General features: G+C 39.7%; 4 protein-coding genes across 16 annotated transcripts in view; 2 read left to right on the forward strand and 2 right to left on the reverse strand.

Moving 5' to 3' along the window:
- Positions 1-6,027, reverse strand: part of si:dkey-126g1.9 (uncharacterized protein C1orf115) — a 10,532-nt gene extending 4,505 nt beyond the window's left edge. Inside the window, exon 1 of the mRNA XM_017707143.2 lies at positions 5,694-6,027. Coding sequence (XP_017562632.1) covers positions 5,694-5,990 — 297 coding nt within the window. The 5' untranslated portion in view covers positions 5,991-6,027. The remainder of the gene's footprint in view (positions 1-5,693) is intronic.
- Positions 6,028-11,428: 5,401 nt separating this feature from the next.
- On the forward strand, positions 11,429-31,755 carry nlrp12l (NLR family pyrin domain containing 12-like). Of its 3 annotated transcripts, none has more exons than XM_017681772.2 (13): positions 11,429-11,480; positions 14,930-15,000; positions 15,624-15,782; positions 19,022-20,821; positions 23,350-23,520; positions 23,901-24,074; positions 24,607-24,780; positions 27,010-27,183; positions 28,080-28,253; positions 28,959-29,132; positions 29,947-30,120; positions 30,465-30,638; positions 30,757-31,755. In XM_017681772.2, the coding sequence occupies exons 2-13, from the start codon at positions 14,930-14,932 to the stop codon at positions 30,764-30,766; spliced, it is 3,429 nt and encodes a 1,142-aa protein (XP_017537261.1). In that variant the 5' UTR covers positions 11,429-11,480; the 3' UTR covers positions 30,767-31,755. The 3 variants fall into 3 exon arrangements, with proteins under 3 accessions (XP_017537261.1, XP_017537263.1, XP_017537262.1); XM_017681773.2 differs by lacking the exon at positions 11,429-11,480 and adding an exon at positions 12,465-12,551; XM_017681774.2 differs by lacking the exon at positions 30,465-30,638.
- A 797-nt stretch (positions 31,756-32,552) lies between these two features.
- Positions 32,553-38,302, reverse strand: armc1l (armadillo repeat containing 1, like). Of its 7 annotated transcripts, none has more exons than XM_017681786.1 (7): positions 38,220-38,302; positions 36,966-37,130; positions 34,727-34,818; positions 34,463-34,643; positions 34,173-34,310; positions 33,992-34,066; positions 32,553-33,235 (listed from the first exon to the last, which is right to left on the reverse strand). In XM_017681786.1, exons 2-7 carry the CDS (start codon positions 37,116-37,118, stop codon positions 33,044-33,046), a joined length of 831 nt encoding a protein of 276 aa, XP_017537275.1. In that variant the 5' UTR covers positions 37,119-37,130; positions 38,220-38,302; the 3' UTR covers positions 32,553-33,043. The 7 variants fall into 7 exon arrangements, with proteins under 7 accessions (XP_017537275.1, XP_017537274.1, XP_017537276.1 ...); XM_017681785.1 differs by having other exon boundaries at positions 38,199-38,263; XM_017681787.1 differs by lacking the exon at positions 38,220-38,302 and adding an exon at positions 38,145-38,198.
- On the forward strand, positions 37,793-49,912 carry mtfr2 (mitochondrial fission regulator 2). Of its 5 annotated transcripts, none has more exons than XM_017681778.2 (8): positions 37,793-37,810; positions 38,811-38,994; positions 39,963-40,067; positions 40,611-40,735; positions 43,431-43,627; positions 43,886-44,192; positions 45,166-45,355; positions 48,365-49,912. In XM_017681778.2, the coding sequence occupies exons 2-8, from the start codon at positions 38,923-38,925 to the stop codon at positions 48,407-48,409; spliced, it is 1,041 nt and encodes a 346-aa protein (XP_017537267.1). In that variant the 5' UTR covers positions 37,793-37,810; positions 38,811-38,922; the 3' UTR covers positions 48,410-49,912. The 5 variants fall into 5 exon arrangements, with proteins under 5 accessions (XP_017537267.1, XP_017537266.1, XP_017537264.1 ...); XM_017681777.1 differs by lacking the exon at positions 37,793-37,810 and adding an exon at positions 38,345-38,401; XM_017681775.1 differs by lacking the exon at positions 37,793-37,810 and adding an exon at positions 38,377-38,418.
- The last annotated feature ends 21,562 nt before the right edge of the window (positions 49,913-71,474 follow it).

The following is a 71,474-nucleotide window of genomic DNA, read 5'->3' on the forward strand; positions in this document are numbered from 1 at the left end:
TACAATTTGTGATATTTTAAACATTTACTTTTACATAAATTGTTATGGCTGTATTGATAAAAAAACAATAATGTGGTGGGTCTGCCAGACCACTCAGTAACAAACACATCAACACCATACAAGGGTTAAGAAAGAGATTGCCTGTATCTCCTGGAATGCACCATTGGAATAACCTAAGGAGTACAGTAGATTGTACTGCAGTATTTCCACTGTGAATTTACTCCTGTTCTCTACAGTGTATAGGATGTGAAATAAAATGTATTCATGCTGTTAATAAAACTGTTTGGAGACCGAGAGGCATCTGTGGCTTTCAAAAAAAAGTTAAGGATATCATAAATGTGTTTAAAGAGATAAAAACATGGCTCATCTTAAGCCTCTGCAACACTGTTGAAAACTAAACCCAGAACGCAAACCAAGACAGCATTTATACAGTCACTCTACGCCTGTACACCTTTGTCCCTCCCTATCAAGAAAACCATAAACAGGATGTGCAGAAACTTTCTGGAGGGACGTTTCCGCGTACTGACAATGGTCAATCTGCACGTTTACAGACGGCCCTTCCTGCTCCCAGAACAAAAAATAAACCTTCCCTGTCAGAACCTTACCCTATGGCAGACACTCAGAAACAAAACTATTTTACTTGAACCTGGCACTCACACATGGTCATGTCTGTTTTCATTTTAATAATCACAGTAGGTGTATTTTGCCTTGCTCATGTTAACATTTCAAGATGAACTGACCAGTAGAAAAGGTCCAAAATAACTTGGAAAAAACTCTCAACATTAACAGACATTATAAAGTTATGATTTCTATGGTAATCCTGCCTTCCGCCCGAAGACTGCTGGGATAGGCTCCAGCACCCCCCGCGGCCCTGATGGAGAAGCGGCTTGGAAAATGGGTGGATGGATGCATGGATGGATTTCTATGGTATTTTGTTATAATGGTGACAATAGTTAAAGGGGCATTCTGGGCTAAAACTAGCATTTAAAAAATTATTTGTCATGCCATGTAATATTCTGTAGTTCAACATTCATTGCATCCCCCAAGCCTCTTCAGATTAACACAATCCACAATTTTCTGTTTTCATCCATCAGTATTATCTCACTACAACTCCCAGCATGCATTCTATAAATATGTTATACAGTCCCCCCTGTGGTGATAGAGAAATGTGCTCATGTAGAAGCTAATAAATACAGGTGTACCTTCCCAGCAGTAACTTTATCCATATGTCTTCCTTTTGTGTTTGCCAGCTAGCAAGTGAGAACATTTCAGACAGCCCTGAAGAGCATGTAGCTTTTCCCACCTTCAAGATATATCATAAGAAGGGGTTTTCCTTGTCTTTAAATTCACTTACAGCTCACTCTTGGGGCTATTGTGTGACCATTGTAGGAGGTGAGTAGGCAAGCTTACAGCAGATTTAGCAATGGTTCCTTTTTTCTATTCCACGTCCACTGCTTTTACTGCAATTTACAACCTGCTGCATTGATTCACCAAAGCACTGATAAAAAGCTCATAAACAAACTGATAATCTAGGCCTGAATGAGTGCAGGGAAACAAAGAGAGACAGCACTAATCCTCATTAAGCTGTAAGGCCGGGTCACTTCCTTGTGTTCACTGTTTACCACAGTCAAGGAGACCTGACACAAATACACATGCAAAGCCCAGGAAATACCATTTACCATCACAAAGCCATGAACTTGGAAAAACAGTGTTACGGCAATAGTTTTTCCTCCTTTATTAAACCTTTATCTACACTCATCATGCTTCACTGCCATGGGGTATAAGAGAATGACCATTGCACTAAAACAAGGAACTCAATGAAATAACCTTCAGTAAATGTAAATGATTCTGGTGAAATAGATAAACAGCCCTATGAAAAAGAAATATACTATTAAATAACGGTACCTAAACAGTTCTTTGCTATGATATAAAAGGTAATAATAATAGTAAATATGGTAAAGGTATATATAATAAGGTAAATATAATAGTGTCCTTTTAACATCAATCCACTGAAAGGTTTTTTAGGGACCTATAAGTAGTTGTTCTATGGCATGTGTCAGGATCTAGTCCTCATGGGCCACAGCACTCAGCAGGGACCTCAGCAGGCTACCTCCTTAACTCAACAGCTTGGCAAGGCCTTTGTAAACTGTACAGACATCTGAAGTTTTGTTGTCATTCGTAGCTTCGCATTACGAACTCTGGTTCTGATGTACCTTTGATTATGGAAAAAAGAAACAACATTTAGGAAAAACACACATATTGTGCCCTGTAGTAAACAAAAAGGTTCCCATATGTTTTGTTTTGTGTACAGTTGTCCCATATGTCCACATGTCACTGGATCCTCTGAATTACAAGGTCATTTAATGGCTGAAATGTGAATAATGCTACATACATGCTATAGGCAATCTGCAAGTAGGTCTAGTACTAAACTTCAACACTACTATACACCAACCCCAGTTACTCAAGCTGTAGGCTACTTCTGAAAAGCAACTTTATCTTATTTGTTGTTTGCATGGGATATTTTGCTATTTTGGTGAAAATGTCCATCTCATTGTGCTTTTTAGTGTGCAGCAGTGTTAGCTTGCATTTCCACTCCTTAACAACTGGGTCCTTCACATGATTCAAATGTATATAGGACAAAACATATCATGGGCACAATGGCAACAATTTTTGAAAATGGCAAATTGGTCCCACTGCTCAGACCCAGAGGTCCTAACATGGGCATGACGCAGACTACAGAATGACGCACATGTCCAACTATTCACAGCGTTATACAAGAGAAAACACTAATCTCCTCAGAGCTGTGGCCCAGAAGGAACCTGTTCACAAGAACATATTAAGGTACCTTTAAGAGGTAACATTTTCAGTGTGAATAATATAATTTGTTGTCATGATACTCGACAGCAAAAATAGAATATATTAAACTATATGTAAAACATATTACTTTTAGCTGTCAGAATGAAACACACGAGATCGTCGCATCAGTTCTAATACTTTTAAAAATAAAGGTTAAATTGTTCTTGGCTTGGATGCAAAGTTATAGGAATCAGCATAAAACCTTTACATTATGTGGAGGTTCTTTAAACTTTCAAAACACTATTTACACTCTGATATCTCATACAATTTGTAATTTTTTTAAAGAACCATCTACTTGGTTTGGTAGTAATGATGAAAAAACTTGTTAGTATAGAATCTTTACATTATGTGGAGGTTCTTCAAACTTTAAAAAGTCTTTGTACTTGCACAAATTTGGTTCATCCATTGAAATGATCCAAAAGTAGTTCTTCTATGGCATAAGAGTTTCTGAATGGTTTTTGGTTCTAGGAAACATTTTAATTGCTACAGACATTAACATGTTGTGGATATTCTTTAATCTATAAAAAAGGTTTTTTCCGACTCTTACATCTCATGTAAAAACTTAAAAAACATCCACCAAGAGGTTCTTCAGGGGATCAACAGTGGTTCTTCACTCAGGAATACATCAAAACCTTGTGACGAGTGTTGAAACTTTAGATTGAGTGTAATTGTATCTATACTTCATACTCTGTCATCATATTTACATACTTGGTTCATCCACTGAAAGGATCCAAAAATAGTTGTTCTGTTGACTCATTCTGAAGAACCTTTTCGATACCTTTATTTTTAAGAGTGACAACTGGTCAACATGTCAAATGGAATACGATTGATTTCCATCACTTCGGCCCTGCTGGTTCATTACATAAGAAAAGGCAGCAGTAGGGCTGGGAGCTGGTGAATGAAACAGTAAGAAAGCAGTAAGAAACAGACACCAATGTCAAGAACAGTGGCTTAACGAAGGCAGGACACACAGAATGTGTGCCAGCAGTGGGAGATGCAGACTTGTGAGTCTGCCTGTAAGTCAGGTTGTAAGATTACGGAGCTGTCCTAGTGAATGGCTCTCACAGTATAAACACTGTATTAGCTGCAGACAAAGCCTCTGTGCTTTAATTGGCTTAGTCTGCTTCTTTCAGTTCAGACAGAGGATCCTGGCATGGACTGGGGTGAACAAAGCTCAGTGTTGACGCAGGACGCACTAGCAGCAACACTGTCAACTGTAAATCAGTCTATTCATATTTTATAGATTCATTCCCAGTGGGTGGACAAAAGTTACTGTTGGCAGGAAGTATGTTGACGCTGTTTATTCATATTAAATTGAATCAAGTAAAATCAATTAATTGTTTTTAGAGCCCGCAACCCAGAAGGAGAAGCGGCTTAGAAGATGTGTGTGTGGCGTGCGTGTGTGTGGTGTGTGGTGTGTGTGTGTTTTTAGAGCTGCACTGATATTGAGCTAGCCCAATACTGGAAACATATTGGAAAAATAACACCTCGAATATTAAATAAAACTTTTGCACGTAACACATTTTATGTGTTATTTTCCCTATATATTAAATTCAGTAAAATAACTGTAACTGCGTAAAATGTTATCCAAACAGTAAATGCCATTCAATCAAACATAGCATGCTTTACTTGTGATATGGAACACTGCTTTTATTGAAAAAGTGGACTGGTATAATAGGAGGATTCACAGGTGCCATTCCAGATTCCAAGTCTCTCCGTGATTGGTCTTCCTTCCTTCCTACTTTCAAATCTGATACAAAGACTTTTCTCAGACTCATGAGTATGACGTATCGGAAGAGAAAATATTATATCAGTGCATCCCTAATGACTTTTTTCAGTGTATATTGTCAGTTGCCCCCTGTCCATTTTATTAGATTAACTTGCCTTGTACTTTAACTCACTGGCCACTTTATTGAAAGCACTTACTGTATAGGTTTACTATACAGATCCATACCTGACCACAGGATGTTTGTGTGGTGGGCCATTCTCAGCTCAGCAGTGACACTGGCATGGTAGTAACAAGATAATACTTGTGACGCTGGTTAAAGGTACACACGTCACTATCACTGCTAGGGTCACCACTCAAAAATATCCAGCCAAGAGCAGCTTTGTGGTCAGAAACGGACCGTTAATGAAGGGCTAGAGGATGACTGACATAAATTGTGCATAAAGAAATATTTTATTTTACAATTACAGCATTTGGCTGACGCTCTTATCCAGAGCAACTTTTTTAATCATTTTACACAGGTAGGCGAAGGTAGTGTTAGGAGTCTTGCCAAATGACTCATTGGTATTGTGTAGGCTGCTTACTCAGGTGGGGATTGAACCCACTGTCTACAGGGTAGAAGGTAGAGGTATCACCCACTACACTGCATGGGCTGTACTTTGGACACCAGCAATGTGGAGCTACAAGGTGTTTCTAAGCGGACAGTGAATGTATGATCCAATATTTCTAAATTTTATCCACCCACATTATGTTTCCAAACTGTATAAATCAACCCAATCATGTATATTTATTTTGATTCCAAACCCCACAATCAGGACATGTTGGTAAATCATTAAAAGCAATCAGGTAAGAAGTGGATGATTAATCAAAGCCGTATCAAAGCTCACTTACCCCACTGCCTGAGAGCAGGCATGCATTAAAATGCTAAGTGCAGAGCCTGAAATACAACAGTGTTTTGGCTTAAATAACTAGCAAACATTAACAGGTTACAGAAACATTCCTGCAAATTCTTATTAATAAGTCACATTGTTAAATAAACAGGCTTATCTCAGTGCCTAGATGCTGCATTTATGATCAGTGCCATTAAAAGCATGTTGTAATTTCATCTTGCCTTTTTGTATTTCTTGTACTTCTCTTTCCTCTTTGCTTTCTTCTCCTCCTTTGCTCTCTGTATGCTGTCATTCTCTTCCAAAGGCACATAGTTCTTTGGTAAGAAGGCGAAGTGCACTTCCCTTGTCTGCTTCCTTTCGACCAAGTCCTCATGGTCTGCAGTCTGTGCTGGAGTTCCTGTGTCGATCTGCCGCTGGTATCCTGCACTGCTGCCACTCCAGCCTTCATTTAATGTCTCTAGGCCGACAAACAGGCCGATCTGTGGCAGTTGCACATCAAGAAAAGATTTAGGCTTCATCGTTCCTTGCAGATGATCTTCCTCTGAAGCTTCTCGCCAGAGACTGGGCAGCTTTTGTTTGCGGGGGTTGGACTTCTTAGTTGGGAGGGCTTATTGGATCAGCTTTGCATAAACAATCTTCACGCCAGTGGATTCCAACGTGCTTTTGGCTTCCTTAGGCTGCTAGTCAGGTTAATGGATCACAGTCAGGTTGTAGAGTACAGCTTTTGTGACAACAGTATTTAAAATGGATACGGATGGTGGGATCTGTTTGAGCTTCTTATTACTGCCTAAATTTTGAGGCTTATTACATCATGGAGCCTATTATTCTGTAATTACACTGAAAATATGGCACACTGACTGGGTCTTTCTTAACTTACAGGAGTGAGAAATTAAACCATGGATACATTGGTGGGTCCTGAGCTTTTAAAGGGTTAAATAAAAATCTTTCCACTGATAGCACAAAGACAGAGTTAAGGAGCAATCTTTAGAGAGTCTAAAAGGACAGGGCCTGAGATTGATTCCCCAGCCAGGTGACCAGGGTCCTTTCTGTGTGGAGTTTGCATGTTCTTCTCATGTTGGTACGGGTTTCCTCCAGTTTCCTCCCACAGTCCAAAGACTTGCAGTTGGGTGAACTGAAGATGGCCCAAGGAGTTAATATGTGTGTGAATGTTTATGTCTGTGTGTCTGCCTGTCCAGGGTGTTTTCTGCCATCTGCCGCGACCTAGGAAGATAAGTAGCTTAAATAACGAGTGTGAGTGTATGTGTGAAATCTTAGAGTAGGTTTTATCATCAAAATGACATTTATATTTTAACACATTTCTTTAAAATCATACAATGATATGTATTTTTACAATCTAACCTGAAAAAGAAGCATCAATTTTGTTTTACATGCATATACCTTCAGCATCTGTGAAGTTTTTCTTATGTTGTTCTTTTACATTTTTAACATAACTGAAATTATAATAAAAAAAAGCAAAATCACTAAAACAACTATCGTTTTTGTTGTTGGTTTATTTAGGACTAGAACTAAGCATACACAGACATCAATATTTTGTAGTTTGTCATTTTGAGCCTTTTCGTCATGGCTTTAAAGTTGTGGGACATTTGCCACACAGACAAAAATCAGTTTTAACTTTTAAAGTTAGTTACCAGACTGCCTTAAACCTTTGATTTGATTATTACATTTTATTAGTCAGTTAAGAAAACAAAGTTCTATAAACTCAAATCTTTAAGGCATTTTTTACCACAATAGTAAAATGACCTAATTGTTATTATTGTTATTATTATTGATGCAATTATTAGGAATATGTTGTGCTTTATGCTACTGTCTGGCTGGCACATAAGAAGGAAAAAGGGGAAAGTTTAAGGGTCCCTGCTACAAGAGTAGGCCCAAGAGCATTGTGTTCAGAAAACTCATGATAGAAAGTTCAATATTGTAGAATATTGATTCACTGATCAGCAGATACAGACCCTTTAATGTTAGAGTGAAAACAGATCTCTGCAAAGTGATTTAAATTATAATTATATGAAAAAATTCAGTTATAATTTAAATTATAATTAAATTATATATATATATATATATATATATATATATATATATATATATATAGATAGATAGATAGATAGATAGATAGATAGATAGATAGATATAGATATATATAGATATAGATATAAAAATTCAGTAAACCAGCCATTAGGGGTGTACATTGTATACTTCTGGTGCCGGTCCCAAGCCCGGATAAATGGTGAGGGTTGCGTCAGGAAGGGCATCCGGTGTAAAACTTGTGCCAAAACTATCATGCGGATCACAAATATGATTGCCATACCGGATCGGTCGAGGACCGGGTTAACAACGACTGCCTCCGGTGCTGTTGACCAGCAGGATGGTGGTGGAAATTGGACTACTGTAGGTCGAAGACCATCAAAGAGGAGAGGAGGAAGGCGGGTTAGAAGGCAGCGAGAGAGAAGGAAAGGCAGGAATGTGGAGGTTAGAGTAGGGACTCTGAACATAGGGACAATGACTGGTAAAGGCAGAGAGCTTGCGGACATGATGGAGAGAATGAAGGTAGATATTCTGTGTGTCCAGGAGGCCAGATGGAAAGGAAGCAAGGCCAGGAACATTGGAGGTGTATTCAAACTGTTCTATCATGGTGTAGAGAGGAAGAGAAATGGAATAGGGATAATCCTAAAGGAACAGCTTGGGAAAAGTGTTCTGGATGTAAAGAAAGTGTCAGACAAGATCATGAGCCTGAAGTTGGAGGTTGATGGTGTAATTTTGAATGTGGTCAGTTCATATGCACCATAGGTTGGTTGTCATTTAGAGGAGAAAGAGGAATTTTGGAGTAAGATGGATGAAGTGGTAGACGGTGTCACTAGAGAGGAGAGATTAGTGATTCCGCAGAAATGCGGAAGGTCAGATGGTTGTAGATTTTGCAAAGAGAATGGAAATGGCTGTGGTGAACACATATTTTCAGAAGAGGGAAGAACACAGGGTGACCTACAAGAATGGAGGGAGGTGCACACAGGTGGATTATATCCTTAGCAGGAGATGCCACCTAAAGGAGATTGGAGATTGTAAAGTGGTACCAGGGGAAAGTGTAGCAAGGCAGCATAGGGTGGTTGTCTGTAGGATGAGATTAGAAACAAAGAAGAGGAAGAGAGTGAAGACAGAGACAAAGATTAGATGGTGGAAGCTGAAGGAGGAGGATGGTTGCAGGCAGTTCAGGGAAAAATTGCAACAGGCCCTTGGGGGCAGTGAGGAGCTACCTGAGGACTGGGAAACTACAGCTAAGGTGGTGAGAGAAACTGGCAAAAATGTGTTGGGTGTTTCGTCTGGTCAGAGGAAAGAAGACAAGGAAAGTTGGTGGTGGAATGAGGAAGTCCAGGAGAGTATTCAGAAGAAGAAGGCAGCTAAAAAAAGTGGGATAACCAGAGAGATGAAGGAAGTAGGCAGGAGTACTGTGAGGCTAGTCGCATAGCGAAAAGAATGGTGGCAAAGGCAAAGGCTGTATGAGAGGCTGGACAATAAAGAAGGAGTAAAGGACTTGTATCGCTTGGCTAAACAAAGAGATAGAGCTGGAAAGGATGTACAGCAGGTTAGGCTGATAAAGGATAGAGAGGGAAATGTACTAGTGAGTGAGCAGAGAGTGTTTAGTAGATGGAAGGAGTACTTTAAAGAACTAATGAATGAGGAAAACGAAAGAGAGAGGAGGACAACGGGGGGAGAGATAGTGGATCAGGAAGTGCAGAGAATTAATAAGGTGGAAGTGAGGGCAGCTTTAAAAAGGATGAAGAATGGAAAGGCAGTTGGTCCAGATGACATACCTGTGGAGGTATGGAGATGTTTAGAAGAGAAGGCAGTGGACTTTTTAACCAGGTTGTTTAACAAAATCCTGGAGAGTGAGAGGATGCCTGATGAGTGGAGAAGCAGTGTACTGGTCCCCATTTTTAAGGACAAGGATAATGTGCAGAGCTGCAGTAACTACAGAGGTATAAAGTTGATGAGCCACACCATGAAGGTATGGGAAAGAGTTGTTGAAGCAAGGCTAAGGCGAGAGGTTCAGATCAGTGAGCAGCAGTTTGGTTTCATGCCCAGAAAGAGTTCCACAGATGAAATTTTTGCATTGAGAGTGTTGGTAGAGAAGTACAGAGAAGGTCAGAAGGAGCTACATTGTGTCTTTGTGGATCTAGAGAAGGCATATGATAGGGTGCCAAGAGAGGAACTGTGGTACTGTATGAGGAAGTCAGGTGTAGCTGAAAAGTATGTTAGGGTGGTGCAGAACCTGTATGAGGATAGTGAGACAGTGGTGAGGTGTGCAGTTGGAGTGACAAATGGTTTCAAGGTGAAGGTAGGGTTACATCAGGGATCAGCTTTGAGCCCCTTCTTGTTTGCAGTGGTGATGGACAGGTTGACAGATGAGGTCAGGCAGGAGGCTCCATGGACCATGATGTTTGCAGATGACATTGTAATCTGTGGTGAGAGTAGAGAGCAGGTGGAAGAGAATCTGGAGAGGTGGAGGTTTGCACTGGAGAGGAGAGGAATGAAGATCAGTAGAGACAAGACGGAATACATGTGTGTGAATGAGAGGGAGGCAGGTGGAAATGTGAAGATGCAAGGAGTATAGGTCGTAAAGGTGGATGACTTCAAATATCTTGGGTCAACCATCCAGAGCAATGGACAGTGTAGAAAAGAGGTGAAGAAGAGGGTGCAGGCAGGATGGAGTGGGTGGAGACGGGTGTCAGGGCTGATGTGTGACAGAAGGATAGCAGCAACAGTGAAAGGGAAGGTTTACAAGACAGTAGTGCGTCCTGCTATGATGTATGGTTTGGAGACTGTGGCTCTGTCTAAAAGACAGGAGGCTGAGCTGGAGGTGGCGGAGATAAAGATGCTGAGATTTTCGTTGGGAGTGACAAGGATGGACAAGATTAGAAATGAGCAGATCAGAGGGACAGTGAAGGTGGAGCAGTTTGGAGATAAAGCCAGAGAGGCCAGGTTGAGATGGTTTGGACATGTGTTGAGGAGGAATAGTAGATATATTGGTCAAAGAATGTTGGAGATGGAGCTGCTGGGTAGAAGGAGAAGAGATAGACCTCAGAGAAGGTTTATGGATGTAGTGAAGGTGGACATGGAGAAGGTTGGTGTAAAAGTAGAGGAGGCAGTGGATAGGGCAAGATGGAGGCAGATGATCCGCTGTGGCGACCCCTAAAGGGAGCAGCCAGAAAGAAGAAGAAGATATAAAAAAAATTCAGTGTTATGTAAAAAACATGAAATCTTTCATATAAGCATTTATGTAGAGTTTATTTGCTCCGGGTGCCCCCCAAAATGTATACTACAAATATTTATTATGTTATGTTTGTTATATTGTATGTTTTCTTTTTTTCTAACATTTTGAAGTCAGCAAACCAATACAAATTTGTATGGTACCTTTGAATGTACACTTTGCAGAGAATGTAGAGAATTTATTATTATTTAATCTATCTATCTATCTATCTATCTATCTATCTATCTATCTATCTATCTATATATATATATATATATATATATATATATATATATATATATATATATATATATATATATGGATGGAATTTTTGCACAAGAGTCACTAGATGTCATCATCCAGTTTTTAGTATCACGAAAAGGAAAGTGTGACAAACTGTCAACTGTGGAATTTCCATCACCTCACATTCTCTATCTTTTTTTTCCTTTTATTCAAAGTTTTAAGGCCTATAAAAGCGAACAAAACATTAAAAACAATAAAACATCCACTTCATTCATGTATTATTCTGAATGCAGATTAAAGCACCGACCGCTTGACAAAATGCTGTGGTGACAGTGGTACATTAAAATAGTCACTACTGAAAATGGTTGAAAACAAATGCGCAATGTTTCCTCCTCCTCCCCCCTGCGTCAAAATATGAAGCAGAAGTGAAAGGACAGTAAATGACCAGGTCTGGCTGTGGAATGGACTCATCAGCATTAGTCGCCACAGAACCCCAGCTGCCTTTGTAAGTATTAATACATTTGTTACATGGTTTGGGTAACACTTAACTTTAATCCTGGCACATAATATTGATATCACCATGCCACATGTGCCTGGGCAGGTGCCGTTTACTGCAATAATGTCTGATAGAGTACCCTCAGTTATGTGATATAAGTATATGTGACAAGAGAAACACAGGCCTGTTGTATTTTTGAACAAAATCTGTTATGATAGCTCATGACAGCATATGAGAGAGGCTATAACATGTTTATGACATGGTTATGCCAATGTTATGTATGTAAGTCATTGAACTCTGCCACATAATCTAACTGGAACTGTTTTAGTTAGCATGTTGTTGAGACAGCTGAGCCTGTGCTCTGATCATTCTTAATATGTGCTTTAAGACAGTTTAGTTGAGGGTACAGTGGTTTGGTTGCTTTAGGCACTAACTACATGGTTTAGACATTCATATTTTAACCCTTACCCTAAACACAGCTGATAAGCCCAGAAATGTTTGCTAGTGAAATCGGTTTCTTCAGTTTTGCCCTGGAGTGAAGAGTGTAAAACAATTAAAAATGTAAAGCTTGACTTTTCAGTGAACTGTTTCTTTAAGAGGCCATAGAAAACTAGAACAACGCCTAAAAAACTAGAACAATGAGAGTCATATACATGAATGTGATCAGCCTAATAGAATAGAAGCATAATAAAATCACTGTTTCAACGTATTGCTTTTATAAAACAGCACCAAAATAATGATGTGATCTTTGCAAAAATACAAAATGATCCAGTTTATCATTAATAATGTAGGCTCTTAAAAGACATACAGCACAGCTTGTGGAGCTGTTGTTGGCCACAGCAGCGCTGTACATAAACTGAGATTTCTCCAACAATGTGCTCTAAGTCTAATCTACGTGCCACGCCTCAGGCGGACACGGACTCCATTTCCCAGACTGCGTCGGGAGATCACATGACTCTGGACAATCGCCCGCGTCACTACCAGCGCTCGCAGTCCCCTGATTATTGAGTAAACACACCTGTGTAGGTTGACCTGCTTATTTAGTATTTAAGCCCGGGCTGTAGGAAGAATCGGTGCGAGGTATTGTTTCCCTCTCAGAGCATATTAAGCGTTGTTTCCGATTGTCTATAATTTTATGAGCCTATCTTTGTTTATACCGACTTTGTCTTTTTGCTACACCCTTTTATACTTTTACCGGCTGGTTTTGTTCTTCCGTGTTTAGACTTAGAGCTTGTTTATCAACCACGATTTTTGTCTGCTCCTGGGTTTTTGATCGCTTCGTGTTTTCTGTCCATTTTTTCGTGTTTAGACCATTCTCTTTGCTGCCTGAGATATTAACATTTGTTTGCCTGTTCATCCGCATTCGTCTGAATCCCGTCACCCCGTTACGCTACGCCTTATTCTCTCCGCCAGGTCTGCCTTTCAGTTCTGCCGGCTTTACCGCATACCTCTCCGTGAGAAATTAGCCCCACCTTCACAATAAGGATCCTCATCAAAATAACCCATAACTAAATGCTGAAGAACCAAAACCTAAGCTAACATTTCTACAGGCACTACAATGATATGAAAAGTTTACAGTCAGGCAACGTGATGATGTGGGTAGCTGCATTCTCCACGCCCCCTAGTGGTCATTCCAATGGCAGAATTGAAATAGACCCACGTCAATAAAACCAAATGAATAATGAACTAGGACACAGCTGGCTGTGTGGGTGAAATGTTGTGAATCAGTAGCCACGTTTACATGCAGCCTGATAATCCGTTAATAATCCGACTAATAGCTCAGTCGGAATAGAATACGTCCATGTAAACACCTCAATCCGATTGAGACCAATCGGCGTACAATTTCTATCCGATTGAACGAGGTGGGTAAACCTGTAAATAATCCGTTAAATATTAGAATAATATCCGTGTAAACGCCTGAATCCGATTACACTCCAATCGGAGGGTGCAGGAACGTTCTGCGCATGCGCGGCGCGTCATAGCGAACGGTTTGTACCGTTTAACATGGCGGAGCAGAAACGGGTCTGCAGAGACGAAGTTTAAGTCTGAGCTTAAAAACACGGCGGTGGGACGGACGACCAGCTTATGTGTCTCAGAACACGACGTCTTCCTCCCGCCGCTTCCTTTATAAGTACTTGTGAAGGACGTTTTTCGGAGTCTGACGTCAGTTTAAAGCCATTAAAAACTCAAGCGCGTCAACTGGAAACTCGCCTCACGCCGACTGGACATCACGTGATGTTCCCTGTCATGGTAACGTTCACTCTGAGCGCTGCTCCACGCATTTTGCATCGGATTACTTGTAGTGAGCACGTAAACGAAGATTTTCATCAGATTGTTGAGCTCAGTCTGAATCTGCAATCCGATTGTTTTCAGTCGGACTGGCAAAAATCTTTGCATGTAGACACAGCCAGTGAATTCTCTGAAAAGATCTCAAATATAACTCTACACAAATTTGGTTTGCTTTCTGTGCGACCATGGACACAGATTTGTTTCCATTCGTCTGTACATTAATTACATACTGTCAAACCACACAGTGTTTATAATCATTTGATTTCAACCACCAACGAGCAGCTTACAGTCATTTCCTGACCAACACTTGACCAACTCTGCAGTCCATTTCCTTTTTTTGGTTTCAACATACACTGTGTGCACGACATTGCAATTATAGTCAGGGGAGTTCTTGTTATTCTGTCTGCTGCCCTTTTTTTTTTTTTTTAATTTTACTGATTTCACCATTCACTCTCTGATGAATCGGACATGCAACAGAGTTTGTAAGCATGCAACAAAGATGGTAGACATGCAGCAGAGTTGGCAGGCATGCAAAAAAGTTGCCAGCAAGCAGGAAAGTTAATAGGTACACAACAAAATTGATAGGCGTACAGCAAAGTTATTAAGCATGCACCACATTTGACAGATTTACAACAAAGTTGATAGCCATGCAACAGAGTTGACAGGGACACAAAGTTGATGGGCATGCAATAAAATTAGTAGGTATGTGACAAAACTAACAGGAATACATCAAAGTTGACAGGGACACAATAAAATTGACAGACACACAATAAAGTTGATTGGCATGAAACACGTTTGAAAGGTACACAACAAATTTTAATAGGCATGCAACAAAGTTGAGAGACACATGGCACAGTTGATAGGCATCCAAAAAATTTGATAGGTATACAACAAAATTAATAGGTACACAGCAAAGTTGATGGGCATGAAACAAATTTGATAGGCATGCAACAAGCTACTGCATTTAATCTTTACTTTTGGATGCTTGAGTGTGTATAAAAGTCTGTATTCCTCATTGTCACGCAAGTATGCTTTTGGCTACATACTTTCACTTAAGTATTTTGGGTATGTCATCACAGTACCTACACTTTAACTTAAGACTAATGTGTGTGTTTTGTGTTTTTTTCCACTGGTGATCAGAGTTTTATTTGTTCATGTTTGTTATGCAGATGCAAAAATGCTACAATTCATCTACAGTGAATCACTCCAGCAAGCAAACTCATAACTTTGAGGCACTGAGGTAAGAACTGTACATGGGTTTGCATTGTACAACATGATATTACACAATACTTTCAAATTTTGAGTTGGTCTGGATGTTGGTGTGTTTGTTTAACATTTTCTAACCTCTCCTTGAGGAAGCCCAGTATTATATGTAGTTAAAAAGCAACTCCTGGTTTGATCAATCTGTGCTCATGATGTAATTGATAATATTACTAAGCAAGTCTCTGTGGTGGCTGTGAAGGTGTCAAGAAAAAAAAAATATATAGCGTGTGTGTGTGTGTGTGTGTGTATATATATATATATATATTACATGCTACCACGAGTGTGAAAGCACCACCAACATTCAAAAGTGACCAAAACATCAGCCAGAAAGCAGAAAGGTACTGAGAAGTGGTCTGTGGTCCCCACCTGCAGAACCACTCCTTTATTGAGTGTGTCTTGCTAATTGCCAATAATTTCCACCTGTTGTCTGTTCCATTTGCACAACAGCTGTGAAATTGATTGTCAATCAGTGTTGCTTCCTAAGTGGACAGTTTGATTTCACAGAAGTTTGATTTACTTGCAGTTATATTGTTTGATTTTGAGTTGATTATTTTTTTGAGCAGTGTATATATATATATTTTTTTTCCTCATCATTTGAAGGTTGGCCCAGTTGGATGGACCAGACTGTCTTTCAATAAGAACTTCCCATTCGAAGTTAGAGCCCATTGAATTTAAAAAAGCTGACTCTGCGTCAATCAGAACTGCATCATCAGTGCTTGAACCTGGAACAATGACAGAAGACATTTCCATCTCTCAGTGGTAAGACACCAGCACAGCACTTATTACCTCTCCTGCACACTAAGTATTCAAGAAGAAAACATAAATAAATTACATTCAAAAGTTTAAAATCACTTGGACTGATAATATTTTAACACAGTATTTAATGTAATAATGCTGTTTTATATATAGTAATAATTTGTACACTGTGAATTTAAATAGTAGAAACTAGACATCAAAAGTTATTTTAAGATGTTTCACTCAATATTTAAAGTATTCTGTGAACAACAATCAGGTCAGTCATAAATAATATAAAGTAACTTGGTTGAGGAAGCCCTTAGGGTCAGACAGCTCTCCTCTAATTTTTTAGAAACCTTTTAGGGTCAGTTGACGATCAATTTTTTTTATTATTGAAAATCAGTTATAAGTGTATTTGTAATAAATTATATTGTTCTATAATTGTAGAGGGATTATAAAGAGAAAATGTTATTTTCATACATAATATAATTTTCATACATATAATATTTATGTGTATTTTTTTAAATGAACATGTAGTGAGGTAAGGCATCCCCCCACACAAAGGAATAAAGGCCCCTTTTAGCATACTGCCTGTAACAGGACAAAACAATCAGGATGCTTATGGTAAAAACTAAATTTTGAGCCTTTAAAATAACAATGGGAATACAAAAACATAGTAAAAAAGCAGGTCAGAGTCAAAACCAGAAAAAAGCAACACACATATACCAGATATATTAAAAGAACAATAATAAAAATAAAATAATAAGTCAGGCAAAAAACAAAAATGGGAGATCCAAAAACAGCAAACAAAGCCACAAATGGGTAAAGTGAAAAACAAGGTCAAAATAACAAGCCACGTAAGAACACAGAGTAAACAAATGGAATAAACACTTAATATGCTCAGAGAAATCTGGGGCAATACTAAGAATTAGGGATGTATCAGTACAGATACTGGTATCCGGTATCGGTCTGATACCATGCTTATGTTCTCATACTTATAAAAATTTGCCTTTGACAGAGACTCTTTGACATATGAACAGGAAACTGTCAGTCAATTTAAGCATCCCACCTTGGCAGATTTCCAGTAGGATTATTGGCTATTTTTAAACAGACAAAATCACAATAGCTTCCACAGTACGCACGCACACACACACACACACACACACACACACACACACACACACACACACACACACACACACACACAGGATAACTAAGCAGAGATGGAAAAAGGTCAACATGTCCTCTTTAAGACCACCTGTGCCAACTTTACTTTGGTTGGGTGAATGCAATAATAGAGTATACATGTTAATACAGAGGTGTGTGTAGGCGTTGTATTTCATGGTTTAATCTTAAGTTTTGTCTGTACATGATGATCTATTTAAACATACAGTGTAAGTTACCAAAGAAGAAGATTTCTAAAATCACACAGTGTATGTCTGGCTTTACAAGACATTTAACTACAGTTCAATAAGACAAAAAAAACAAGACAAAAAACAAAAAAAAAACTCCCAACAGGATGTAAAACTCGAAATGTAAGCTCATTGGATTCATTAGCCTTGGATGTGATTCCTAATGTCGCTGAGCTACAGAAACTTTTGGAGCAAAATTTTGACTTTTTTACTTAAACTGTACAGAAGTGCTTTTCTGCCCAGGATAGATTTTTCCACTGCAGCTCCACTCAATCCAAGGTAACAAATGTAGCACAGCTAGCTAATGCTCTTAAAATCAGCTATATTTTAATTGCTGAATTTATTCATTAATTTAATTAAGGAATAAATTTACACTAACAACTACATAATTCTAAGCAAGTATCGGTTTCTGTATCGGCAAGTACTAAAAAATATATACTCATACTTGGTTTGAAAAACGTGGTATTGATGCAACCCTATTAGGATATTAAGAAGTAAAAAAAACAGAGTATTTATAGAGGAGTGGTGATGAAGTTCAAGTATGTCTGGTTAGTATTCAGGAGGTGATGACCTTGAGAGTGGTGGATGATTGGAGGATGATGGGGGGAGTGAGTTTCACATGATCTTCCAGGGGATTCTGAGAGTTAGAGTCCGGAAGTGGATCGGTTTGCTGAGCACTCAGCACTATAGAGCTGGAGGGAGGCGTGATGCTGTCCCCCAAAATATTGTTTAGTTAAATTTTCATTAAATTTTATGAGTTTTGCAGTCAGGAAGAGTTACATCTACACCTGGTCAGCACTGTTATTTGCAGTAGTTCACATTTAGTAATGAAATGTTGAATGTTATTGTTTTGTTTAAGTTGTTAATAAACACAATATTTTTATATTAAAATGAATAGTAATATAAATTAAAAAATAAATTATTAATGTTACATATGTTATATAAACTATATTAATTACACATATTATTATAATGTAATTATATTATGTTTGTAACTAATATAATCACTATAACTATTTGAAGGTTCTTTCCTGGACTGAATTTTGGTACACTAATCTGCAGTTCCAGTTTACCTCCCCTAACTGTGCAAAGGTTTATACATAATCCTGTACATGTTAAAATTGTTCACAGACACTGTTAAGTTTACAGTTAATGTATTGTTCTTGTTTGGCATTTTTTCCCCTACTGTAAATGTTTATCCACAATATTTTGGTCAAGGATAGCGCGTGACTAGTATATTAGAATTATGTGCTTTGCATTGCACTTTGTGATGTAAGGTTTGGATACAGCTGCTCAGCCGTGAAAACCCATTCCGTGTAGCTCTCTACACGCTGTTCTTGAGCTAATCTGAAGGCCACATGAAGCTTTGAGGTCTGTAGCGATTAACTCTGCAGAAAGTTGGCGACCTCTGTGCGCTATGCGCCTCAGTATCCACTGACCCTGCTCTGTTATTTTAGGTGACCTGCCACTTCGTGGCTGAGTTGCTGTCATTCCCAAACACTTCCACTTTCTTATAATACCATTGACAGTTGACTGGAATATTTTAGTAGCGAGGAAATTACACAACTGGACAACTGCACACGTGGCATTCTATCACGGTACTTGGTTTTATACACCTGTGGACATGGAAGTGAACACCTGAATTTAGTTATTTGGATGGGTGACTGAATACTTTTGACAATATAGTGTATGTAGATTCATTGGTTTTTTTTATTAAAACTATTGATTCCAAATGTTTGAACTGTGATTTAACAATGTAAACCTTTGAAAGGTTATTCTTAGTGATAGTATAACTTAATATACTTATATTTAAAGATATACAAGTGATCTAATTTCTTCTTTTTCTTTTAGGAATCACTCTATTGGTTCCACTACTTCTATCTCATCCATGGATACAGAAGTAGAACTGCAACATTCACATAAATGTAGGCTAAAGGAAAAGTTCCAGTGCATTTACAGCAATGTGCCAGGGCAAGGTTGCCCGATGTTCCTGAATGAAATTTACACCGAGCTCTACATCACTGAGAGTGATAGTGGTAACATCAATAAGGAACACGAGGTGAGACAGATTGAAATAATGTCCAGGACACAAACAGTAGAAATACCCATCAAATGCAATGACATCTTCAGGCGCTCCCATGAACACAGCAAACCCGCTCGGAGTGTCCTTACAAAGGGTGTTGCTGGCATTGGAAAAACTGTTTCTGTCCAGAAATTTGTCATGGACTGGGCTGAAGGAAGAGCGAATCAAGAAATAGAGTTTGTTTATCCGCTAGCATTCCGTGAACTGAACCTGTTAAAAGAAAAGCAGTTCAGCTTGGTTGAGCTTCTTTACTATTTCAAATTGGAGACCCCTCAAGGAAGAAACCTTCAGAATTACAAAGTTCTCTTCATCTTTGATGGACTGGACGAGTGCCGCTTTCCTCTGGACTTTCAGAACAATGAGAGAAAGTTTGACCAAATAGAGCGAGTATGTCTAGATGCTGTATTGACAAACCTAATCAGTGGGAACCTTCTTCCAGATGCCCTTATCTGGATAACAACCCGTCCAGCAGCAGCCAGTCAGATCCCTCCTCGTTATGTTGACCTGGTAACTGAGGTACGTGGTTTTAACAACCCTCAGAAAGTCGAGTACCTCAAGAAGAGAATAAGTGACCAGAGTCTGGCTCACAGAGTCATCACACATGTCAAGTCCTCAAGGAGCCTCTTCATCATGTGCCACATCCCAGTCTTCTGCTGGCTTTCAGCCACCGTTCTGGAAAGAATGTTAGGTGACTCAGATGGTGAAGAAATTCCCAAGACGTTGACTCAAATGTACATGCACTTCCTGCTGATCCAGATGAAAGTTAAAAATGACAGATACTCTGAAAAACATCAGGCTGATGAGAAAGGCATGATTCTGAAGTTGGGCAAACTAGCCTTCCAACAGCTACAGAAGGGCAACCTGATATTCTATGAGGAAGATCTAGGAGCTTGTGATATTGACCTCAAGGAGGCAGTGGTCTACTCAGGTGTCTGCTCGCAAATCTTTAGGGAAGAATGTGCACTGACTCAGGGTAAAGTCTACTGCTTTGTACACCTGAGCATCCAAGAGTTTCTCGCAGCTATATATGTGTTTTTCATGTGCAAAGTCCAGAACTTGAATGTTCTTGATCAGAAAAGCTGCACTGGAGCTGATTCTAACCTGGATGTGCTGTATGACTTGCACAGGAGCGCCATAGACAGGGCCTTACAGAGTGAAAATGGCCACCTGGATCTCTTCCTCCGTTTCCTTATGGGCCTTTCTCTGGAGTCCAACCAGACCCTCCTCCAAAGCCTGGTGAGACGTAGCTTTGGACACAACTATCAAAGCACAGAAGCAACAGTGGATTACATCAAGAAGAATATTGAGGAGAACTCCTCAACTGAGAAGTCTATCAATCTGTTCTACTGTCTGAATGAACTGAATGAGCTCTCTTTAGTGAAGGACATCCAAAAATACCTGAGCTCTGAGCGTTTCTCCAAACTCTCCCTGGCTCAATGGTCAGCTCTGGTGTTCATGTTACTGACGTCAGAAGAAAAACTGGATGTGTTTGATCTCAAGAAATACAGCAGGTCAGATGAAGGTCTCTTGAGACTGATGTTAGTGGTCAAAGCTTCAGAAATTGCTCTGTAAGTAGTCCATGCACTGTAGATGAAATGAGAGATGTGTATAGCTTTTACTGGACAAAATGATGCATTCAGTTTATTTAGAGCTAAGCCTTCAGTTTAGGCCATGAATGTCAAAACTCTTTAAACACTCAGTGTTAATTTCTGCTAGCATCCTTATAACATTCAAATAGTATGAAAGTGCTAAGCTAACTGTAATTCACATGAATTGTTGGCTGTTCTGGATTAAGAATGGACATTTGACACTTGTAAAATATGTTTTATTTAAAGCTTGTAATAGATTGTAACATATATTTTACCTTGCAGCAGTTCTACAGTGACTGTTTCAGTAACAAACTCAGACATTGCGCTACTGCTGTTTTCCATTACAAACAACTGACTAACATCTACTCACATTCACAGTCAGTGACGTATCCATGACGTTCTTGCTAAATTTCTTGCTAAATTTGTCTCATTGGAAAACATGATTGCTTAATCCCACTGTCAACTGCCTAAATATGTTAAAGGGTGATCTGAGTCATTAGGCCTTTAGTTCAGCTCCTGAGCATTAGGAGAGCTAGCTTGGCTGTATCTACGGTACTGTGCGAAAGTCTTAGGCACCCAAGACACATTTTCAAAATCTATTTATTTTTGTAGTATGTGTTTATTTGCTGAGAAAAGTGTTAATATTTTAATATATATACACCTGGTTGGGATAGTGTAGTGGTTAACACCTCTGCCTTCTACACTGTAGACAGGGGTTCAATCCCCACCTGGGCAAACACCCTACACTATACCAATAAGAGTCCTTGGGCAAGATACCTAACACTGCCTTGGCCTACCTATGTAAAAATGATCAAATTGTAAGTCGCTCTGGATAAGATGATTTTATTGATAAAATGATTTTATGGATGTTAGTGTTTTGTTTAACCATTTTCAAACCTCTCCTCGAGGAAGCCCAGTATAAGCCCAGTATTAAGCAACTCCTGGTTTGACCAATCAGTACTTCATTAAATTGTACTCATGATGTGATTGATGATATTAACAAGTCTCTGTGGTGGCTGTGAAGGTGTCAAGGTAAAATATGGACCCAAGAAATTCTTGTTACTTTTTATTGTTTTTATGTTTATTTGAATTATGAATATGACTTTATTCTAATGTATATTGTGATAAACTCACTGCTGAGGTAAATTGTTTAGAAGCATAAAACATTCGCACAGTACTTTACCTAGATACCACAAATAATAAAAATCATGATTGGCCGATGTTCCATTGAGCACTTAAGGAATTCAATCCTATTATTTGGCAATACCAAATATTGCCAGTGACCATGATGATTATATATTAAATAAAAACAAATTAATTTTTTTAACAATTCCCCACTGAACTTTATCTTCTTATTTTTTACCAATAATTGTGATGTAATGCATGTTATTCATGTGGAAATTATTCACACATTTGAATTAAGAAAACTCATTGCATTCCTTTTTATGGCTTAGTTAAATCTTGTTCATTCCAAATCTTGGATGACTGATGAAGATCCATTAAACATTCTTTTTTTTTCTTTTGTTTGTTCAGACAGTCAGGTGAAAAAGCAAGTACACCCTATGAAATCATATGTAGACATATCAGTATTTGGTCATAGGTTAAACAGCATGTATTGATAAGAAAGAATCCACAGTCAATTCTATGACTCTATGAGGTCCTGTGGCAGTAAGGCAGCTCCAAACCATAACATTTCCACCATCCAGCTTTACAGTTGGTATGGGGTTCTTCTGATCAAATGCCTTCTTGGTTTTCAACAAACATGGCTTCTGGTACTGTGGCCGAACAACTTCATGTGTGCCTTGTCTGTCCATAGCACATCATTCCTGAAGTCCAGGTACTTACCAAGATATTGATTACCAAACTTTAGTCTCTATTTGTTCTTTCTAGACAGCACATACTTCCTCATAGTCTTGTCTGATGGTAGATGCATCCACTGTGGCAAGAGTTACTAACAGATCCTGTTATGAAATTTTGGGGTTCTTACCAACTTGTTTGGGCACATTTCGGTCTGCTTAGGATAAAGTTGCTGGGGTGGCCTGGCCTGAACATGTTGTTTTAAATCTTCACTTGTAGATGATCCTGCAGACAGCAGAAGAATTGATTTCTGATATTTTGGAAACACTTCTTAAGACTCATAGACATCTACAGCCTTCTTTCTGATTGCCTCAAAGGGTGCATTTGATCTAGCCATTAAACCTCAGTAACAAAAAGCAACCCTGGCCAGATTTCCGAGATTTAAATAAGGCAAATTCCTCTAAGATGGTTTCTAACAGTGTTCTGGTCATTAGCACCTGACTTCAATTTGTCACATTTGAAGAAGTGATGCATGTAGGGTGTACTTACTTTTTTCAATACAAGAAAATGGCATTTCTGTTTATTTCAAATGTTAGTTGTAGGTGTCACTTGTTCAATGATATCACCTTTATCTATCACCATTGTAGTTACTCCTTCACATGACTGCATGTGGCCAACTAAAGTTCATTTGGATGTTTTATTTATCTCAGGCTGGATAACTGTGGCCTCACTGAGAGATGCTGTAAAGCACTGGGCTCTGCAGTCTCTACCTCCTCAAGCCTGCGAGAGCTGGATTTGAGTAGTAACTCCATTGGAGACACAGGATTGAGGCTTTTTGCAGATGGACTGGGAAACTCAGAGAGTAAATTAGAGAAACTCAGGTACAGCTTCTGCCTTTCTAGCCTTTTACTGGGTTATAACACAAGACCTGGTTTACTTAAATTATAGTACCACAAACTAGAAGTTGGACAGTGCAACGTCTAATAATTATGATAATAATTAAGGATTACTGAATAATAAGCTTTACCCATAATGATATTATGACTTAGGTTTAGGTGGTAAATTATTCTTTCCAGTGTATGTTGCAAAAATGTCAATTTCGAATTTTCTGGAATGCACATACACAGTTCACTAGCATTCTCTTATATCAGTGTTAAGGTATAATGCACTTGGGTATTCACCTACAGAACAGAAAATTCAACCAGTCTGTAAAATGAGGATTGATGTTGCAAGTTACTTTAAGGTTCTTTTGTCTCTGCAGGCTCTCCTACTGTAGAATCACACCACAAGGCTGCTCTATTCTGGCCTCAGAGCTTATTCCAAAACTTCCACACCTAAAAGAACTAGACCTGAGTGAGAACAGTCTGAGAGAGGCTGGAATCCAGATACTCGCTACTAAGCTGAAGAATCCACAATGCAAACTGGAGATACTGAAGTGAGTGTCTCTACCACCTGCCTGCAAATGTGTCTTACGCTCTCCAAATCATTCTACTGAATTAGTTCAAAATGAGGTCCTACAGTCCTTATACACATATTGTGGCACGGGTCATGACAAGTTCTGAGAGCATATGAGATCTGCTATGATATGTTTATGGCAGGGTTATGTCTGAGTTTGAGTAGTGTTACAAAAACATATAATTGGCGGTCCATGTGAGGACACATGATGCTGATTGTACTTGTAAAATGTCAACACTCAAAGGCTGCCAAGCTATTAGTATTACATATATCATTGTCTGAGTGCTATATTACAGATTTTTATTGTCTTAAAAGCCAAATCCTGATATCTATTTAAAATTTGGGAATAGCTATTATTACTACATCTAATTCATATTTATTTTGGTGAAGAGAAAATCACTGCGTTGCCCAGTGCTTGTATTTACAAAAAAGTGTCAGTTATACATGATCACACATAGTTGTCCAGTGTGAACAATCTGAGTGACAAGAATTCTTCCTCCACATGCTGGTAGACTGAAGGACTGCAGAGTCACTCCTAATGGAAGTTTTGCACTAGCCTCAGCTCTGAGGTCCAACCCCTCACACCTTAGAGAGCTGGACCTACACTGGAACAACCCAGGAGACGAAGGGGTGGAGCAGCTTGTGGCTGTTATGGAGAATCCAGTCTGTAAGCTTGAAGTATTATGGTGAGGTGCTTTTTACTTTATGTTTACATGCTACTTTATGCTTATTGACATGAACATGTTAAGCCTGTTTGGCAGTGTGTTTTGTTAAATGTTTTTCATCACACAGATGCTGCCCAAAGAAAAACCGTTATCTCCATGTTAACTTTACATTCTTACATTTGAATATAAGTTAATGCAAAAAAGGTTTTATTCCAAGTGCTTTAGGAACATTTCTAACATGAAATTTTCACATAATGTAGAAAGGAGCTGCCCAAATGAAGACAACAAAAATGGAGACAATTGTTTTTCTTTAGACAGTGACAAATGACTTTACAATATACATTAACATATATGAGTAAAGGACATTTTTTTGGCATTAACTTTTTTAAAATGAAAATGTACCATTTAAGATTTTGCTAACACTTTACTTGCACCCTGCTACATAACATTGACATACTATTACTATGTCATAAAGGTGTCATGGCAGATGTCATCTGCTGTCAGAAGTTGCCAGAAGAGTTTATTACCAGTAATATAAGTGTCATGTTAATATTACCACAAATTGTCATAAAAAACTAAATATGACTAAAGACTAAAATGCTTGATGTCATGACGGCCAACTAGTGTACACAGCAAACTAGCATGTGACATTTTGTTACCTTTTATTTTTTAATTGCTTCATCATATATTTTGTATACACTATATTTCAAGAAGTATTTGCTCATCTGCTTTCACGCACATATGAACTTGAGTGACATCCCATTCTTAATCCATAGGGTTTAATATGATGTTGGTCCACCCTTTGCAGCTATAACAGCTTCGTTTCTGGGAAGGCTTTCCACAAGGTCTGGAAGTGCGTTTATGGGAATCTTTGACCCTTCTTCCAGAAGCGCATTTGTGAGGTCAGACACTGATGTTAGACGAGAAAGCCTGGCTCACAGTCTCCGCTCTAATTCATCCCAAAGGTGTTCTATCGGGTTGAGGTCAGGACTCTGTGCAGTCAAGTTCTTCCACACCAAACTCGCTCATCCATGTCTTCATGGACCTTGCTTTGTGCACTGGTGCACAGTCATGTTGGAACAGGAAGGGGCAATCCCCAAACTGTTCCCACAAAATTGGGAGCATGAAATTGTCCAAAATCTCTTGGTCTGTTGAAGCATTAAGAGTTCCTTTCACTGGAACTAAGGGGCTGAGCCCAAATCCTGAAAAACAGCCCCACACCGTAATCCCAACCCCCACCAAACTTTACACTGGGCACAATGGAGTCAGACAAGTACTGTTCCCCTGGCAACTACCAAACCCAGACTTGTCCATTGGATTGCCAGATGGAGAAGTGTGGTTCGTCACTCCAAAGAACATGTCTCCACTGCTCTAGAGTCCAGTGGCGGCACTTTACACCACTGCATTCAACGCTTGAATTGCATTCCATGAAGCTCCCTACACTGCTCTTGAGTTAATCTGAAGGCCACATAAAGTTTGGAGGTCTGTAGCGATTGACTCTGCAGAAAGTTGGCGACCTCTGTACCTATGTACCTATGTACCTCAGCATCTGCTGATCCTGCGCTGTCATTTTACATGGCTTACAACTTCGTGGCTGAGTTGCTGTCATTCCCAGTCACTTCCACTGACAGTTGACTGTGGAATATTTAGTAGCGAGGAAATTTCACGACTGGACTTGTTGCACAGGTGGCATCCTATCATGGTACCACGCTGGAATTCACTGAACTCCTGAGAGCAACCCATTCTTTCACTAATGTTTGTAGAAGCAGTCTGCAGGCCTAGGTGCTTGGTTTTATACACTTGTTAGTGATTGGAACACCTGAATTCAATTATTTGGATGGGTGAGGGAATACTTCTGGCAATATAGTGTGTGTACAGAGAATCACATCACATAGACTTTATATTATGAAGCTATGAGGGAGCTTTTAGAGGCATTAAACTCTTCAGACGTTTGGTTCCTATCACGACCCCTGTGAACAGTTCTGTCTCAGTGTCTCTAGAACAGAGCATTTCACACCAAACCACTCTGAATGCCTCTGTTTACATCTTAGCAATGGAATAATATAGAAAGAAAAAAAAACAGTGGATTTCACCTTTAAACTCTTACATGAGCATTAAGCATGTAAGCTAATTTTTTGCTATTCTTTTTCTTTATTCCTCATCATCTAAAAAGGAGAGTGATATCTAGTGTGATGATAAATACCCACTGCATAGTTTAAATGATTTGCTCCCTTCTTCTTTTGCCTTCAGGCTAAGTTATGGTTTGCTTACTCAGAGGTGCTGTGAGGCGCTTGCTTCAGCCTTCAGGTACCGCTCTGCTAGTCTGAAAGCAGTGGACCTGAGTGGAAACTCCATACGAAACGCAGGAGTGGAGCTGCTCTCTGCTGGGATTAGAAGTCCACACTGCAAACTGGAGATACTGAGGTCAGAGTCAGTTCACAGCTTTAAATTCATGTCTGAAACACAAATTTAATCTAGGTTTAAGTAGCAGACTGCTAAAAACTGTAAAAATGGGAAAGGGGAGGGGTCAATTTGAAGTGTTTGTAAAGTGTTTGTAATTTATAAAAATGTCTTTTCTCTCTTCATTTTAATCTTCATTAAAATCAAATCATTTTATTCGTGTACAACCAACTAGACTTCTTGTTACCAAAGGAAGTACATTTGCTGTTTAAATAACAAAATCTTCTTTTACAGTGTAGTACATATGTTTTTACTTTATGTGCCCACTTACCCCAGATGTAGTTGACCACCCAAGACACGGTTGGTGTCCAAATTTTGTTCATAGTATGACTTACTGTGAGCTGTAAAGCTGAACAAAACTTCATCATATAGCCGAACTATTTTTTGGACAACAGGTAAATTCAAACTCTGTTTGCATTCACAAATGCTACACGCACATAGATGCTAGATTATGTTTGCGATTTCTGATGTCTCTATTTAATTTCAGTTAAAAAATGTAAGATTGAGAGTTATCTGTAAAAAGACATGCAAAAATTGTGACAATCTGCAGGCATATGCCTGTATATATGCACGTGAATCACTCCAAATCTGTGTGACCTTAATAAAGACCTGGATTTAGTTTGAGGTAGTTGAGAGAGGTTTTGGAGATTTATGGAAGAGATTTGGGTGCCTAGTGAATTTTAGTGTCAGCATTAGCAGAGCAACATTAGTCTGGTAGCTTCAGGGCTAAATTCCAGTGCTAAAAAAAGACACCAAACAGGTCTTGGTTGATTGACTACATCTAAAGTAAGTGGAAAATTGTGTGTCCAAATCATTCCTTTTAATGTAATGTTGATTTAAGTAGATAACAATCTTTGCAGGTTGGCATCTTGTGGGATCACAGAGGAAGGAGCTGCTGCTTTGGCTAATGCACTTGCTGCAAATCCCACAACGCTCAGAGAGCTGGACCTGAGTCAGAATCACATCCAGGATTCTGGACTGAAAGTGCTCTCTCAGGCAATGAAGAACTTCACTTGCAAACTTCAGACATTAAGGTAATGTTCTGAATGAGTTTTAGTATTGTAGTTGGGATGTTTATCATGTATACTTACATTTATTGGTCATTTTATTAGAAACACCAAACACTTAGGCTTACAGTTACTGACTGTAACCTATTTGTTGCTTCACTGTTTATCATCCCCCCCATCTGCCTTGTTCATTGAAGGAAAGAAGGTATCATTAAGACCACTCTCAGCACAGCATGTGATAGTGTGAATCAGGCTCAGTGGTGTTGCTCATGACACTGCTGGGTGGAAATGTGCTGACCAAAAATAACCAGAGACCGTTTGAAAGTTTCAAGTTTATTTGTCATTTGCACAACATGTCAGGTCATTTAGGCTCAGGTAATGACTCAGTGTTATTGTTCTTTAAAGTGACTTAGTGTTAAGGTGTTATTGTCCATAGCAGAGATGATATAATAATAATAATACTGACAGAGTGACTGAGTGAAATGGTAGCTGGGGAAGGACCCAAAGCTTCACAGCTTGTACAGAAGCCTGACAGCCTGTGGTTAGAAACTGTTCAGTACCGAACAGTGACAATGTGCTCAGAACCTGGACACTGATGAAGGGCTATGGGATGACTGGTACACCCCCAAAGTGCAGCTGCAAGACAGGTGTTTCCAACAGAGTGGCCAATTTCAAACTTTAGTACTGGAGAGCAAATAAAAAGTCTCTACATTTCTTTGTCTCTCTTTACAGGCTGAGAGAGAGTGGAATTATGGAAGAGGGCTGTTCTGCCCTCGCATCAGCCCTAATCTCAAATCCCACTTATTTGAGAGACCTGAATCTGGGTATCAACAACTTAACAGATGCAGGAATTAAGACTTTTTCTGCTGTGCTGAAGGATGGCAGGAGTGGAATTGTTCAACTGGAGTGAGTATTTCGGACAGCATAGTGTGATATTTTGCAACAAACCGCATTGCATACACATAATCATAGAGTGCTTAAAAGTAGTTTCAGGACACAATCATCATTTTTTCTTAGAATTCTTTCATTTGTTAATGTATTATGGAAATTGTACTTTACCAAACTCAAAAGTTCAGAAGTTTGGCTGCATTATAACTTATCATTCAACACTTTGGGTCCAACTGCACAATAGTAAACTAGAAAACTTTCAGCAAACCCCTCCATTTTACTTCAAAACAAATGTTTAGACACTGAACCAAAAGCCCATGTTCAAACCAGATACAATGTCCTGCACAAATATTGGCACCCCTGGTATTCTTGAGCAAAGTGAGCTGTAAAAATATTTTCAATTGTATATTCTTTTGATTTTTCATTCAAAATTTAGGAAAAATTCTAAGCTTTATTTAAGTTATAATCATTGAAAGAAAAGGGTAAATCTTGTCATGAAATATTGTTCTTAAATATATATATGTGTGCCACAATTGTTGGCACCCCTAGAAATTCTTAAGAATGAAGTCTAACTGAAGTGTATTCCCAAAGATACAAACATATTTTATGCTCACCTGAGTGATTAGAACCACTTCAATGGTTAGCCATTATTTTCTGTTTTAATGGGGAATATATATATGAGAGGAAACACAGGCCAAATTCACTTTGGTCTCTTGTCTCTTATTGACAAAATGTCTGAGAAAGATTAGTCACATTGTGAATTCCAAAATCAAGCATAATAAAATGTAAGAGTGGAATGATAACTAACATTACGTATGCTTTTTCTCACCAGGCTAAATCAGTGTGGCTTGACTGGAGAATGCTGTGATGTGCTGGCCTCTACACTAAGCAAAGAGGCTTCATGTCTGAGGGAACTGAACCTGGGAGGAAATAACCTGCAGGATTCAGGAGTGGAGACTCTTTGTGCTGGATTAGAGAATCCACACTGCAAACTGGAGATTCTGAGGTGATACATTTTATTGTAATATAATAATTTATATTATTTTGGTAAAGAAGAGCAAATTTGGGGCAACTAACAGTCAGTGTCCTTTGTAAGTAGTGTGTTTCTCTTGCAAGTAAACATAATGATGATAATAATAATAAGAATTTCTGTTCAATACAAACACACTTATAGCTGAAATCTGGAGTTAATAGTAAAACTAAACAGGCTTTCTATCCTTTACTTATTACAAGAAAATGATTGTGTCAACCACGTCCTACAGAAGCAGCAGATAGAGATTAGGTTGAAAAGCGCTAGAGAATTCCTTTAATTACAATGTACACTTATGAAGCCACCACTTTTCCTTGCAGACTGTTCAACTGCGGGGTCACAGAGAAATGCAGCACAACTTTAGCATCAGCTTTAAAAGACAAACACACAGTCCTAAGAGAACTGGACCTTAGAGAAAACAACCTTAGAGACACTGACATAAGGCAGATTTCAGCCTTACTGGAAAATCCAAACTGTAAACTAGAGAAAATTAAGTAAGTTGGTGTTTTCAATAAATAGTCTTAATCACTTCTTTCCTCCTAAAAAGTAATGAACTTTTAAATTTTTTCAGTGATTGTGTACTGTTTACTAATACATACTTTCCCTCTCCAGCTTGTACTGAACCCCCCGCAACATACATGTGCACACAAAAAAGCATGAGCTGTGCACACTGAGGAGCAGAAATACAAACCAAAATCCTTCCTCCAGTATTCTTATTTATTGAACATATTTAATATTATTGCAATTCTATATATTTATGTTTAGGGCTATTGTCATAGTTTCTATGCTGCCCAGATGTCTTGACTTTAATCTTACAGAATAGACTGTCTAAAAAAAAAAGTCACATTAATTGTGAATTACAGTGCTCATACATTCAAAAACATTTTCTAGAGCTCCACTGAGAACATTTGCATATTATTATATGCCAAAAACAGTCCTAAACATTTATTGTTCTATGACAATCAGACTGTTTTGTTACTATACTTTTAAGACTTTTACTACTTTTAAGATTTCCAATTGGCTGCTCTCATACAAAAAGCAATCCTAGCAGAAACACTCCTAAAAGTTCAACCTGAATGGGTGTGAATAAACTGATATAGAAAAGGCAGATAAATTGTTGGTTTTCATGACACTGTAAAAGCAATGAATTCAAAATGGGCTGCTTTTAGAGTAAAGTTTTCATATTTTAACTGTATGGACTAGACAGTGAACGCTACACTTTGAAACTTTAACAATGTTTAAATATTATGTAATATTAAGAAGTGAGGAAAACTGAGTAATGGTAACGGCCCTTTAGATCAACATGTTTTAGACAGTACAGTTAGCTGGGACTAATATACATAATACCAGCTAGATTCATGAAGGTCAATAATTGCAGATATTATATTACAGACACACATACTAATTTAAGGAATTAATAAAATGTGTTATTACATTGTTCCTAAATGTAAGGATGAACTTTATGTTGAGGTAACAAAGTCATTGTAGACTGACTCTATATGACTGTGTGGCATTTCTACAGCAATTTGTTTTGGGTGTATTTGGTTTGTAGTGTATTTAATAAATACATGAAGTGTTGGTACAATACAAATAAAGACACAAAGCACTGACTGTTGTGTCCCTCTTTTCTTTTTATACCAGTTTTACACTAACTAAATGTTCAAGATATTTATTCTCGTATGCCTGACACAATGTCAGTTGTTAAAGAAACAGTAAGGCCCACTGTAGGACTATTTGAAATTGTATTAGGTTTCATTTCTATAATTCTGGTAAATTCTTAGTAATTCTAGTAAATCATTAGGATTAATTACCATTATTTAAATCAAATGCGTGAGGCAAACATTCAAGGGAAACTTTACCTCTCAACAATTCAGTTATGCAGAAAGTCATTCAGAGTGAGCCAATGTGAAATTCATTGTAGAGAAATGTACTGACTCAGCTTTCAGTACAGTGCTGTTGATTGGAAGCAGGGAACACAACGTCTGCAGCACAAATGATGCCATTTGATTTACTATCCAAAATGACCAATGACCATCTTAGTTTAAATATGTAAGGTTCATGATGGTAAAGTAGTTGTACACCTGACAAAGTTTTTCTTAGGGGACTATTTAGCCTTACAACACCCTGCAAGTATCTCTGTGCCAGGAATGCATAAAAAAAGAAAGTTCACCTTAGGCCAAAACCTAAAGTGATTATAAAAGAACAGTGAACAAACAATTCTGAATCTGTGCATTTCTCTGGAAAACAAAGTTTCACAGAAAACTTATTCTTATGAATCTTAAATCTCAAAATTCAGAAGATTTCATCATACAGAAATTTATTTAGGAAAATCTGTAGAAATCCCCTTTCAGTGGTGCTCTGGCCTTCTAGTGCTGGAGTTGTATAGTAATTTCGAGTAAATCCTAAAATATCATTTACATGTACTTTATTAAAAATAACCTTTTTTGAGACAGAATAAACTCACTTAAAATAAATCAATATGCATGTATGTACACAGTTGATCAAAGCAACAGTAAAACAAAGTGTCACACATACAAAGACAAACTGAAGCACAACAGACAGAAAAACTGGAACACCTGAGATGTTAAACAGTGAAAGAATATTTCCATATGGAAAGGATCCTTCCAAGTCCTTGTTATAACAACTTTACGTTTATTATGAAGAAGGGTGATTATCATTTAAACTGAGCAGATTTGCACTATACTGTAGCTGCTCTGTATCTTGTACAGTCATTAAATTGTTTGGTTCAGGTCATTCTATATGCTGGGGACATTTCATTGGTCAGTTAGCCTATTTCCTAGTAAACCCTTTGGTTTTATTTGTCTGGCTAACTTAGAAATCCTGCCTTAAATACTTCCAGTTGTGGTTCAGATATTTACATACAAAAGCCCCCCTATCTTCACCAGTAGAACGTTTTAGTGAGAAAGCTGGCAGCTGTGTTTAACCAGCTTCCACTGGAGTCCTGTTTGGCGGTAGTGCGAGACACGGCACGATCCGTCTCCTTTTCAGGACTTTCATCTTCAGGCAGATAGTCTGGCAGGTGGGAATTCTCCTCTACCTTTAGGTCTGTAGTGCTGAGAGGGATGAGAACCTATAGCCAGAGACAGCAGCATCAAAAAAGGTTGGTAATTGTTCAGATGAAAGCAGTACAATCTTTCAAGTCAGACTTTTGACAAGACAGCAGAAAGTGTGGAAGGTTTCCACTAATTTCATCAAGAATCGCCTCATTTGACAAGAAGGCTATATTAGCCATGTCTACATTCAACTGGATAATCCATTAATAATCCAAGTAATAGCTCAATCAGAAGACAAAGTTTATGCTTTGAACTTTAAAAGATGGTGTCCAGTTTATGTGTCTCAGAACATGAAGTCTTCCTCTCGCCATTTTTAATTTGCACATGTGAAGTACGTTTTCCCGAATCTGCCATAATTTTAAGGAAACTAAAAACAAAAGTGTTCCAACTGTGAACTCAGGCAAACACACCGCTGCTCGTCTCACTCTGACTGGGCTCACATGATGCTTGTTGTCATGGTAATGTTTACACTAAGCGGTACACACATAGATAATTTTGAATTGGATTACTTGTAGTGTACATTTAAACTGAAATGTTTCATTAGATTGTTCAGAACAGGCTGCATATAAAACACCTCAGTCTTAATCTATAACAGGAATATAATCAATCGGCTTAGCAAAAATCTTTGCGTGTAAAGATAGCTGATGTTCTTAGTTTTAGGTATTTTTTTAACTTTAATTCAGTGAAAATATCTTCAAATAATTTTTAAGCCCCAAAAGCACTGTGACGCTGTATCAGGATGGCAAAATACACAAAGATTTGATCCCACTTACCTCTTCACCACTCTCATTCTTCACCACCTGCTGCGCTGAAAGCATTTTAGTGGCAGCAATGGCTGAGGCCAGACTCTGAAGAGGACAGATTATAGACTTAACTGTTTTATTACACATATCAGTTTGTACAAGTACAAAAAAAGAGAAAATGATCAACTATTTCACTATGAGAAATATGTACACAGTTGAACTGAACAGAAACCTCAGTGGGCAGATCTGCACGCACACGCACTGTGCATCTCTTCAGAGCCATCTGGAATGTGAAGCTGATCACTCCTTTAACTTTCAAAAGGGCCTCCTCACACACTCCTCGCTGGTCCTGCAAAATTGATAATTAACAAACCGTTAGACAAGTTTGTGTAATCCCAATTTAATATCCAAATATATAACTCATTAGTAAATATAGAGATATAAAAATACCATATTTTGATCCATTTATTTATCACCAATAAGTGATATATACACACTTACTGTCCCATCCAAACCCTGTATGTGCAGAGTGATTGATTTGGCCTTTTTATTGGAGCTATTGATGAAGAACTGGTGTTTATTCCTCCTCTTCGTCTGCTCTGGAGTTCTGTATGTGTCTAGATTGCTCAACACTTCATGTACCTCTTTAGCAAGATCTGTTATGTCATTATTCAGCCCACTGCTGCATGAAAAAATGAGGAGAGCATCATCAATCACTGCAGAATTCAAATAAATGTCTGCCAGTTAAACAGCAATGGAACTCACTTTTCCTTCAGCGCCTCCAGGGTCACCATCATGCCAAGCTCGTTCTTCATAGTGTTAATGTTTTGAGTTGATTCTGCCAGGTACCTCAGGGTCTAAATGGGGATGTGATGCATTGAAGTGATAAGACTTTTCTCTTCTCACTATCAAACAGTACCACACCTTTACCTCAGCTGATGATACAGTCTCTGTTCTCGCCTACAAAGTTGAGTAAACTCAATATCATCCTTTTTCTAAGACAAATGTTTTTAAGTGATGTTTTAAGTGATTGTTTTAAGCACTTATAACGGAATGACTTCCTCTTCGCTCCCTGCTGGATCCGTGTGTGCCAGAAAAATAGACTTTAATTGAATGATAAACGTCTTTGACATATGGAATAGTGTGGAAGCATTTTAAACATGGCAGCCAAAGCCTGCAATGACTTCCAGGCCATACAAACACTTCAGAGCAGTTACAGATCAGGCTTAGGAGTCAGTTTCGCTACTGGTATTATACACTGCTCAAAAAAAATAAAGGGAACACTCAAATAACATCCTAGATCTGAAAGAATGAAATATTCTCATTGAATACTTTGTTCTGTACAAAGGTGAATGTGCTGACAACAAAATCACACAAAAATCATTAATGGAAATCAAATTTATTTAACCAATGGAGGCCTGGATTTGGAGTCACACACAAAATTAAAGTGGAAAAATAAACGACAGGCTGATCCAACTTTGATGTGATGTCCTTAAAACAAGTCAAAATGAGGCTCAGTATTGTGTGTGGCCTCCATGTGCCTGTATCACCTCCCTACAACGCCTGGGCATGCTCCTGATGAGGTGGCGGATGGTCTCCTGAGGGATCTCCTCCCAGACCTGGACTACAGCATCCGCCAACTCCTGGACAGTCTGTGGTGCAACGTGGCGTTGGTGGATGGAGCGAGACATGATGTCCCAGATGTGCTCAATCAGATTCAGGTCTGAGGAACGGGCGGGCCAGTCCATAGCTTCAATGCCTTCATCTGGCAGGAACTGCTGACACACTCCAGCCACATGAGGTCTAGCATTGTCCTGCATTAGGAGGAACCCAGGGCCAACCGCACCAGCATATGGTCTCACAAGGGGTCTGAGGATCTCATCTCGGTACCTAATGGCAGTCAGGCTACCTCTGGTGAGCACATGGAGGGCTGTGCGTCCCTACAAAGAAATGCCACCCCGCACCATTACTGACCCACTGCCAAACCAGTCATGCTGAAGGATGTTGCAGGCAGCAGATCGCTCTCCACGGCGTCTCCAGACTCTGTCATGTCTGTCACATGTGCTCAGTGTGAACCTGCTTTCATCTGTGAAGAGCACAGGGTGCCAGTGGCGAATTTGCCAATCCTGGTGTTCTCTGGCAAATGCCAAGCGTGCTGCACGGTGTTGGGCTGTGAGCACAACCCCCATCTGTGGACGTCGGGCCCTCATACCATCCTCATGGAGTCGGATTCTAACCGTTTGTGCAGACACATGCACATTTGTGGCCTGCTGGAGGTAATTTTACAGGGCTCTGGCAGTGCTCCTCCTGTTCCTCCTTGCACAAAGGCGGAGGTAGCGGTCCTGCTGCTGGGTTGTTGCCCTCCTACGGCCTCCTCCACATCTCCTGGTGTACTGGCCTGGCTCCTGGTAGCGCCTCCAGGCTCTGGACACTACGCTGACAGACACAGCAAACTTTCTTGCCACAGCTCGCATTGATGTGCCATCCTGGATGAGCTGCACTACCTGAGCCACTTGTGTGGGTTGTAGAGTCTGTCTCATGCTACCACGAGTGTGAAAGCACCACCAACATTCAAAAGTGACCAAAACATCAGCCAGAAAGCAGAAAGGTACTGAGAAGTGGTCTGTGGTCCCCACCTGCAGAACCACTCCTTTATTAAGTGTGTCTTGCTAATTGCCAATAATTTCCACCTGTTGTCTGTTCCATTTGCACAACAGCATGTGAAATTGATTGTCAATCAGTGTTGCTTCCTAAGTGGACAGTTTGATTTCACAGAAGTTTGATTTACTTGGAGTTATATTGTGTTGTTTAAGTGTTCCCTTTATTTTTTTGAGCAGTGTATAACCTATTAACCTATAGCTAAAACTCAGTATAAATTTAAAGCAGCAGTGTCTCATTCACTTTCTGAAAATAAATATTTCACATTTGATTCCTTAAAACACAAAGTTAAACTATGTGGTGATATGACCTACATGATAAATGGAGGACATCAAGCAGACTGTACCTGCAGAGTGGTGAAAACTACTTGAGGATCTTTGTGGTCCAGGAACAGCACAAGCCCTGGCAAGCAGCCCTGGTCCCGGACTATGATCTCCCGATTCTGAGGTTCCGACGCCAAGTCCCTCAGCTGAGACACTACTGATAGTGCATCCATCATCCTACTGGATCTCTGGTGGTCAAGAAAAACGTCAGGAATAGAGAAGCTACTTTGGATCAAGATAAGTCTAAAGTCACATTTAGAAACCTGGTTCAAAGCAGAACCAGGCAGCTAACTTTTACAAAGGCATTAGAATATCAGTATAAGCTGACAGTTGCTTTAAAGAGTAATAAAAAAATATGAGACAGAAATATGAGATGTTTACATGTGACCTATATTTCAAAGCAATATTTGATGATTTATCGCACCGTATTGACAATATTTGTATTAACTGTACTCCAGAAGAACAGATTTTCTATATTGGCACATTATTTTTATATCTATATCTATATATATATCTATATCTATATATATATATACAAACACACACACACACACGAACATAAAAAATTGCATACTAGCATCGGCTCACACGTCCTATATCGGTGCATCTTTGTATACACACTCTTAAATATGATGATTCTTCATAGGTAGGTCTCTCTGCAGATCATTGAATATGTTCTATATGGTTCTAAACAGAACCTTTTTGAAAGTGACGCTACATAGTACCAAAAAACCTTTTTGTTACAAAAAGGTTCTGCAGTAACTGAAATTTGTGTCTTACAGGTACCGAACCATTCAGAAGCCGAAAGAAGTTGTTCTAATTAGCTGCTGTCCTGTCAGTAATAGGAGCCGTCGTTATTAAGCCAAGTGTACGTTACTTCTCTTGTGCTACTCAATCAATGCTAATATTGCCATTACGTTGGATTGTTGTGCTAACAGACAAACTGAAATAACGTATCCAACTAAGGTTGGAAAGATTTTGTCAGCCTGCGAGTGAGCGGAAGCAAACGAATCGGTAAGTAAACAAACCAGTTAGCTTAGCTTAGCACAGGCAGCAGGCTGACTAACCAGCACAACGGTAGCTACAGCTTCGTTAGCATGTTGGGCCAGAGGGCAGGTTTTACTTTATTTAATCTGACCTGTACACCTCTCCATGTGCCCGCATATGCATTACATTGTCCGGCTGGATTAAGACGAGCGTACATTTGCCTAATTTCCATTTGTTTTGGACAACAGTTCGCGTTAATAACCTCTTACCGCTGCTCGCTCGCAACTCACCGGCTGGTCTCACAAATACGAATTTCGCACTCTTTCTCAAGCACGCCATTGGTTCATAGTCCAGGGTGACGAAACTGTGTTCTTTAACATGATTGGCTGGGTGGTACCCGTCGCTTTTGTTTCGTCCAATCACAAGCGGGCTTATTCACTCGGCGTTATTTGATTTCATCTGGAAGGCAGGCGTGAGTAACTTAGCCGGGTAATATAAATGATGTAGTGTTTTGTTTGTGTATTTTTCTTTATTTTTGACATTTGTGGTGCATTTTATGCTGTGGCTCACACAAGGACGTGTAATATGTGCATTATTCTAAAAAGTCTTGTAATGTCAGTAATGTCTTTTCCCGAGCCGCTGGCAATGCTGCCGCAATAAAGAGGCTGAAGTTGACTTCCTATTCGCCAGTTACTGCTGCACCATTTAAACTGGCGAATACGCTGACTTCGTACCGCAGTAGTGGCCAGTTTTGCTGTACCCAGTCCCGTGGACGTTAAATTTGTAGTTTAGAGTGAATTATCGTACTCAGGTGGCGGTGTTTGTCGTTACATGGTTGAATGTGATGCAGGTTATTTGATCACGTCACGTGTGTGCTGCAGTGTGCCGTTGCTGGAGTGGAGCTGCTTCTCTCTCAGCAGCCAACACTGCAGAAATCCTGCTGGCTTGCACCTTCGTTGGCTTTGCTGAAGAATAATACGCCATACTGATCTGATGTCTCTGCTGGAAGACCTCGTCGATTTGCTGAGATATGTCCTCGAATATTTCGGTGTGCCCACTGACATGGTTAGTAATACTATTGCTCAGTTTGCCATCCTGCCCTTAGAGGTTATAGGTCGGTTGTAAGTTGTTCTATGCAGTATCATTTTGATGGATTTGTACTTTTCCTTTCTAATGGAGTTTTCTGAGTACTTTCAAATTATAGCACTTTCATTTCTACTGGAGTTTAACTTAGTACTATTATTTTCCAGTGGGGCTGGGCAATATGACAATATATAATCTTGATCATTTTGTTCAATTTTGTCCCAGTACAGTTTTAGGTTTAATGTCTGTTCTGTTGTGTTGTTTCAGCTCAGGACTGTTAAATTTGTTAGCTTCTGTTTTCAAAATTTCTGCATGATCCAGTGGTTGGGGTGTAAGTAAAGTCATTCAGAGAGGTTTGATGTTAAATGCTTTTTTTGCAGAAAAGCTTACAGACAAATATAGCCATTTTATGTGCTGTCCAAAACCACCATTGAAGCTAATTATGTATTCTGAGATTTTATATGAAATGTTGATGATGGTAAAATAGTCATTAATCTATAAAAGTTTCCTTTGGGGACTTTTTTGCCTCATAATGCCATGCATGTACCCTTTTGCCTTGAGTGGATTGAAGTTAATGGATTAAAATGTACTTCAAGCCAAATCTTTCACAGCACTTCATAACCAATGTCTAAGGTAGCATATATATCTAAGTGTTTCATGTAATAACGTTCTCTGATGGAGCTTTTAGAATTGGACGTTTGGTTCCTCTCTCCACCACTGTGAACTCTTCTGACTCCATAAGTTTCTGTAGAGCAGAGCATTTCACAACAAATCGCTACTTTGTTTACATCTCAGGGGCTGAATTATGCAGAAATGTAAAAAAAAAATCGGTGGAATTCCTCTTTAAGGAACTTGTTCAGTAGTACTCGGTCCTTGTTTTCATCTCTGATCTGCTGCGGTAAAATCTGAAAGTGAATCCTAAAATAAATGCCTTCTTTTTACCACTGCAGCTGGTTCCAGTATGGGAGAATACTTTGTGTGGACAGTATCGCAGCATTGTTCGCATGATTGGGACTAATCTTCCGCTGGCACCAAACCCCCGAGTTCACTTTCAGGTATTGTGAAAGGCAGCTTAATCTAAGTAATACAGCCATGTATACTGTGTATTAATAATTTCTAAAAAAAAAAAAATTAGATTCACAGATCTTCAAATGATTGTATGTGAAATTTATTAAATGACATATTTATAAAATGTGAATTTGTGTGTGACATGCATCCAGCCTGACATACAAACAGTTCACTGTGCCAGGGCCAGTATGCTACCATTATTAAAATGTGAAATTTGTGGATATTGTGTTTTATAAATTATTCAAAGGCACATGTTGAGAGTTTATCCTAAGAACAAATTCACAATGTTCAAATTTGTTTGCAAATTAGGCTCCAGATATTTGCTATAAGAAATCCAGCAATGCTTTTTTTAATTTAATTTTTGTCAGTAATAAGTAAAAGTAATGGCGCCCTACATCCCAGACTGCATTCTGGTTGTGTTCCTCCACTTGGAATGTAATATTAATAAGAGCATTGTTATACTAAGAGCCCTTTCTCTTTCTGTTGTATTGATTTGTTACCTGTTTAATTGTGCTCTTCTCTCTGAGCAGATTCCTCTGCAGACTTTCAGGAGACATGGCCATATTGACGTTACAGTGGATGCTCCTGGTATTCCATCACTCGCAGATGTGTTATATCTCGCTGAGGATGAAGGAGACAGCTGCACCAAGTTCAGGTAGTTAGAGAAAGAAAACTTACTTTTCCTGTTATGTTTCCTGCTAAAGTGCAAGCCAGTCATCTTTGTTTTGCATCAGGAAGGTGTTTCAGAATGTCTTGGTTGGTAAAAAAATAAAATAATAATAATAATAATAATAATAATAATAATAATAATAATAATGCAAAAAGCTTCCCTTGTCTGCTATTAGGTATTTGATATCTCATGTCCAAGAACAACTCAAGGACTCTGCCAGTAGTGTTGCGATGTGTATACACAGGCGTACATTATATACTTGTCTCTAAGGAGACTGATTTATATGCAGCTATAAGTAGTGAGTGTTTGAGCCTGTGATTTTGTGCTTTCTTTTGGATGACCACTCAAATAACACCTGTGCACTATGTGTTGCAATTTTGTGTGTTTTCTTCCGGTGCTACTTTTTCTCTTTTTTTTTTCTTTTTTTTTCCTTGTGCCATAATCACTTGGAAATTGATTTGGATTGAATTAAATGGATCTAAGCAGATTGTTAATGTTCTAGTCTAGCAAATCAGTTTGGAGATCCAATTTGTGGTGAAATCCTCTCATACATTAAGTCTTTTACTTAACTATATGCTTTCATGGATACACATAGGTAAAATAACTAAACATTATTTTCATGTTTACATTAACCCACTTTTTGCAAAACCTAATGTGTAATTGCACTCAGCATGTGAAAAAACATTGTGTAACATGGGTTGTTTTGGACTCCTTCTCTGGGTGGATGAGTCTGACTTTTGTGAGCGTGTTAAAAGAGAATTCAAAGAGAACTTTCAAAGTCAAAACTTTGTGAAAGGATGTGTCTTCTGAGGATCTTAGTGAATTATCTACTAATGTTATCTTGTCCTCAGCCTAAAGTTGATTTTACGTTTGAGACCTGAACATCAAGCCAGACCTTTTTTTTGAGTCGTTAATATGTAAAGACATAAGAAACGGTCCAAAAACTCCCACAAACGTGCCGTCCATTGTCATTCCATCTATGTACAAGTACACAGTGGAGTGAAATTACGTTCCTCCAGGAACAACACGATGCAGCTACGAACAAAAAGTACAAAGTGTGAACGTGCAGACATCGTGAGCAAACAAGAATTAAACTAGAAACAATGAATAGGATCAATTAAACAGACATTAGACACAGTAAACAGACAGGACAGTGCAGCACCGACACAGCACACATTTCTGGACATGAGGTAGTGGAATAAGGTGCAGACATATTAACATGCTGTGAACTGTGAGTCATGCAGTCAGATGACAGACATAAACACAGCAGTTACTGAGGTAGGAAAACACTGAAAACAAGTGTAGCAGCAATGTTCCTGATAGTGCAAGTAGAGCATCAAAAGAGGTGTGTGTGTGTGAGGGGGGGGGGGCGGTTTAGCTCAGTCCTTGTGAGTTTAAAAACCTGATCACTTGAGGAACAAAGCTGTTAGTCTGGCAGTGGTGGCATGGATGCTCCGGTACCTTCTGCCAGACGGCAGCAGTGAAAAAAGCCCATGTGAGGGATGGATGGGGTCGTCCACAATGCTAGTGGCTTTCTGGATACAACGTGTGGTGTAGATGTCCATGATGGAAGGGAGAGACCCTGATGATCTTCTCAGCTGTCCTCACTATACGCTGTAGGCTCTTGCGGTCTGAGGCAGTACAATTCCCAAACTAAACGATGGAGAGCATCCTGAGCAGCTGTATCACAGTGCCCCTGTAGAACATGGTGAGGATGGGAGGGGGAGATGAGCCTTCTTCAGTCTCTGCAGGAAGTAGAGGTGCTGCTGGGCTCTCTTGGCTGTGGAGTTGGTGTTGGAATTGGAGTTGAAATCCTGACGATTTCCACAGCAGAGCCAGTGATGTTAAGTGGGGGATGGTCATCTCGCACTCTTCGGAAGTCAACAACCTCTCTCCTTAGTTTTGTCTACATTCAGAGACAGGTTGTTGGTTCCGCACCAGTCCATTAGCCGCTGCACCTCCTCTCTGTACGCTGACTCGTCGTTCTTGCTGATCAGACCCAACATAGTCGTGTCATCTGCGAACTTGATGATGTGGGTTGAGCTGTACTTTGCAGTGACAGTCATGCCCCTGACTTTTAACCGATTGTTTCAGCTTTAACAGGGCGACTTGCAGCAGCTCACACACATCGTATTTGAGCAAGTTTTTAGATGCCAAGTTTTTCAATTTTACCAAAAATAGTGCATCTTTGAGAAGCAACTTATTCCAGTTTGTAAAACCATTGTTTAGAGCATACAAGGAATTTAATTGATATTCCGTAAGGTCCAGTTAGACAATTTCCTCAAGCAGAGGTCCGGAACATCATAATGTCTAACTTGCATCATGAGTCAGTGCCATATACTGTAAACTGAAGTTGTAGTTGTCTATAAGCATCTTATATAGTCAACAACTGAATGTCAAATCAAATAAAGTACAATTAAGCAATGTTTCACTGTTTGGGTCTGGATTTGGACCACGGTCTGCCTGTTAGTGACCTCTGGTTTAGAGTGTCCTATACTGTTCCTCTCAAAACAACCCACCCAGCCCAGCCCCCACCCCCTTCTGAACTACAGCTTTGGTGCTGGCTACAGCACTGAATTTATTCAGTAATAAAATAAATGTATTCTTTGGGATGCTGAAACAACAGCATGTGCTATGTGGAAAGACATTTCTTTGAAGCATCATGTTCTTTATACTGCAGGAATACCATTCCACTGAGGAAGTGTGAATGGCCACAGAGGGCTGAACGACCAGCGTCTGTAGCCCCTTCTGCCCAAAATGGACAAAGAGCTTTGGGACGGAGCACACAGCCAGAGGCCCTGCAGAAGATTTCTGCACTGGAGGCTGAGCTGATGAAACTACGAGCTCAGATTGCCTTGATAGTCGCAACTCCAACAGGTAACCACATCACCACAAATAAAGACTTTTTTTTCTTTGCACTCTAGCAGTTCAAATCATTGTTATTTACCATTGTAATTCTTTAGGATTGAGTTCATCTCGACATCTCTGATTTAAAAAAAAAGCATGAATTTAATTTAAATATTGTTGATTTTACTCTTCTGCACAAAAATGTTTAGCAAATAATAAACATCTTGTTTACAACACAAAGTTATCTACAGGTGGTTTTTAATATTAAATGCTTTCTTTCTTTTCCAGCTGACAGTCCGCTCCTGAGTGCACCTGCCACACCTTGTTTGGCTCCTTTACCTGCTCCTGTCCTTACCTCCACTCCTCTCTGTGCACCACCTCCACCACCTCCTCCTCCTCCTCCTCCTCCTCCACCACCTCCACCTCCTGCAGTGGCTGGCTCATCTCAGGTCTTAGTGACACAGGTAATCAGACAAAGGCGGGCAGCCAGGAAAGACAAAGCTGAACCTTCAGAGTGCACGTCAACAGCTGCCCTCCCCTCCATGCTTGACATCCTGAAGGACATGAATCAGGTTAAACTCCGCGCTGTGGAGAGGTATATCAATACTCACTACCACTCTTTTGCTTCATTTATGTCTCTTTTTTTTTTTTTTTTTTTTTTAAGCATGTGTGTTAATGGTTGATAGCTATTTAAGTCTAATTTACAGTTGAATTGACCAATGTATTTATAAAGTTAATTTCAGCATGGACCACCTTTTAAGCATTTGTCAGTAATTTCAGGTTGTGTGTAAACAAGGCTAATGGCTGGGAAAAGTACAAAGAAGTTATACTATACTATACTATATGCTATTTGCAGTTTCAGCTGAGTTATAACACTGATTATTTAACCTTGAGTAGACTTGTGAAATTGGCTAAATGTTTTGTGTGTTCACAATTATGGTTTAAGCTTATAAACTAGAATATATGCAAAACATGCATCACACATAAAACTGCCTGTCTGTGCCTGCCTGTGAGCAGCCTATGAAACAAACCTTGTCTTGAGAAAATGCAGTCTGTAGAATATATATTCATTTGAAGGCTAAACTGCTTGGGTTTACACATTATTTGCAGTGGAGTTTGGTATTAGGGCTGGGATAATAAGCAATTCTAGGAAATCGATAATTATTGATAAATTTCACATCAGAGCTTGTGGTTGCTCCTGTAGCTTTTCTTGAGCTAGAGATCTGTGAGAGCTTGATTATTAATGCCTGCATCTTGCCCATGCCTGCCTGCAGAAAACCCTTTATTAAACTGTGATTAAGCTCAAAAGGTACTATTTTTGATGTTTCCACTGTGTGTAAGTACTCCAGTCTGACACTAATGCCGTGGTCCATAGTGCAACTAACTGCTGTGTGTACAAATGAAGTGAAAGCAGGACTGTGGTTTAGTGTAGCAGATCAGTGCACACAGTGCTCATGTTTTAGAAAAGGAAAGAAAAATATATAATTTTTTTTGGTACAGATGTCATGATTCCATATGAAAAGAGTCTGATTAATCCCCTAAGTTATCCATACTGTCTGTGTTTTCAGGTCTCCAGGAGGGACCCCTGTGAGGAAGAGGAGGAGTAAGGGTGCCGTGTGTATGTCGGACCCTGCTGCACTCATTGCTGAAGCTTTAAAGAAGAAGTTTGCTCACAAGCAGAAAGACGACTCGTTTGATAAGGAGAACCGCTCGGCCGAACTGTCGCCTTTTAGCAGCCCAGATACACCCAGAGTAAGAGTAAGCCTCTTTACGCTTTTCTGGCATCAAAATGTTTTCTTGTATGGTGTCTTGCATGGTCTTTCTGGATTACTGAATGGGACGGCTGTGTACAGTGGGATAGTAAAAGTGCAGAAATGAGAGGACTGAGTTTTACATTGATTTACTTTTAGGGTTTCACATCTACCTTTTTTGGTGCAGACCAGTCAAACTTTTTCCTTTGGTTCAGTCCATTTCATTAGGGGTGAACACTCTACCCATACAAGTATAAGAGTATACACTAAACAGCTGAGCTGTGGTCTTCAAACCCACATGGGTCCTTCTAAGTACAACCCATAGCAAAAATTATGGAATCACCACTCTTGGAGGAAGATCTTTCAAAAAAGTTAATCACCGAAACATGCCCCAAAACTTCACCAACCTTCTGGCATTAAGAAAACAATAAAAATATATATATATATATATAATTGTTGTAGTCAGTCACAATTATGTTTGTAGATCAAATAGAGGGAAAAAATATGGAATCACTAAATTCTGAGAAATATTATGGAATCGCTCTGTAATTTGCAGTTCTAAAACTAACACCTGCATCAGATTAAATCTGCTGATTTTCCATCCATCCATTTTCTAAGCCGCTTCTCCGTCAGGGTCGTGGGGGGGTGCTGGAGCCTATCCCAGCGGTCATGGCAAGGCAGGATACACCCTGGACAGGTCGCCAGTCCATTGCAGGGCACACACACACACACACACACACACACTCACAATCACTCACACCCAGGGGCAATTTAGCATGTTCAATTGGCCTGACTGCATGTCTTTGGACTGTGGGAGGACACCGGAGAACCCGGAGGAAACCCACGCAGACACGGGAAGAACATGCAAACTCCACACAGAGAGGAATGGAACCCAGGCCCTCCTTGCTGTGAGACGACAGCTACCCACCACGCCACCGTGCTGCCCTCTGCTGATTAGTCTTCAGTTTAAAAAAAAAAAAAAAAAGTGCACACTTTGGACAACAGTTGCACAAAGTTGATTGACGTGAATCATGACATCAACACGAGAGATGTCAGTCGAAACAAAGGAGAGAATTATAAAAAAACTTGAAGCTTAATCATCATGGAATGTTGCAAAAGATGTTGCTTGTTCTTGTCAGCTGTGTCTAAAATTTGGACCAAGTACAAACAAGATGGGAAAGTTGTAAAGAGGAAGCAAACAGGTAGACCAAGGAAAACATCAACGCGTCAAGACAGAAAACTTAAAGCAATATGTTTTGAAAATAGAAAATGCACAACAAGACAAATGAGAAACAAGTGGGTGGAAAACGGGAGTCAATGTAGTCTGTATGTACTCGAACTGTAAGAAATGGTCTAAAAGAAATGGGATTTACATCCAGAAAAGCCAAAGGAAAGCCACCATTAACACGTAACAGAAAAGAACAAGGTTACAGTGGGCTAAAGTAAAGCAATCATGGGCTGTGGATGACTGGATGAAAGTAATCTTCAGTGATGACTGGTGAATCTGCATTGGGCAAGGTGATGATGCTGGAACTTTTGTTTGGTTCTGGTCCAATGAAATTTATAAAGATGACTGTCTGAAGAAAACATGTACATTTCCACAGTCATTGATAATGTGGGGCTGCATGTCAGGAAAAGGCACAGGGGAGATAACGTCTTCAATTACATCTTCAATAAATGCCAAAGTCTGCATTGAAATTTTGGAGACTTTTCTTATTCCATTAGCTGAAACGATGTTTTGGCAAAGGACTTGAAAACTTTCCTTCAAGAAAAACTAATATAATGTCAAGGGCAAGGCCTGCAAATAGTCCCAATCTCAATCCAGTTGAAAATCTCTGGTGGGAATTGAAGAAAATGGTCAATGACAAGGCTCCAACCTGCAAAGCTGATCTGGCAACAGCAATAACAGACAGTTGGAGACAGATTGATGAAGAATACTGTTTGTCTTTAGTTAAGTCCATGCCGCAGAGAATTCAAGCTGTTATAAAAGCCAGAGGTGGTGCAACAAAGTGCTAATGGTGCAGTGTTTTTCTCATGATTCCATAATATTCTCAGAATTTAGTGATTCCATATTTTTTTCCTCTGCTTGATCTATAAACACAATTGTGACTGACTACAACAATTATATTTACTTCTTTTTTTATTGTTTTCTTAATGGCAGAAGGTTGGAATTTTGAGGAAAAAAGAAGGTTTGTGGCATGTCTCTGGGATTAACTTTTTTACAAAATGAAACAATTGAAAGATTTTCCTCCAAGAGTGGTGCTTTCAATCATTTTTACCATGGATTGTAATGCCTGGTTCAGTTCACTGCTGGTGGGAACAAATTTTAATGATAGTCAGTACCAAATGAGGGAATTCAACATCAAACCCTGCCTCTCTTCGCTGGCCATATTATTCTCGTGTTTTAACATTGGACTTTTGGAAGATGATCATATTCTTGCTAATAATGTCAGATGAGCAATGAAATAAAAGCAAGACAATGCGTTTGCTTTTGGCATGTGCATTGTGGAACTCATTTTTTTCTGAGGTATCAATGACTTGATTGGTTGGTTTATCAAATTCAGATTGACAAACCATTCAATCATAAAGAAGCATAGATGAAGTATACTTTATTTTTGTTACTTTGGATGTGGTCCACTTATTGTAATTTTTTTGTTGATTTTTCAAAATGTCTAATTGAATCATTTGAAATGGTAAGATTTCTATAATTAACCATTTCACATCAAACCACTCTGAATGTGCAGAGTATAAAGAAGTTTTGTAAAATTGGTGTAATTTCTCTTCAGTCCATGTCTGGTGAAACTCCCTGAAGCCATGTTAATTTGCAGAGTTGTGCCACCGGGGGGTGCTGTTTTGTTTGCTGGTCATATGCTGGAGAACCAGCTTGTCAAGCATCCTTGTGTTTTGTGCTGGCACAGCAGCAGATGCAAAACTCTGGATTTCTGGAAGTGTATGGGTCATCTGCTGGAATGTTTCTGACTTTTTTTTTTTTTTTTCTATATTGTTGATTTTGCAGGTTTCACACCCACTGAGACGCGGTCAAGGGAGAATTCATCTGTGACCCTGTAACCTCAAGGTTGGGCAAGAAGCATGTAATGGAGAGTTCTCTGCTGAAATGCCTTTAAAAGATTTTCTTGGTCATGCTTTCTTTCAGCATCCTCAGTCTTATGGTACTTCTCTTTCTGTGGAAGAAGAGAGGAGTGGACTTTTTATCTGGTCCTCTCAGCTTTGGATTGTTTTTCTTTTTCTACACTAATACAGCTCTTACAGTGGCGTTCTTGCAGGCTGCTTAGAGAGAATGTTAAATGTAAATGTGAAAGGCCAGAATTATGAACCAAGGAATACATTCTGATGGACTTCTCGTATGCAGTGGCTTTGAAGCTTTTGCCTTTTTCAAATTTCGTTTGTGTATAAATGCATTTGCACTGCTCAGTCTTCCTCCTGTTCATTGTGGACAGATTAAGTCATGTAGCCAGTCACTCCTCTGATATACAATTATCAGTTCGGCTTGTTTAACTTATTTCTGAGTGCTTCATTTAAGAAATTTCACAACCATTTGAAGTGATGTTTGTTCACACTATTGTCCTCTTACCCCAAACATAGTTGGCAACATTTTAGGTTTAACACTTAATACCTGGACACGATTTGAGGCAGTTTGTGTTAAGATTGAGGCATGCAGTTTGCTCAGAGCTAAAGGGTGGAGTAAAGCATCCATTACTTGTTAGCTACATGAGCCTCGTAGCTTCAGAGCAAAACTTCAGGGAACAATTGTGTAAATTTTATTTTTTTATTCCTCAAACCATCACTTTAACATTCATTGTTGCATATAAAAACGTATTTTCATTCGGATGTGTGTATATGTGTGTGTTTGTGTTGGAGGCAAGGGTTCAAAAGTATGCTTTAGACAAATCAGGGAAACTTACTCCATTAATCCATTCATTACATTCATCTGTGCTTTGCAGTAGCTTTGAGACATTTCTGAAAATGGAGTAGATTAAAGGGGACTTTAATTTTGATTTTTATAATATTTCAATGGCTGTCATTCAGAGAGGTTTGATGGTTTTTTTATAGAGAAACTTGCATTTCTACACATGGCTGGTGGGGGTTGGGAGTCATGATGTCCAACACAAATACATGCATTTTATTTACTATTCAGAATGATTTAAATAGTGTTTAAATAGTAAATCCAAAAAATCTATATAAATAAATATTTTCAAACCATTTGTTAAAACGTTTTGGACAAAAAATCCTTCATAACCATCCTGTGGAGGAGCTTTCAGAAGTGTTACTGGCTCTTATCACCGTTGCAAACAATGCTGAGTCAGATTTCTCTAGAACAGACGATTTCTCATCAGACCACTCTGAATGACTTCGATCTTAATGATTTACTGATAAAGGCCATGCCATGGCCGTTGGCGAGTAAACTAAGCTAAATGTCTCTCCAGTGTGTGCTCACATTACAGCATGTGTCTCTCAATGACCTAAACTGTAATTAGCAATGCAACATACACCTGAATGAACCCATGTCTGTAAGACAATAAAGAGTCTGTGTCTTTAACTAAAAGTGGTGAGTTTTTGTCCTCATGTTACTTTGACAGTATAATACATGGGCAATGTGAAGGTGAACTGAAGTGAAAGCTGTATCTTTTGCAGTATTTTAAATATTGATTAACATGAAGGTGAAGCTTAACAGTTGATTCTAAACACGTGTCTTATGAATGTTGAGGCATCTTATTCACTAGCAATCACTACACTACACCTGACCCGGTAGAAGTTCTTAAAGAATACAGCAGCATTTTTCAGCCTAGCCTCCATGTGCTACATCTGAAGTCTGAAGAATTACCAGACTATTCTGAATGTTTTCTAGAACTTAGCAAATGAAGTAAAAGCCCTATACATATTTAAAAAAAAAAAAAAAAAAAGATAAAGAAGACACCGACACCAACTTCAAGCCCACAAAATGTAAATATTCCCTCACTCAGTTTTCAAAAGTTGACCCCATGCAACAAAATTATTCCACATTGTTGGGTCTGAGTTTTAAACCTATTAGTCGGTCACTGGTTGTACCTAATAAATTGGCAACTCATTGCCACATGGTCAAACCATTTTTACTCAACATAGTCTGTTTTATTATCAACTTGGGAGGGCGGAATGGAGAATTAAGACATGGATTCAGGCAAAGAGGAGGGAAAGTTTCAGCTGCAGCTGGACATATGTGGAGACATAAGTGCAGGTCAGCAGAGACGAGGGCCTGGGATTCTCTCATGACCAGCAGCATTTGACTCGCCAGCTCAGCACTGTACATTCCAGACAGGAAGGAAGTGACCTGGATGTAAGGCTGGACAGTGACGATTTTTGTAGCCTAGTATTGTTAATAGTAATGCTATAATACAGTGCTCAAAAAAATAAAGGGAACACAAACAACACAATATAACTCCAAGTAAATGAAACTTCTGTGAAATCAAACTCTCCACTTAGGAAGCAACACTGATTGACAATCAATTTCACAGCTGTTGTGCAAATGGAACAGACAACAGGTGGAAATTATTGGCAATTAGCAAGACACACTTAATAAAGGAGTGATTCTGCAGGTGGGGACCACGGACCACTTCTCAGTACCTTTCTGCTTTCTGGCTGATGTTTTGGTCACTTTTGAATGGTGGTGGTGCTTTCACACTCGTGGTAGCATGAGACGGACTCTACAACCCACACAAGTGGCTCAGGTAGTGCAGCTCATCCAGGATGGCACATCAATGCGAGCTGTGGCAAGAAGGTTTGCTGTGTCTGTCAGCGTAGTGTCCAGAGGCTGGAGGCGCTACCAGGAGACAGGCCAGTACACTAGGAGACGTGGAGGAGGCCATAGGAGGGCAACAACCCAGCAGCAGGACCGCTACCTCCGCCTTTGTGCAAGGAGGAAGAGGAGGAGCACTGCCAGAGCCCTGCAAAATGACCTCCAGCAGGCCACAAATGTGCATGTGTCTGCACAAACGGTTAGAAACCGACTCCATGAGGATGGTAAGAGGGCCCGATGTCCACAGATGGGGGTTGTGCTCACAGCCCAACACCATGCAGGATGCTTGCCATTTGCCAGAGAACACCAGGATTGGCAAATTCACCACTGGCACCCTGTGCTCTTCACAGATGAAAGCAGGTTCACACTGAGCACATGTGACAGATGTGACAGAGTCTGGAGACGCCGTGAAGAGCGATCTGCTGCCTGCAACATCCTTCAGCATGACTGGTTTGGCAGTGGGTCAGTAATGGTGTGGGGTGGCATTTCTTTGGACGGCCGCACAGTCCTCCATGTGCTCCCCAGAGGTAGCCTGACTGCCATTAGGTACCGAGATGAGATCCTCAGACCCCTTGTGAGACCATATGCTGGTGCGGTTGGCCCTGGGTTCCTCCTAATGCAGGACAATGCTAGAACTCATGTGGCTGGAGTGTGTCAGCAGTTCCTGCAAGATGAAAGCATTGAAGCTATGGACTGCCCTGCCCATTCCCCAGACCTGAATCCGATTGAGCACATCTAGGACATCATGTCTCGCTCCATCCACCAACGCCACGTTGCACCACAGACTGTCCAGGAGTTGGCGGATGCTTTAGTCCAGGTCTGGGAGGAGATCCCTCAGAAGACCATCTGCCACCTCATCCGTAGCATGCCCAGGCGTTGTAGGGAGGTCATACAGGCACATGGAGGCCACACACAAAACTGAGCCTCATTTTGACTTGTTTTAAGGACATCACATCAAAGTTGGATCAGCCTGTAGTGTGTTTTTCCACTTTAATTTTGTGTGTGACTCCAAATACAGGCCTCCATTGGTTAATACATTTGATTTCCATTGATTTTTTTTTTTTTTTTTTTTTGGTGTGATTTTGTTGTCAGCACATTCAACTTTGTACAGAACAAAGTATTCGATGAGAATATTTCATTCATTCAGATCTAGGATGTGTTATTTGAGTGTTCCCTTTTATTTTTTTGAGCAGTATATTACAATTCAATATGCTGTTCTGAACGTATGATGGATACAGTCAGTAATCATACAACACTCATTACTTAGACAGCAATTGGTTTTTTTAGCAAGTCGTGTACAACAGAACTGAAAAACAAAGGTGGTTATAGTTTTTATAGTAATTTAAACATGTAGCTCTGCTGGTTCTGTTTCACATGACCAGATGTACCATGAAAACTTAAGTATTACAATATGTTTTTGCCACGTCACCTGAATTGTTTCTCAGAGACCCCTATTGTTCCCCATGTGCTTCCCTACTACCTGTCCTGACACCGCCTGCTCGTTCAGAACAACCTGCGCAAAGTGTGGGCACGGTCGAGTCTCTTGCCAGGGGGCGCTGCTGGACACAACTAAAACGTTTAAGTCGGAGTATGAAAACTTATCACGGACCAGAGAAAAAACCCTATGCCGGAAAAAATATCCCTGGGCCTTAAAATCTAGCAAGACCTAATGGAACTCATTAAGCCGTATTATATCCACCAAACGAAGTCGGAGGTGCAACACAGAAAGGAGAGCAGTGAGGAATCAAGAGAGGCAAGAAACACTACAAACATACAACAAAGCCCTATGGCGCTTTCATCATTAGGCCCTTCCTTATTTTGTTCTCAATGCTCCGCCCCACAAATTCGAACGAACCAATCAGCGAGGGGCAATTATCTTCATCAACCAATCACAGACTTTCCGTGTGCTCTGTTATAAATTGTCACACAGCAAGTGAAATAAGGAAAAAGAAAAAGCACGCCAGCGTGTAATCGTGTACTACATGAAGCAAGCTTATAAAATTCCGTGCTCATTTAAATCAGCCTCACTTAAATAAGCCTCACTGTTCACTCCATGTGGGCCCACCACCCGCAAGGTCCAGCATGGGGGAGCGATGCAGTGCCATATTGGCAGTGGGAGATGGCGGGGAGGCCCTAGTTGGCCTAGGCCCCTGCAGCAGAAACTAGCTCTTGGTACATGGAACATAACCTCACTGGGGGGGAAGGAGCCGGAACTTGTGCAGGAGGTTGAGAGGTACCAACTAGATATAGTTGGGCTCACCTCCACCCACAGTGTCGGCTCTGGAACCAAACTCCTGGATAGGGGTTGGTCTCTCTCCTACTCAGGGGTTGCACAGGGTGAGAGGCGCCGGGCGGGTGTGGGGATACTCACAAGTCCCCAGCTGGTGACCAGGCAGTTGGAGTTTGTCCCGGTGGACGAGAGGGTCGCCTCAATGCGAATTAAAATTGCAGAGAGGAAAACTTTGACTGTTGTCTGTGCGTATGCACCAAACAACAGGTCAGAGTATTCGGCCTTCCTGGAGCGAGTGGGCGGGGTTCTGGAAAGGGTCCCGCCTACAGACTCCATAGTCCTACTGGGAGACTTCAATGCTCACGTTGGCAATGACTGGGAGACCTGGAGAGGCGTGATTGGGAAGAACGGCCTGCCCGATCTAAACCCGAATGGTGAGTTGTTATTGGACTTCTGTGCCAGGCATGGATTGTCCATAACGAACACCAAGTTCGAACACAAGGATGTTCATAAGTGTACATGGTACCAGAGCTCCTTGGGTCAAAGGTCAATGATCGACTTTGTTGTCGTTTCATCTGTCTTGGGACCATATGTTCTGGACACTAGGGTGAAGAGAGGTGCAGAGCTGTCAACTGATCACCATCTGGTGGTGAGTTGGATCAGATGGCAGGGAAGACTGATGGTCAGACCCGGTAGGCCCAAGCGAATAGTGAGGGTGTGCTGGGAATGACTTTCAGAGGCCCCTGTTCGGAATGATTTCAACTCCCACCTCCGGGAGAGCTTTTCTCACGTCCCGGAAGAGGTAGGGGACATGGAGTCTGAATGGACCCTGTTCAAAACCTCCATTGTGGAAGCTGCCAGGCGTAGCTGTGGCCAAAAGCTTGTGGGTGCCTGTCAGGGCGGTAACCCAAGAACCTCCTGGTGGACACCGGTGGTGAGGGAGGCCGTCAAGCTGAAGAAAGAGGCCTTTAGGGACTGGTTGGCCCGAAGGACTCCCGATTCAGCAGATAGGTACCGACAGGCAAAAAAGGTGGCAGCTGCAACTGTGGCAGAAGCAAAATCCAGGGCATGGGAGGAGTTCGATGAGGCCTTGGAAAAAGACTTTCGTTCGGCCTCAAAGAGGTTCTGGACAACTGTCCGGCGACTCAGGAGGGGTCGGGGTGGCTGCGCCCAAGCTGTATTCGGCAAGGGTGGAGAAACTCTGACTTCAAATGAGGATATTGTTGGTCGGTGGAAGGAGCACTTTGAGGAACTTCTTAATCCGGGAGACGTGCCTCCCTCACGGGAGTCAGGGCCAGAGGCTTCTGGGGTGTCAAGTTCCATTTCCCTGGTGGAGATCACTGAGGTAGTTGGTAAGCTCCTCAGTGGTAAGGCACCGGGGGCGGATGAGATTCGTCCAGAAATGCTTAAGGCTCTGGATATTGTGGGGCTGTCATGGCTAATACGCTTTTGCAATATTGCATGGACCTCGGGAACAGTACCCTTGGACTGGCAGACTGGAGTGGTGGTCCCTATTTTTAAAAAGGGGGGCCGGAGGGTGTGTGCCAATTATCGGGGTATCACACTGCTCAGCCTCCCTGGGAAAGTCTATGCAAAGGTGCTGGAAAGGAGACTCCGACCGATAGTTGAACCTCAGATTGAGGAGGAACAATGTGGATTCCTTCCCGGCCGTGGAACAATGGATCAGCTTTTCACCCTCTCACAGATTGTTGAGGGGGTATGGGAGTTTGCCAACCCAGTCTACATGTGTTTTGTGGACTTGGAGAAGGCTTATGACCGTGTTCCTCGAGATATCTTGTGGGAGGTCCTCTGGGAGTATGGGGTGCCGGGGCTACTACTCCGGGCTATCCAATCTCTGTACTCCCGGAGTGAGAGCTGTGTCCGTATACTCGGCATTAAGTCAGACTCTTTCAGAGTTAGTGTTGGACTTCGCCAGGGTTGTGCTCTGTCTCCACTCTTGTTCGTGATATTCATGGACAGAGTGTCCAGGCGTAGCCGGGGTCAGGAGGGCATTATGTGTGGAGGCCGGAGGGTGGCGTCTCTGCTATTTGCAGATGATGTTTTTTTGGCGGAATCACATGGATGCCTCCAACACTCGCTAGAGAGGTTTGCAGCTGAGTGTGAAGCAGTTGGTATGCGGATCAGCACCTCCAAGTCTGAGTCCATGGTCTTGGCCCGGAAAAGGATGGCATGCCCACTCCAGGTAAGGGGAAAGGACCTGCCCCAGGTGGAGGAGTTTAAGTATCTTGGGGTCTTGTTCACGAGTGACGGGAAGAGGAATCGTGAGATCGGCCGTAGGCTGGCAGCAGTAATGCGGTCACTGTACCAGACTGTATTGGTGAAGAGGGAGTTGAGCCAAAAGGCAAAGCTCTCTGTTTACCGGTCGATCTACATCCCAACCCTCACCTATGGTCATGAGCTGTGGGTAATGACCGAAAGAACGAGATCACGAATACAAGCGGCGGAAATGAGCTTTCTTCGTCGGGTGGCGGGCTACACGCTCTGCGATAGAGTGAGAAGCTCGGTCATCCGGAAGGAGCTCAGAGTAGAGCCGCTACTCCTCCGCATTGAGAGGAGCCAGTTGAGGTGGTTCGGGCATCTGATCCGGATGCCCCCTGGACGCCTCCCGGTGGGGGTGTTCCAGGCACGGCCTACCGGGACAAGACCCCGGGGCCGCCCTAGGACCCGCTGGAGGGATTATGTCTCCAAGTTGGCCTGGGAGCGGCTTGGGGTCCCCGGGAATGAGCTGGAGGAAGTTGCGGGGGACAGGGTCATCTGGGATTCTCTGCTCTCCCAACTGCTACCGCGACCCTGTTTGGACTAAGCGGGCAACAACGATGATGATGATGATGATGATGTTCACTCCAGGCTCAGTGAGCTCCACTAACACAGTCCAGATAAAGCAGCTAAGAGAGTAGAGTGCAGGTAAAGCAATATGTCAGCTAAAATAACAAGAAAAAAAATATTATGTATGTTATGAATTAACATATTATGTATGAAATTAACACAAAAATTAATACTTGAACATAAAACTTCAAAGTTTATTGTATAAAATTCTACAACTTTGCTTCCAAAAATCTTGGGACACTGCAAAATGTGAATAAAAGATGATGCAATGATGTAATCAAATTATTAAAACCCTGTATTTGAATAGTTTGGAAAATATGTGCCTATTTTGAATTTGATGCCAGCAACATGTTTAAAAAAAGTTGGGATGATAAACTGCTCTTTTTTCAGTCTGGAGGATGTGGTGTCTATAATTTCCAAAAAGAATTAAAAATTTTGATTTTTTTTCTTTTGCCTCAGTCCATCTTAAATGAGCCCAGAGAAGGCGGTGGCATTTCTGGATCCTGTTTATATATGTTTTTTCTTTCCATGGTAGAGTTTAACTTGCATTTTTATATGCAGTTGTGATCACAGACGATGTTTTTATGGAAGTGTTCCTGAGCCCATGCAGTGATTTCCACTGCAGAATCATATCTGTTTTAAATGCAGTGCTGCCTGAGGGCCTGAAGATCTCGGCCAGCAAATACTGGTTTTCAGCCTCGTCCCTAAAGAGATTTCTCAGGATTCTCTGAATCTTTTAATGATATTATGTACTGTAGATGATGAAATCACCAAGGTCTTTATTATTTTATGTTGATAAATGTTATTCTTGAAATGTTGCATTATTTAATCATGCAGTCTTTCACAGAGTGGTGAACCCTCCTCATCTTTAATTCTGAAAGACTCAGGCTCTCTGGGATGCTCTTTTTACCCAATGTTAAGGACTTGTTGCCAATCAACCTAATTAGTTGTGAGATGCTCCACCAGGTGTTTTTTTCACAGCTTTTACAGTCTTTTCCTGCCCTGTCCCCACTTTTTAAACATCATATTTGAAATGGGCATACGATTTTTCAAAAAACATTAAAATGTTGTCTTGGTAATATTTTCAATTAAGTATACTATTTACATGTCATTTCATTCTGTTTTTTGTTTACATTTTGCACAGTTTTGGGAAAGAGTGTTACGTGAATAATTACAGATTTAAATGAAACTCCTTAGACTGTGCGTCCTAATGTCCTCTACTGTCTTACGTACACTATACCCAACTCACATAACTGGAGAAATAATTTATAGCTAGACTAAATATTTGAAAGTGGATGTATTTAATATTAAACTAGCTATTGTTCCATTGAAATGATAGAGTTAGAAACAGCATGTGTAAGATACACATGGCAGCAGCTGAAAGTGAAATATAAACTCCAGAATGGTACAGTACAGAATATGAATCGGTGTATATAGAGAAAACAAATCAATATTATAGTACATATTACATATACCCAAAGGAAGGCTTCTGTTACTGCCTCTGGTGGGGTAGGAGGCTCCTGTAATGAAGCTGATTTGTGGCCCTGTCGTTTCAAATATATACAGGAATTTTGAGAGATTATTCTCTCCTGCAGTGGGTATGTGCAGTAGCAAAGCAATGCATTTGATCTTGTTTGTGGAACATTGTAATTCATCTTGTGTGCATCACTGGATGGCTGACCCTTGAGGGGTGATCTGTGTGGCCACCACAGGCTCTGTGCGGCAGTGAGGATCTTAGGGGGCGCAGCCATGCAAAGTGGCTCTTGGAGCGTGCCTCATTCTTGGGTAATGAGGGACTGTTATTGCTGCTGTTGTTGCTGATGGATGTTGTTATCAAAGTAGTTGTGATGCTTTTTGTAAATTGTGTCCGAGAAGGGTGGGCTTTGCAGTTAACTTGTAATTAGAAGTGTTTACTCTCCTCAAATGTTAAGTCCGTCCGTGTTACCCCCTCCATGTGTTATGTGTAGGGGTCAGCACTGAGCTGGGCATTTTTTGCCGCCTGTTGAAAATAAAAGAGCATTTGCCCAAACGCTCATTGTTTTCTGCATATTCTTCTGAGCTGATGCTACAATACAGTGGTCAACATTCCCTACAAGTACAACAATGGCATTAAAAGAAGTGCAAATATTTTAGGATTTTAGGCCCACAGTCAAAAAACAATATTTAAAATTATTCAACACTCTTTGAAGACTTCAGCAGCTTGTAAACCATGTTTTCTGATGTTCACTACTTTGTTCCCTGCGGATGTGATTTTGTAGTAGCCCTGTTTTAACAGTCATCAGCCCCTAAGTGTTGTCCAACTGTGGCTGGTTATTTTGCGTTAGTAAAAGCAGCCCTTTCCTCTAAAAGTGGACGCGTGGATCTTCACCAGGTTGACCAACATTATGTACCTAACTCACCCGTGATAAACAGAAGACTAATAGACAAGTGCTTTAGTGTTGGAGTAACATCTTGTTTATGGACTGCAGACCTACAATCTTAAAATTTTCAGTTCTTTTAATGCCATTATTACACTTATAGGGAATGCTGAATACTGTATGTCTTATTGGATACCTCAAAAGGAACAACTGAGTCACATCTGAACTACACAGAGGTAGCAGAGGAGTGCTACCCCAAACAAATCATCTTTAGCACACTTAAGAGTGGTGCATATGCAAGGCATTGTTTGTTTGTGTGTGCGGTTTGGGGGTGTAATGGAACAAATGTATTGTGTGGCATCTGTTGTTGTTTCTGTAAACCACATCCTTCCAATCACTAAAGGTTAGCACGAGGAGGATGTACTGGTCTACCAAGGCAGGAAATGGTTACACACTAAAATCTGATTAATCCCCTATTCCGTCTCTGGGTGATCGTTTCAGTCGGGCTGCGTGGTGGAACTTTCCCATTTAAACAATCTGCTGCTATTCCAGACTGTTTTTCTGTTTACCTGATTAGATGCTTTCTTCACTTTCTGTGATGCACCTGTGTGCTTTCTTATGTCTCTCACTCTCTCTTCCTCTCTCCTTCTCTCTCTTCCTTTGTCTTTCTGCTCTCTCTCTCTCTCTCTCTCTCTCTTTATCTCTCTCTCTATCTCTCTCTCTCTCTCTCTCTCTCTCTCTGTCCCCTGTTGTCTGTCTAAGTGAAAATAAATTAAAACATCCTTTACACTCTTAAAAAGATGGTTCTTCAAGGGTTCTTGTTTTAGATGTGTTGTAGATGGTTCTAGATGGTTATAGAACCTTTTTAAAAATGGGTTCTTCTAGTGTTATGATGTCAAGCTTGTAACAATAGAAGAACCCTTTTTGATGTGTAATAGAACCCTTTTGGAAAAGGTTCTATATAGGACCATATACAACACATTCTCCATCAAACAGAAGAACCATTTGACGATGCAAAGAACCCTTTAAGCATGCAAATTGTTCTTCATAGGACCACTGCTTTTATTAAAGAACTCTTGAAGAACCATCTTTTTGTGAGTGTACAGGGAACAAATTTACGTGACATTTTTTTCTGTGAATTTAGTGCACAATTTATTTTTATTTGATAAAAAAAAACTTTTTCAGGGCCACAATTTGTTTCATTTTTTGTCTAATATCTTAAACTCAGCAAATAAACGGTACTTGTGCTTTAAAATATGCAGCAGTGTGTTCTCTGTAGAGGATGTGTTCACATATTGTCACTTAGAAAGTCAAGAAAACGTCTCATTTGCCCGGGAGTCCAGAGTGTTGCATTCAACTGTCTAATGCAATGTCAACATTACTTTCAATTACAAAAAGAATAATGATTTGCTTCTTTACTTGCTATTGTTATTCCTCATACAAGCCAATACTGTGTACACATCTTCAGTATTCATAATGTGACTGTGTGTAACACCCATTGAACGTTTACTGTACTGTATAATATATAATGTGTAATTGTAATAATAATGTGCACTTTTATGTTGACACCTGCCAAAAACTCTTGTACTTGCCAAACAAAAAGACGCTGATTCTCAAAAAGATGCTTACATTTACGGTTAAGGACTGAGAAAATGGAAATATCTAATGACATTAATAGCTCATTCCTTAAAGCACAGCGGTTATGTCCTGGCCTGACGTCACTGATGTAACTAGGAGCTATGGGCCCCATTCCCCAGCCATTCTTAAGAGGAAATATTACGCTAAAAACTCACTTACGCAGTATTTTTTATGAAGATTCTGACATTCACCAATGTTTTCTAATTTGGGAATTGTTCTTAGGTAAGGGTCTTTCTCAAGAACACATTTAAAAAACAACTTGATGTTGGTGAATGAGGCACTACGATCCCAGTGCAAAAAATAATACCCCCCACCCCCCCACCCCCCAATACAAAATTACTTTCAGTGAAAAAAAGACAATGAGATTTGCTTGTTAATCTTAAGCCATCATTCATTTCCTGAGATTCCTGTGAAATGACTAGCATCAAAAAACTATATGGCTACTGAACAACAAAGAGGGGATACTTTAAAAACAATATTTTGGATACTCATTATTTGTGCCTTTGGTTTGGCTTTGCTTTTGGTGTAATGCTGCCTTGCAGTTCCTGTTTTGCTTGTGTTGTTCATACCTTTAAACATCATGCTGCTCAGGGGCCTCACATGAAAGTGAGCTAGTTGGCTAAATCTGGCATATTAAGTCTCCTCGTGGAGTAATAAGGAATATTAGTCTGATTTGCCCCTAATAAATAAACGAAGCAAGTAAAGCAAAGCAAAGTAACACCTTCATTAGATGCCCGATGATGCTGCTATATGGCGGCTGATAACCGGTAACCAGTAGATGGCACCAAAGTCCTGCAGTAATGATTACACAGTGGCTCTCTGAAGGAGTAAGGATGGAGGTGTTTTGCAGGGAAACTGACGGGGAACACACATTCCCATGAACCGGGAAGAACTGGAGTTAGTCTTGCCTGGATTTGCATACCTTCACACATTTGCAATGCAAACTCAACATAGTGATTTGGACTGTTCTTTGCAGCCTGATTGGGCAATCACAAGGTCACATGACACTGCCTTTGTTCAAGTGAACATTTACTTTGAATTAGAATTCCCTCCAGGAGGTTATTACATGTCAAACTGCTGTGTGTTGGTTTGGGGGGGAGGAGGGGGTGAGTGAGACACCCTTGCCAGTGGCTGTTTGGGTGCAGGTCAAAGAAAACTGCACACAACCAAACCAAACTACATGAGGTCAAAGGTCAGCCTTCAGTGATTGTCAACGTATATGAATGCCTGTACAGTGGCCCCAAAAAGTGCTTGGACACTAACTATTTAATCACTTTAATAAGCTTTAATTAATTTCTTTAGGTGAGTCATAAAATGTTCAACTAAATGACATTCTTATCAGAGAGAAGCACTAATGTAGAGCCTTTGTATGGAGAATAATTACTACCAGACTGGTTGGAGGTAAAAACAGAGGTGGAAACCTGTTGTGATGGTGTTGGTGAGTTTGTGCTCAATGGTGGGATCACAAATGATCTCAAAGAGTTCAAAGGCATTTCGGGAAAGCTACTCAAACAATAGCATGCACATTTAAGTATTTGGCAGATGCTCTTTTCCAGAAGACATTATAGTTTTATTAATGTTACAAAGTCAGATGAATGTAGTGTTAGGAGTTCTTCCCAAGGAAAGACAGGGAATTGAACCACAGTCTGCTGTGCGAACAGCAGTGTTACTCACTATAATATTAGTAGAAGCAGTAACCACAGTAATCTAAAACAAGAAACTCTAGTCTGCTTAAAATAATTACCACTTAGTTTGGCGTTTTGTTTTGTAGGACAGTGAACTTAATACACTTTAAGTATGATACAAATGTTCAAGTAGTTTTTTAAGGGCCATTGTTTATACAGGGCTGGAAAAAGTACAGAGAAACTTTAAAAAATCTATATTTAAACATACTTAAGTCTAGAAAACTAAGAAGTAAATGTCCCAGCAGCAAACAGTGACAGGCAGGGCTGGGGTTCTCATTATACCATAATTTTGCCTTTAATATTGATACCAGGTCTTATATCTAATGTAATAATACTCAGTTCCACAATGGTCACAAACAAAACAAACAAAAAACAATAAATACTAAAGGTCAGTAGAACTGAAGATAAAAATACTCATATTGTTTTTAACAGCAAAGTACACTCATAAAAAAAGATGGTTCTTCAAGGGTTCTGCATCATGAAAAAGGCATCATAACAATAGCAGAACCCTTTTGGGTGCTATACAGAGCCCTTTCCAAAAAGGTTCTATATAGAACCATCTACTACACATTCTCCATCAATCTGAAGAACCCCTTCATGATGCAAAGAACCTTTTAATCATGCAAAGGGTTCCCTTTTTAATTATTCCAGAGAATTAAACAGGCCATTTTGTTCATGTGCATTTATATATGTAAATGCTCTCTGTTCTGTTTGGTTGAGCCTCCTTCAAAAAGCACCAAATGGGCGGAGCTAAACGGCTCGGGCCTAAATAGGCAGATAACAGTAAATGGTGGTGATATTTCGAAACTTTAACAATATTTACATATACAACATCAGACTCATTTCAAAAAAGAGAAGAAAGACCTGTGCTCTTTTATTGAAATTTTTATCCTATTGATTGTATTATTATTGAGAGTATTGAGTTGTTTACCGCATTATAATGGAAATAATCGTTGAAAAAGTCTTGAACTTTCAATACAACACTGGGAGTGCAACGAGTAAAACGTGTGGGTATTGAGTAAAAGAACAAGTGTTCTGATAATGCTCGAGTGAAGTACCTTCCAAAGTAACCCGTCTGTGTTGTAATGAAGTAGAACTTAGATGCATCAAATTTGAAGTTTACTTAGTGATGCATTCTATCCAATCCCTCCTATTGTGTACACGTTTAATCATCCGAAATGATTTAATCTTCCTTTATGTGTCTTTGCTATACTCTAAATATTTACACCCGACACAAAACTCTCCCAGCGTGAGCTGTGTGACAGGATGAGAAAGTACATACTGATATCACCACATCTGCCATGACTCATACACATCTACACCTCTATTTATTCATGCTCTATTACAGTACAATCTCCTGTTACTTTAACGTGGACATTATTTGAATCATTACGTTATGCTTGTGTGTGTTTAGAGTCAGGAACTGTAAGAAGTTAGTAATTACTTTTTAATGAGAGCCTCTACCAGTGAATGGGACATACACTTTCAACTAGATTTTACTGAGTGTGTGTGTGTGTGTCTGTGTGTGTGTGTGTGTGTGTGCGCTCGTGTGTTAACCCTTGCTTTATTGCTCAGAGTGGGGACTTTCCCAGTTCGTGTCACATTACTTCTAATATGAGTAAGTCGCTGATTCTGGGAAAGCAAGGGTTAATTTTTTAACTCCCACCATCTTCTCTTCTCTTCTCTTCTCTTTTCTTCTCTTCTCTTCTCTTCTCTTCTCTTCTCTTCTCTTCTCTTCTCTTCTCTTCGAGCATGAATGGATTACTGACCAGGGGCCCTGGGGGCCTACTATGCAGTGTCTGTACAAAAAATTAAATGAATGAAATAAATGAAGACTGTTATCTGTTTTAGGACCATGTTGATTATATGATTATTAATAATCATGGGGCTATTGCTTAATTTAAATGAGATGTTAGAATAGGTGGTGCAGTCCTATAAATCTGCAACCAGCCCAGCACACATAATTAACAAATAAACTTAACTGAAGCAGTTATTCATTTGTTATTCATACAGTTCACTGTACTGCATTGGTGTAGTTTGGCTTTGCAATAGTGTGACCATGAGTCAGAGATTCGAGAGCTCACATAAATTCCTTCTTTAATCTTTCATCTGTGTTCGAGCCACTTTTGAATGGACACATTACTTGCAAAATAAGTGGTATTTATTGGTTTATAAACCTCTTTAAAAAATGGTGATGATTTTGAAGCTGGAGTCTGTTTTTTTCAAAGTTGATAATAGATCAAGGTTGTATGATTTGTAAGGTTTGCTAACCTTGCTTTAAGGCTGCAAGTTTCACAGAGCTGATGTTAGCAACTCTTCCACAAGATTAGTTAATGTGATGTTCTATTTGTATACTAGACTACCATGTCATGCTAACATTTAGCAGAACAGCCCTTTTGCAGCATAATCAAGCTTCAATCTTGAAGCAAGAATGATCTTACCTTATTTTTGATGGCTTCTCAGCTGATGATAAGCAGAGGAAAATGGTTTTATGTAATTAGAATGGACAAAGAAATAAACTTTGTCATACTGAGGGGAAGTACCCTTGTATCAGCATTTCATTACTGCCAACTAAACTTATACTGAAGTTTTTAAAGTTGGTGCTGTTTCCAGCCACTTTCAGTGGAACCGTTTTCAACTTCCCCTCACTGGGAGTAGATTTTCATTCGCTTGAGCCGCTGGTTGTAGAAAACACATACAGTGGTGCTATTAACCATGGACCTCATGCTTGTTTACCTTTTTTGTGAATGGTAACTTTACAGGAGAAGGAAAAATCATACTTCACTTTAATGTATGTGAATGGAACCAGGCTTTTTCCCAAGTCATTTTGGGCCATTTTTTGGTCTATTCATCATGAAATTTTCATACAGTGTAAAGGGCGACAGGTGTTTTCAAATTATGTCAAGTACACCACTGGTTAGCATTTATCTGCCCACTGCTACTGTTTTGCATTACAAAGAAATATACAAAGTTCTGCTGTGGCTCAAAATGGACACAAACACATTGAAATATTGTTTCATATAAATTTCAATGAATTCAGGTCTTTTTATTTATTTATTTACTTTTAGTTGCACATTATTTTTTGGAGTGTGGGGGACCTACAGACGCCTTTTGTGCCCAGGAGCCTCATAAGACACTGATCTGTCCTTGAGCGAGACTTAAGACATTTATACCTGGCTTTTCCATGCATCCCAAACACGTCCGCAGTAAGCACTTGTGATTGGTCTTGATGATGGGAGGAAGGGAAGCGTGCACATTGACTTTGTCATTCTATCGCTGCCTTTGTTCGCAGACAAATATGTTCTGCAAGTCTTTGTGTAAATGTATGAGTTGGTACAAATGTTTAATGACAACACTTGTAAGCAAACAGAGAAGGAGATGGAAAAATAAGCTGTTTTTGCAGTTTTGCTCTGCTGTGATGACACATTTTATTTAGGCAGTCTTTTGACATTGTCAAGGATGCCTCCATGTGCTTTAGGGTTCACACTACAAATGTTATAGGATTATATGTGTTCTTGACCACCGCTGAAGGTTATGAGTGATCAGAAAGGGCTTATATGCTATGATATATTTTACACATTCTTGTGTAATGCATGAAATGTATAGTATGGTCTTACTGTGTGGGCAGTGGGCAGCAGCTTAACCATAATTTCATTTTATGGAGACCTGGCTTCAGGTCAGGGGAGACAGGTAGCCTAGGAATAATTATATCCCAATGCCATGTCTGGAGTAAGGTTGACAACCAACTAGTCTATTCTACTACAATTGCTGACCTCACATTTTACTACTTATCTGACAGCATACCGTGGTGGGTAAAGGCTAAATAACCACTGAACAACCTTTTTCATCACTAGGCATAGATGTCTGGTGCAAATTGTTGAGCATCATCTCATTGTTTGTTTGTTTGTTTGTCATAGTGCTCACTTAACATCAGTGTTAACCTGAAAGCCACTGTGCGCCATTTGCCTCAATTTGAAACAACTGGGAGAAAACCCAGAGTTATCTAGACTTGAGATAAAGAGAATGGCATTTACTGGCTCATCAGAGAGACATGCATGTGGCAGCGTAGACTCAAGACTAAGCAACAAGCTGTGGGAGAACTCTGCTTAAGTAGATCATCCAGAATGGCACCTGATTAGCCCTAATCAGCCTGAACTGATTCTTTGTCTCCTCCTAGCTGCTGGAGGAGGCCTAGTCCAAGGCTGAAATATTACAATTACTGCATTAAAATAAACCCAAACCAGACCACAGTTGATTAATCTTTTTCACATCATACCTTTTAACTAGAAAATAGTATGTTTGTGAGGAGTAAGCTAGCTAATACCAAATACGATAAATGAACTTAATGATTTTAGAAGTTTTAGTCCATTAAATCTATGCAAATAGAGTGAAAAAGAGTTATAGCTTCATATTTATCAGCATTCTCATTGTGATGCATTCTGTGTGGCATAGCTGCGCTTGGTACTGTTTGTTAAGCTGTGTCTGGTCTTTGTTGGCCTCAAGGAGTGCTTTATTATGCTCTTGTTGTTGTTTAAGATGGAAAATGTTCTATATGTGTTGGGGGATTTTTTTTGTAGTCATAAATCTACGGGGTGTGCTGACTTCCAAATCAGGGAAACGAGAAATTTAGTGGTGACCAGTCAGAATGAACTTACATGCTAAATGCTAACTAGCCTGTACAAACATATCAGTAATTAGACATAAAGAAGTTAGCATTGTGTGCAATGTATTCGTCTGAAGGTTTTGTGGCATATCCTGCAGGATCAGTTCAGCTAGTCAGACTACTTCTCAGCTGTTACTGCTTTAATCTGAGCTGGAGCTTCAAGAGACAATAGACGTTTAGTTAAAGGAGTGTGACACTTCAGCACCAGTTTGTCTTAATACAATAACTTGGGGTTATATGCCCTATATGTATTGATAACTGGACAATTCTACTGCATTGTTTTTAAAGTCAGACTTGAAAAAACACATTTTTGACTTTTAACTGATTCAATTAGGCTTGACAGTATTTTGCTTTGAGCAAACCTATACCTTAATTATGTTTATTTTATCAAAATAAATGAGTGAATTCCCCCCCAAACCCATAAGGATAAGTGGCTTAGTAAATATGTGTGTGTGTTTATGTTTGTGTGTGTGTGTGTGTGTGTGTGTGTGTGTGTGTGTGTGTGAATATTCCAGTGTGTCACTACAAAAATGATTATAACACTACTGAATCCAACTGCTCACCATGTGGCCATGAGGGACAGGGATGCAGTGTCACTTCCTGCTGTAAAATGGGTGTGGCTAAAATATGGCTATGGCCTACGGACTGAACTCTTTGGCTGCATCCAAAACTATAGTTTACATACTATTTAAATGAAGAGATGTCTGATGGTGGCAGTGCTAGTTTTGATGTACTGATGTTATTTTGGATGCACTGTTTGCGTTCTAGTAGTGACATGAAAGTGTGGGACAGCATTTGTTTAGGTTTTTAATTTAAATTGTATACTCATGATAAATATAACTCATTTTCACTTTCACCTTAAATAAAAAAATCAAAAGGTCTTAAAATAAAATAAAATTAAAAAACAGCTTCTGTTTACAGTGTGTTACGATGAGCGATGGAGAAAAAGATAAAAAAAGTCCTATATGCATTATTTATTATTGTGTCCACAGAAAAAAACAAAACAAAAAAAACCCCAAAAGGGCTGCTTCTGAGCACAAACAATGCAGAAAAATGAAAATGGAAAAAGTGGAGATTTTTTTGGGCAGTGATGATTTAAGGAGCTGTATGTAATAAAAATAAGATATAGTTATGGAATAAAAATATTCCAAGCCTAATCCTAAACCTCACTCTAATCCTAACTTTGATAACCAAAAAGAAATGGTTTTAAACTTTCAGTTTCAAAAATGAAACCTGGGGAAACAGGAGCATGTTCCTGTAGGTTAGATCTGTTTTGATCTGGTTTTACTACAAAGACAGGACATTTCTGTTTTTCATGTGAAAACAAATACACACACAAGTGCGCACACACACACACACACACACACACACATACGCACGCACACACACACACACACGCACACACACACTGTTGCTAAATCTTCTCTGTGACTGAACTCAGTGCTCATAAATCACATGATCAACCATGTGTCTTTACTAAGTAACTGATTTTATTTTTTTTAATGTGTTTAAAATCCAGTAAACATTCAATTGTATGTGTGTGTGTGTGTGTGTGTGTGTGTGTGTGTGTGTGTGTGTGTGTGTGTGTGTGTGTGTGTGTTGTGGGGAGCAGCGGGGGGTGAGGAGCGATCCTGCATTCCGCGACCCCTGTGCTGACATGGCATCTTGTTTGACTTGCAAATTCCTCATGCAAATGAAGTGATCTGGGAAAGGTGTGTCTGAAGGTGGTCGTGTGTGTGCCAGGTGTACAAGAGCAAAAGGACGAATAAGTGCGTGGGTGGGTCCTGGAATCAAGATGCACTTCTAACACGTTCAATCATGTTTACTGCAGTCTCCAAAAGTCTCAGGATCCAGAAACCTGAAAGGCCCATGTCACTCAGAGAAGAATGGCCGTGTTTTTCCTCATTCCATTCTGTGCCACATGGAGCGGGTAGTGTGGATAGTTTGGGGAGGTGTGGAGGTGGTTGCACAAAATGAGATGGAGCAGAAGTTAATTTTATTTCTTTTTAATTATAAATTTATAGAAGAAGGAAAAAACATTCTTTAATTGATGTTAATGTAATAAGATTTTATGTTGGACAGCCGTCATTTTCAAATGATATGTAAGAAACAACATGGCGTTATAAGGTTTTGATAAGACAGTGACAAAATGTTTATGAATTTTTGAGTCCATAAAAAGAAATTGCACCTATTTCTCAAACTTTGAGTGTGAAGAGTGTGGGTGCACATTCGATTCTTGCAGTTTTATGGGTCAGATGTAAAAAAAAGGCGTTCAGAAAGGTCTGATGTAAAATGCTTCATTATAGATAAACTTTCCATGTCAGAATTGTTTACAGTGGTAGTGAAAGGAACCAGACATCTGATGTGTTTAATGCCTCTAAAAGCTCCCTCACAAAAGCTTTTTTGTACAAAATGATTATGAATACGATGCATTAGGCCTGAAAACCTTTTTTTATGCTAATGTTTTGCCAGAGTAAACAGCAAAGAGATGTTATAAAGCAAAATAGCTCACAAAGGGAACATATTTCTGAGATTTACCTCTGTTTTACCATAATCAACATCAACAAGACTTGCAGGTTCAGTGCTTGTTTTGGATTGTCTATAAGATGTACAGTGTATATGTGCTGTAGACATTGCGGCCCCTGGTTCAATCACCACCACTGTAAATAAGTCTGTTAGATTTTCTATGATTTCACATCAGACCTCTCTGAATGATTTTGTTTGCATCTCATGGATCAATGGAATTTCCCTTTAAACCCTTGGCTTATTATTCAATAAATACTATAGGCTGTAAACGAATCTGTACATTGTGTAGTTATGAGGGAGAGGAGCTGAAGAGTGGGCTGCATTTGGGCCTGTAGAGTTTCAGAGTTTCTCGTCTTTACTGTGGCTGAGGTGATTCAGTGTTGTATAAGTTTATTTTTTTTTCTTTTATGAGTCATGGTTTATCTTTCAGTGTGCATACAGTTTTCAGTATTGGTACAGTAGGCTTTGGGCGAAGTTCTTGCTGTCACTGGCAGAATGAGGCTGCCAGGCTGTGTTGGGACCTGCTGCGCGGGACCCCGCACAACATCAGGAGAAAAAGCCTCATTTGACTTGCAAATTGTTATGCAAAAAAGTGATCTGAGAGAGTGTGTGTCAAGGAGGGAGAGGCAAGTCTGCCAGGTGTGTGTGTGCGCGTGTGTGTGTGTGTGTGTTTATGTGTGCACGCAAGAGAGAGGTGCCCTTGAACAGTGTAGGCCTCAGTAGGAATTATTTTGTTAATCTAAAAGAAGATTTGTTAAAGTTAATTTTTCTTTATCTTCTCTTGTTAAACATTTGAAGAATCCTGGATTAATCAGTAACAGTTTGCTATTGAGACATTACAGTTATACCAAAACCCACTTTTAATTGCATTAAGTTAATAAACAAACATAAATAGTCTTGCTTATAGGATTTCTGGCACTATATTAATATATACTGTTGTCAGTAAAAACAAACTCTTTGCGTACTTTAACACAGTAGTAGCAGCCATCTTGAAAGCTGAAATTTGTCCGTACAGACCTAAAGAAGCAAACTTCAGACACTGTTCATGCCTTGGACGATCAAACAGTCATAAAATGTTGCAAATTGTGAAAATTACAATTTTTCACCAAACTACACCTTTAACTGCTGCTAGTGACACTACCAAGCCTATTTTATAGTATAGGCTTCACAGTTTGGCCTGTTGCTGAACACAGCTTTGAATATTTCTGTTTTGCTTTATATACAAAATATACAAAAATTTAGACCAGAATTTTAGCCAAAAATTCTGCTCCCATTATCTATTACACACTCTACAGCAGGACTTGTTGCCATTGCATGTGGGCCTGAATGCACATCACTAATTGGGTCACTTGTTTTTGTTTCTTTATGAGAAAATACTTCCATGTAGTAGATAAGGCATGTTTGTATTCACTATATCCAACATTATTAATTACTAAGTGGTTAAAGATGCACAGAAGTTCAGAAGTGCAAAGTTCAACTACTAAACTGCACAGAAAACATGAAACATGGTTGTAAAAGAAAAAACACCCACTTATGTTTCCATCCCTTTCATCAATGCTTTAATCCGTTCCTTTAACAGATTGTAAGCTGCAAAAATATTTGTGCACTGGGTGAAAGATTAGGCTTCCCTTAATATGCTCACCCAGGCCTGTGCACAAACATTTTGAGGAGCTCAGGAGATTCACCTATGAATTAAATTTAAAACAAGTTGCAAAATACTGCGGATACTTTTATCAAAACAGATAATTATGTTTAAGTGGAAAACAAACATGGTTTTGCCCAAGCATAAAATGTTTGTATTACTGCCCAAGTGAAGATTTGAACACCAATCTACAATGTATGAGGCCACAGTATTAGGCACTACACTATTTTGTTGCTTTAAATGCTGAGTTATACCTTCATTTAAAGGGATGGTTTGATGAAAAATCAAATTGACACAATTTTCTACTTACTGCAAATGTAACTGATCAGCCAAAACATGTTTGGAGTCTACTTTTTGTTTAGTTTAGCACTGGAGCCACAATGCTAACGTTACTAACAAACACTAGAAGTCAATAGTCACCCAAATCTTTTCCACAAATACATTCAGAAAACTTAAAAAGTATCACTTAATAAAATGGTCTGGGTAATCTTTAAAGCCAGAAATGAAACAGTGAGGTATAAGGTTTCGCTACTTGTTAGCTACATTACTTTCAGATACCAAACATGAATCGTGTAAGCATTGCACTCAGGTGGAAAGCACAAATCTGATGCTTTATTCAGCTATTTCACTTTTGGCCAAACCGTCACTTTAAAACTGACTGTTTTCAAAGGGTCACGGCTCAGCTCATTTACCCTGTGGAGGAAGTTAGAAAGCACACATCCTTGAAAAAACTGGAAAACCTCCAGA

The sequence above is a fragment of the Pygocentrus nattereri genome, chromosome 9 (genome assembly GCF_015220715.1).
Source record: "Pygocentrus nattereri isolate fPygNat1 chromosome 9, fPygNat1.pri, whole genome shotgun sequence".
In the NCBI taxonomy this organism is placed as follows: domain Eukaryota; kingdom Metazoa; phylum Chordata; class Actinopteri; order Characiformes; family Serrasalmidae; genus Pygocentrus; species Pygocentrus nattereri.

What these genes read in the sequence shown, in the direction of transcription:
- armc1l (XM_017681781.2), bottom strand. Translation starts at nt 38,161, where the DNA reads ATGGAAATTAGGCAAATGTACGCTCGTCTTAATCCAGCCGGACAATGT. An exon ending in TAGTTTTCACCACTCTGCAG is followed by an intron (nt 34,819 to 36,965) that starts GTACAGTCTGCT and finishes ATCCCCATTTAG; the next exon opens with ACCCTGAGGTACCTGGCAGA. An exon ending in TTTCTGTTCAGTTCAACTGT is followed by an intron (nt 34,067 to 34,172) that starts GTACATATTTCT and finishes TGTCCTCTTCAG; the next exon opens with AGTCTGGCCTCAGCCATTGC.
- nlrp12l (XM_017681772.2), top strand. Translation starts at nt 14,930, where the DNA reads ATGCAAAAATGCTACAATTCATCTACAGTGAATCACTCCAGCAAGCAA. An exon ending in TGCAAACTGGAGATACTGAG is followed by an intron (nt 27,184 to 28,079) that starts GTCAGAGTCAGT and finishes CAATCTTTGCAG; the next exon opens with GTTGGCATCTTGTGGGATCA. An exon ending in TGCAAACTGGAGATTCTGAG is followed by an intron (nt 30,121 to 30,464) that starts GTGATACATTTT and finishes TTTTCCTTGCAG; the next exon opens with ACTGTTCAACTGCGGGGTCA.
- mtfr2 (XM_017681778.2), top strand. Translation starts at nt 38,923, where the DNA reads ATGTCTCTGCTGGAAGACCTCGTCGATTTGCTGAGATATGTCCTCGAA. An exon ending in GATAGTCGCAACTCCAACAG is followed by an intron (nt 43,628 to 43,885) that starts GTAACCACATCA and finishes TTTCTTTTCCAG; the next exon opens with CTGACAGTCCGCTCCTGAGT. An exon ending in AAACTCCGCGCTGTGGAGAG is followed by an intron (nt 44,193 to 45,165) that starts GTATATCAATAC and finishes CTGTGTTTTCAG; the next exon opens with GTCTCCAGGAGGGACCCCTG.